Here is a 72,089-nt window from a genome sequence, read left to right as displayed (position 1 = left end):
TCTCAGTCCAGTTCAGCCTTCATCAAAGACAAAGTGCTGGACTAACAGCGCGTCAAGCAGCATCTCTAGAGGACGTGGATAGATGACATTTTGGGTCGGGATCCTTCTTCAGATTATTTGCACCACTGTTATAATTGTGTATGTTTGATTGCACTCGTGTAAAGTGTGATTTGACTGGATATCACACCAAGTTTTCGTTGTACCTTTGTACATGCGGCAAGAATAAACCAATGCCAAACCAATGTCAATTATTTGCAATTATTTAGGCACCTGCAGTACACATACCCGCAAGACCTTCACTCCACCCCCTCCTCCCTCCTACCACACTCAACCCTGCCCAGCTCTATTTTTGAGGAGTTGTACCCCCTTAGTCTAAAATAGAGAAAAAGGAATGCCATAGATTTAACTTCCAACAACAAAATGACCGTAGATGCAAGGAATTGTAGATGCTGGAATCTTGAGCAAAAATAAAAACATCACCTGTTCATTGCATCAACAGACACTGCCTGGCCCACTGTGTGTTTGCATCTTGTGTTCTGTAATGCCAGAGCACCAAACCTTGTTTGGGAAGCATCCACTTTCCCCTGCAGGTCTATACACATCCCATTTTATTACTAACCTACCAGGTATCCGCTGCTCTAGATGTCAGTCCAGTATAGATGTCAGTGGCTTCGCTGAACACCGCGCTCGGTCCGCATTGACCAAACTGATCTCCCGGTGGCCGAGCACTTCAACTCCCCCTCCCATTCCCAGTCTGACCTTTCTGTCATGGGCCTCCTCCAGTGCCATAGTGAGGCCCACCGGAAATTGGAGGAACAGCACCTCATATTTCACCTGGGCAGCTTGCAGCCCAGTGGTATGAACATCGACTTCTCCAACTTTAGATAGTTCCTCTGTCCCTCTCTTCCCCTCCTCCTTCCCAGATCTCCCTCTGTCTTTCTGTCTCCACCTATATCCTTCCTTTGTCCCGCCCCCCTGACATCAGTCTGAAGAAGGGTCTCGACCCAAAATATCACCCGTTCCTTCTCTCCCGAGATGCTGCCTGACCTGCTGAGTTACTCCAGCATTTTGTGAATAAATACCTTCGATTTGTACCAGCATCTGCAGTTATTTTCTTATACTACCAGGTAACAGAAGCATACATAGAGAAGGAGGGAATGTGAAGTCCCATGGTCAGTGCGCAGATAAAGAGGAAGTGTAACAATGAAGGGATACAATCTACCACTGACAGGCCAGAAAGAATATTCCTGACATGCGGTCATTCAAAGATTATTCAAATATATCGCACCTATCAGGACGGCACAGTGGCTCAGCAGTACAATTGCTGCCTCACAGCACCAGAGACCTGAGTTTGATCCTGACTATAGATGCTGTCCGTACAGAGTTTGTATGTTCTCCCTGTGACCATGTGGGGTTTTTTCTGGGTGCTCTGGTTTCCATCCACATTCCAAAGATGTGCAGCTTTGTAGGTTAATTGGCTTTGGTAAAAATTGTTAATTGTCCCCAGTTGGTATCTGTAAATAGCTTCTGTAAATTGACCCTGGTGCATACGATGCAAAACTGGAATAATATCGAACTAGCTTAAGGGTGATCGTCGGTCAGTGTGGACTTGATGGGCCAAAGGGCCTGTTTCCATGCTGTATCTCGAAATTAATCTAGAAAATATGAAATAACAAAAGAAAGTTGAAAACAACTACAAACATTTAATTAAACAATTCCAATTACCCAATACTTATCTTTGTCCCTTACACTCTGGTGAATGTAGCTGTTCATCAGTTTAACCTGCTGCATGCTCGACAAGAGGATTTCTCAGTGTATGTGCTGGAATATTGTCGCAACTTCACAATCTGCTCCTGGAACGCTTTCCTGAAATGCACTTTGACAGTAATCTTGGGAAGGCCATGGTTTGTACAGAAATTCCCAAGTTGCTTTCAATTATGTGAGGATCAGCTGCTGATATTACCTCAGAAAATCACTTTATTACTTTTTTTAATTTCCTGCATGCCTGGGTGAAACGAACAAAATATTTGTCAGTGAGCCTCTGCCTATGCTTTATTGTTGAACTTCCCACAATACTCAAGCATTCTTCAAACCTGCACTCGACCCGCCTGAAGATTTCCCTGTTCCATTACGCCTCCTTAATCTTGTTAATTATAAGCTTGTATAATTAATACCCGGAACCATACATGTGCGCCTCTAATTTGTTCAGACATTTCAGCTTAATAACAATTTATCCCCGAGGCCTATTATCAACCTCCCACTCCTCTCACACACTTCCACACAGATGAACACAGTTTAAGAATAAGGGAGAGGCCATTTAGAACTGAGATGAGGAAAAACGTTTTCAGTCAGAGAGTTGTGAATCTGTGGAATTCTCTGCCTCAGAAGGCAGTGGAGGCCAATTCTCTGAATGCATTCAAGAGAGAGCTAGATAGAGCCCTTAAGGATAGCGGAGTCAGGGGGTATGGGGAGAAGGCAGGAACGAGGTACTGATTGAGAATGATCAACCATGATCACATTGAATGGCGGTGCTGGCTCGAAGGGCCAAATGGCCTACTCCTGAACCTATTGTCTATTGTCTAACACATCTTGATGAAGGTGACGTTGACCTTTCCTGGCTGCCTGTCCCTCCTTGATCAGCACCTCCACTGCACCCTTTTGAAATCTGAATTCCTGTTTAGGTTTGTACCAACTCTTTGTTAAATTGACTTCCCTGTCTTTTATCTTTTAAGTGAACCTCCAGAACTTCTGGTTCCTCATAACTACGAATGGGAGAAATAGAATAAGAATGGAAGAATAGAATAAATTTTGGGGTATGAATGAACTATTTGATTCATTAATTCCCCTTCTTCAAAGATCAACCCGAGTGCTGGGTCCTTTTCACCACTACTTTTCAATATCCTCCTCTTTCCAGAAATATAACTAACATTCTCTCGTTCCTATTTCAATAACCCACTTGATGACTTACACATGTTATTAATATGAGTTTTCGGAGTTTTCCTTTCATGGTTCAGAGATAAAAATAGTCGCTCTGGACACAGAAGGGGATCGGCAGAGATCTGATCCCTAATCTTCGCTGAGTTAGTTGAAACAGAGGCTTTTTGCTGAAGCTTTTGATCATCCATCTGTGACAGGCGGGGAGTTAAAGTACAGTCTATAGTATCAAATCTATACAATCTTATTGATCTGTACAAGTCATTGAAAATTAAAAGGAACTTGCCAACCATATCACCAGCTATTCTTGATTATTAGATGGTTAGTTGAAAAATAACACTTTGTTATTGAGACTTTTAGATTTATCGATGGTGATAAATTCACAAGTACGAACGGTTAGTGTAGGAAGGAACTGTAGATGTTGGTTTAAACCGAAGACAGACACAAAAAGCTGGAGTAACTCAGCGGGTCAGGCAGCATCTCTGGAGAGAAGGAATGGGTGACGTTTCAGGTCGAGACTTTTCTTCAGACCGGTCAAATTTCCGTTTTTGTTTTATGCACAAAGATCACGAATGTATGACAGACATTAGGACTTCACATCAGGTTGAAAATATATATGTGGAGGTCGTTAATATTAAGAAAATACAGCAGGTCAACAAGGCATAGCAGCATGGGGGCCTGATGCGAGCAAGTGGATTTAGTGGATGGACAAAGGGGTGGGCATGGACATGATGGGTCAATGGACCCATTTCTATGCTGTACAACTCAATGACTCCATGACTGTGGCTCTATACCTCAGATCAGAAATATACTAAAGGATACTCAGGGATCAAAAATCTATATATATTCCTAAAACTCTCATCTTGTATATTTGTGCATATATTTGTTCTCAAAATACAGTCGAAACGGTACACGATAGCACGATAATTTTAGGCCCACCCTACTCACCATTCCCCCACGGTCTCAATAAATCCCATGACTATCTTAAATCGCAATTTGAGACTTTTTTTTAACGCAAATGACCTTCCTGAAACACCTGCGTCCCTGCTTTGGGAAACATTTAAAGCGTTTGTGAGAGGATGTATTATTGCTTTTCAAGCGTCTCAAAATAAGAAGAAGCGAGCTGAACAACATGACCTAAAAAGTCAGATAAAACAGTTAGACATAACAAATGCCATCGCTCCCTCTATTGAAATACATAATAAAATTGCAGCTCTCAAATATAAGTTAAATTATATTCTCTCAGCTCATATTTTAAGGCTTTTTCAATATACTAAACAAAAACATTTTGAATTCGGAGATAAACCACAGAAATTGCTAGCACGTCAACTCCGTAAATTAGAAGATGATTCTACAATTCATAAAATTAGATCAGAAAATGGAGATTTGCTTAAATTACCTAAGGATATTAATCAGAGATTTTTGCAATTTTATCAGTCATTATACTCATCAAAAATAACAGATACTTCTGCTCAGATGCAAAACTTTTTGCAGGAATGTAACCTTCCTGGTTTGAATGTGAGTGATAGAAATTTACTGGGCGCAGAAATAACTATGAAAGATGTTGAAGAGACCATTAAATCCATGAAAAATGGGAAGACTCCTGGCCCTGATGGCTTAAATAATGAATTTTATAAAAAATTCAGTGATTTGATCTCTCCACGTTTGCAAACTGTATATAGTCACGCCTTTAAACAACAGAGATTACCACAAACTCTGACTGAATCAACAATAATCCTCATTCCTAAAAAAGATAAGGATTCTGAAGACCCTGGTTCATATAGGGCGATAGCTCTTTTAAATACTGATCAGAAGATATTAGCGAAAATATTACCTCAGAGATTAAGTCTAGTTATAGATAAATTGATACACCCCGATCAATCAGGCTTTATAGCCAAACGATATTCATTTTTCAACTTGAGACGCTTGTTCAATATAATTTATTCAAATAGATTATTAAATGAAGATTTAGCAATCATCTCGCTAGATGCTGAAAAAGCATTTGATCAAGTAGAATGGCCCTATCTTTTTTCAGTGATGGAAAAATTTCAACTAGGTGAAAATTTTTGTTCATGGGTGAAACTTTTATATACATCCCCAACAGCTAGAATACTAACTAATCAAATGCTGTCATCTAAATTTCATTTATCTAGGGGTTGTAGACAAGGATGTCCACTATCACCGCTTCTATTTGCCCTTATTATAGAACCACTTGCTGAGAGTATTAGATCAAATTCAGATATTCATGGCTATAACACTAAACATACAACCAATAAAATTTCTTTATATGCGGATGATGTATTAATATATATTACAAAGCCAGAAATTAGCATTCCGAATTTATTAAATCTCATAACTCAATGTGGTTCATTTTCAGGATATAGAATTAACTGGTATAAAAGTGAAATTATGCCAATAATGGAGCATAATCCGGCCATACTTCAACAATTTCCTTTTAAAATTGCCTATGAAAAGTTTAAATATCTTGGAATTTACGTGACTAGGAAATATACTTCTTTATTTAAATTAAATTTTCCTCCTTTACTCACTAAATTACACAGAAATATCCAATTTTGGAAAACACTCCCTATATCATTAGTTGGTCGTAGTAATGCTATAAAGATGATCTTTCTTCCACAACTACTATAATTATTTCAAGCAATTCCGATCTATCTTCCAAAAAAGTTTTTTTTTTAAATTGATTCAATTGTTACTAATTTTATTTGGGACTACAAGACTCATAGAATAAATAAAAGACATCTATGTAAGTCTAAAATTAATGGAGGAATTGCTTTACCGAACTTTTTATTTTATTATTGGGCAGTTAATATTAAAAATATAACCTGCTGGTTGGATGACTCTGATCAACAACCGGATTGGTTAAAGATGGAGAAAGAGGATTGTTTACCATTTGATATTGGTGCGATCCTCTTAGCTCCAATAAATTTAAATAAAAAAACATATGGAGGTAATCCCATTATACACAGTGTTATCCGTACCTGGAAACAATTAAAGCTTACGTTAAAATTGAGTAAATTATCTGTTTTCCTTCCTATTGCGAATAATCCTTCTTTTAAACCGTCTGTCTTAGATAGTGGCTTTGCTCAATGGAAAAGTTATGGAATTAAAAGGGTGGGAGATCTTTATCATAAGGGAACTTTTCTTTCTTTTCAGGATTTACAGCAGAAGTACGGATTACATGTTAATAATTATTTTAGATATTTACAACTTAGAGATTATGTAAAATCACACATGCAAGAATATAAGTTTAGAGGTCCAGAAACACTTGATGTATGCCTGAATCGACATTATAATTCAAATAAATTAATATCCTTTATTTACAATACTCTCCTTGACACTGACATCCCGTCATCAGAATCTTATAGACAAGCATGGGAGGACGAATTGAATCAACTTATAATGCAAGATATATGGGATGAAAGTTTACAACATATACATCAATGTTCATTGAATACTAGACACTCCTTAATACAATTTAAAATAATACATAGATTACATTATTCGAAGACGAAATTAAATAGGATTTTTCCTAGTATCTCTCCTATTTGTGATAAATGTCAATTTCAAGAAGCTAATTTAACTCATATTTTCGTAACTTGGATAAAAATGCAAAACTTATGGTTGGAGATTTTTAAAATAGTTTCTAAAGTTATTAATAAAAAGTTAGATATGGACCCAAAATTAATCATATTAGGATTATCAGAACATACTACAAATTTTACAGTAAGTCAGGTACATTTTCTTGATTACAGTCTAATAACTGCGAAAAAATTAATACTTAAATTTTGGAAAAAACCAATAACCCCCACAATTAAAATGTGGACTACGGAAATGACAGAGACCCTGCATTTGGAAAAAATAAGGTTTGCCTTAATCGACAAACCTGAGCTATTTTTTAAAATATGGTCTCCATTTATTGAATTTTTAGAAAGGTAAATGTGTTTGGCACAGGACTAAAATAAAAAATTTAAATTAAAAGTTGAAACTTGAGTTAGGGGTTGGATGTACAACTGTGGTTATTGTCTCCCGGATCTACTCCCTTTAATTTTTATTGTTAGATCCGTTTTTTTAACCCTTTTACTCTTTCTCCCCAAGTTTATAGTTTTTTTAAATTTTATTTTTACTTTCTCTTTCCAAAAATTTAAAAATTGAAGCTATGTAAGAACTTTGTAACAAATGTGTTTTTTTATTTCTATTTGTACATATGCTTTTCAAAAATAAAAAATATAAAATAAAATAAAAAAATATTCCTAAAACTCTCATCTTGTATATTTGTGCATATATTTGTTCTCAAAATACAGTCGAAACGGTACACGATAGCACGACAATTTTAGGCCCACCCTACTCACCATTCCCCCATGGTCTCAATAAATCCCACAGGTGCGCTCGTGGAGAAACTTAGACCCAACGGGTCAACGGCCGTCTATATATATTAAAATCAAGAATATATTCGAGATTGAAGCACTGTGGAACCAGAAACATATTCTTGGATTAAGAATATGTTCCAATATACTTGAGCCATCTACAATTTTGTTTAAGATAGGCACAAAAAGACGGAATAATTCAGCGGGTCAGTCAGCATAACTGGAGAAAAGGAATAGATGACGTTTCGGGTTGAGACCCTTTTTAAAAAGTAACAAGTTTTGTTACTTTTTAAAAACAATTAACTTAATAAACTTGAATAAATGCGCTCCCCCCCCCCCCCCCCCGCCGGGAGGACTGCCGCCCGTCCCGGCGTGCCCTGCCCCTGACCTTCCTCCCGTGGTGCAGCGCGGCGGCAGAGGGTCAAACAAGACGGCTGTCGCTGCCGTTAGCCGCCATGCTGCGGCTGCAGGAGAGGTTTCCACGTTTGGGGCCGAGTTGAGTGGCTCCCTCTCCCCTTCCCTGTCCCCCCTCGCCCGTCCATGGCCCCGGGGGAACACTCCCCGGCCGCCAACGGGTCCACGGATCGTCAGTCGGGGGAGGGTTGCCAGGCCCACAGGAGAGGCTTGGCACCCAACGGGGGTTGACGCGCATGGAGAGGTTTTCACCGAGGGTTGTCGCGCCCATAGGTGCGCCCGCGGAGAGACTTGGACCCAATGGGTCAACGCCCGTCTATATATATTAAAATCGAGAATATATCCCAAGATTGGAACCAGAAACCCACTGTGGAACCAGAAACATATTCTTGGATTAAGAATATGTTCCAATATACTTGGGCCACCTACAATTTTGTTTAAGATAGACACAAAAAGCAGGAATAATTCAGCGGGTCAGTCAGCATAACTGGAGAAAAGGAATAGATGACGTTTCGGGTTGAGACCCTTTTTCAAACTAAGTGCAGTGGGAAATGAGAGATATGTAAAGGTACATGGAGCAAATTAATGAAAGAATACAAAAAGACAGATTAAAGGCAGCAACGATAATTAAGGAAAGGTGGAGCCCACAATGGTCCATTGTTGGCTGCGGGGAGGGTGACAAGGAGTAATCAGCAGGACGACAGTGAAACTATGTACCGACAAGGGTGGGTGAGGGATGGAGAGAGAAGGAAAGCAAGGGTTACTTGAAGTTAGAGAAATAAATATTCATACCGCTGGGTTGCAAGCTGCCCAAGTGAAATATGAGGTGCTGTTCCTCCAATTTACGTTTGGCTTCACTGACAGTTCCAATTCAAATTCAGCAATTCAAATGAATTACTGAGTAGCGGCTAGCCCCGGAAAGGCATTATGGCCAGGGTACTGTGCCTGAACGATGCATGTGGGGACATTTTAAATGAATCAGGGTAAACTCATTGTACTAAGTGAAGTATAAATTCTTCATATGACAAACAGTGTGCATTTATCAAAAGGTATCAATGTCTTAAAAGGCATAAATGTGCATCGACTGGAACTTCGGAATAATTTGCAGGGTGTGTGTTTCTTTTGACCTGGATCCCTGGTTCGAATGATTCTACTTTGTTTTCTGGCAGTTATTGGCTAAATGCATTGTTTCAGTTTAGCTTACTGTCACTTGAGCCGAGGTGCAGTGAAAAGCTTTTGTTGCGTGCTAACCAGCCAGATTAGACAATGAAGCCAATACATGATTACAATCGAGCCATTAAACGTGTACAGATGCATGATAAGGGAACAACGTTTAGTGCAAGGTGAATCCGAGAGTCCCCGATGAGGTAGATAGTATTTCAGGACTGCACTCTGATTGCGGTAGAATAGTCCAGTAGCCTGATAACAGCATTGAAGCCCATTGGGAAGGTCTTATCTTTGAACTGTGGTCTATATTGGATTGACTGATCTTGGCCAGTGACAAATCATCCTCTACGATAATTCACAAAACTGGCAAACTCCATTAACACTGATGACTGCAGCCAAATACCAATCCTACTTCATCTACAAATTTGCAGATGACACCAACCTTAGTGGGCTCGATATTGAATAACGACGAGATGGAATGCAGAATGGAGATTGAGAATCGTGCAACTTGGTGCCAAAACAACAACCTCTCCCTCAATGCCAGCAAGGCAAAAGGAACTTGTGATTGAAGCAGTACACATACCCCAGGCTACACTGACGGCGCCAAAGTAGAGGTGGTCGGAAGCTTCAAATTACGAGGAATAAATATCACCAGCAATTTGCCTTGGACTAGCCACATGGAAGCCACATACAGCTAGGAAAGCACACCAATGTCTCTACTTCCTTAGAAGTCTTAGGAAGTTTGGCACGTCCCCAACAACTCTCACCAACTTCCACAGATGCACCACAGAAAGCATCTTATCGGGATACATCACAGTTTGGATTGAGAACAGTTCATCCAAGACCGCAAGAAATTGCAGAGTTGTGGACGTAGCCCAGACCATCACACAAGTCAGCCTCCCTTCCATTGACTGTACACTCCACACTGCCTCAGCAAGGCAGCCAGCAGAATCAACGTCCAGTCTCACCTCAGTCACTCCCTCTTGTCCCCCTCTCCCATCAGGGAAGAGGTAGAGAAGTTTGAAAAGGCATACCTCCAGATTCAGGGACATATAACATATAACATATAACAACTACAGCACGGAAACAGGCCCGTTCGGCCCTACCAGTCCACGCCGACCACTCTCTCTGACCTAGCCTCACCTACCTGCACTCAGACCATAACCCTCTAATCCCCTCTTATCCATATACCTATCCAATTTACTCTTAAATAATAAAATCGAGCCTGCCTCCACCACTTCCACCGGAAGCCCATTCCATACAGCCACCACCCTCTGAGTAAAGAAGTTACCCCTCATGTTACCCCTAAACAGTTTCTTCCCAGCTGTTATCAGGCAACTGAATGGTCCGCTCATCAGCTAGAATCAGCCCATGTATCTCTTGGAGACCTTTGAACTATCTTTAATCAGACCAGATAACATGTTTCAATGATGTTGATTGAGGGGAAATTATTGGACTGAACGCCTTTGTTCTTCAAAATAATGCCGTAGGATCCTTTGCATTCATCTGAGAAACAGCCACTTTGCATTCATTTAGGAATTCATCAGATCTTTTTCATCAACTGAGAATGCAATTTGGATCTTGGTTTAACATTTCAAACACTGCAGATGGTTTCTGATTATACAGTATTTCTTCAGCATTGTATGGAGGACATCCACCTGGATAACGTCTTCAAAGGGGGTGGGAATGGCACTGCTTTTAAATGCAGGGGCTGGAGCATTAACACACAGCCACAGGTAGCACATCATGGCCACCTATCGAGATTACACCCTGGTCAACCTCCCTAGATGGAGAATGGTCAGTCATGTAAAGCCAGTTCGATCTAAGGGACCGCACCTTTCTGTCAGCCTATGATATCAAGAGAGGAAGTAGGAATAGTTAAGGATGAGAGAGGCAATATGTGGAGAGGAGGATATTGGTGAGGAAGAGAGGAGAAAGGCAGAAACTGCCAATGTTTTCCCCATCAGTTAAACAAGTCCTTTCGTACTTTGGTTCTGTCTTCACTAAGGAAGACACAAATAATCTCCCAGAAATACTAGGGGACCAAGGATCTAGTGGAAGGGAGGAACTGAAGGAAATCCACATTAGTCAGGAAATGGTGTTAGGTGATCAAGTCAAGTCAAGTCAATTTTATTTGTATAGCACATTTAAAAACAACCCACGTTGACCAAAGTGCTGTACATCTGATTAGGTTCCAATGGAAAAAAAAAAAGAAACATACAGTACACGCAAACAGTTCACAGCGCCTCCTCAATGAGCCTCAAACGCTAGGGAGTAGAAATAGGTTTTGAGCCTGGACTTAAAGGAGTCGATGGAGGGGGCAGTTCTGATGGGGAGAGGGATGCTGTTCCACAGTCTAGGAGCTGCAACCGCAAAAGCGCGGTCACCCCTGAGCTTAAGCCTAGACCGCGGGATAGTGAGTAGCCCCAAGTCGGCCGACCTGAGGGACCTGGAGTTAGAGAGGGGGGTTAGAAGATTTTTGATGTAGGGGGGGGACTGAAGACAGACAAATCCCCAGGGCCTGATGGTCTGCATTCCCAGTGCTCAAGGAGGTGGCCTAGAAATCGTGGATGCGTTGGTGATCATTTTCCAATGTTCTATAGACTCTGGAACAGTTCCTGTGGACAGGAGGGCAGCAAATGTAACCCCGCTTTTTAAGAAAGGAGGGAGAGAGAGAATACAAGGAATTATAGACCAGTTAGCCTTATGTTGGTAGTGGGGAAGATGCTTGAGTCGATTATTAAAGATGTTATAGCAGCGCATTTGGAAAGCAGTGACAGGTCAAAGTCAGCATGGATTTATGAAGGGGAAATCATGGCTGACTAATTTTCTGGATTTTTTAGAGGATGTAACGGAGAATGGATAAGGGAGATCCAGTGGATGTGGTGTATCTGGACTTTCAAAAAGCCTTTGACAAGGTCCCACACAAGACAGCAGAAGCAGAAGCAGCTTCATAACTTCTGCCTCCTCAAACGCAAAAAGAAGAAGACAAGAGATTAGTGGTGCAAAATTAGAACCGGAAGTGGCGGCGCCTAACGGCTGCGGCTCGCTAGCAGTCTGTTCGTCTTTTTTCCTTTTTTTTTGTTGTGTGTCGGTGTTGGGATGGTTTTTATATATATTTTTTGGTTGTGTATGTGTGGGGGGTGGTGGTGTGGTTGGGGGGGGGGTGGAGAAAACTTTTCTCTTCCTCACGGCGCGGGGTGCGGCTCGGCTGCGGGGCCTAACATCACCCGGTGCGGCTTGGCCGCTGGACTTTACATCGCCCGGTGCGGCTTGGCCGCGGGACTTAACAGTGCCCGGTGCAGCTCGGCCGCGGGACTTAACATCGCCCGGTGCAGCTCGGCTGCGGGACTTTTCATCGCTGGTGCGGCTTGGCTCCGGGACTTAACATCGCCCGGTGCGGCTCGACCACGGGACTTTACATCGCCCGGTGCGGCTCGGCCGCGGGGCTTTGCATCGCTGGTGCGGCTCGACCATGGGACTTTACATCGCCCGGTGCGGCTCGGCCACGGGACTTAGCTGCGCAAGGCTTGGTCGCGGGCCTTTCATCGCCCGGTTCGGCCGCGAGACGTTTCAGCGCCCGGTGCGGGGACTGTGCGGGTCGGTTGGGGACGAGCTGTCTGTCCGTGGGCGTGGGGAAGAGAGTGGAAGTTTTGTTGCCTCCATCACAGTGAGGGGGTGTTTGGAGTCACTGTGATGGACGTTTGTGTTGGGGTCATGTGTCTTGTGTTCTTTTTTTTTTCTATGACTGCTATGTAGTTTCGTTCGGTACTTCGGTGCCGAACGACAAATAAAGCTCTGTTATACCTGTTATATTGGGGGAAGGGTATTGACATGGATAGAGAACTGGTTAGCAGACAGGAAACAAAGAGTAGGAATTAACGGGTCCTTTTCAAAATGACAGGCAGTGACTAGTGGGGTGCCGCAAGGCTCAGTGCTGGGACCCTAGTTATTTACAACATATATTAACGATTTAGATGAAGGAATTAAATGTCACATCTCCAAGTTTACGGATGACACAAAGCTGGGTGGCAGTGTGAGCTGCGAGGAGGATGCTATGAGGCTGCAGGGTGATTTGGATAGGTTGGGTGAGTGGGCATGTGCATGGCAGATGCAGTGTCATGTGGATAAATGTGAGGTAATCCACTTTGGTGGCAAGAACAAGAAGGCAGATTACTAACTCATTGGTGTCAGATTAGGAAAAGGTGAGGTGCAACGAGACCTGAGTGTCTTTGTACATCAGTCACTGAAAGTAAGCATGCAGGTACAGCAGGCAGTGAAGAAAGCAAATGGCATGTTGGCCTTCATAGCGAGATGATTTGAGTATAGAGCAAGGAGGTCCTACTGCAGTTGTACAGAGCCCTGGTGAGACCATACCTGGAGTACTGTGTGTAGTTTTGGTATCTTAATTTGAGGAAGGACATTCTTGTTATTGAGTGAGTGCAGCGTAGGTTCACCGGGTTAATTCCCGGGATGGCGGGACTGACATATGATGAAAGAATGGATTGACTGGGCTTATATTCAATGGAATTTAAAAGGATGGGAGGTGATCTTGTAGAAACATGTAAAATTCTTAAGGGATTGGACAGGCTAGATGCAGGAAAAATGTTCCCGATGTTGGGGGAGTCCAGAACCAGGGATCACAGTTTAAAAATAAGGGGTAGGCCATTTAGGACTGAGATGAGGAAAAACTTTTTCAGCCAGAGAGTTGTGAATCTGTGGAATTCTCTGCCACAAAAGGCAGTGGAGGACAATTCATTGGATGTTTTCAAGTGAGAGTTAGATATAAATTAGCTCTTCGGGCTAACGGAATCAAGGGATATGGGGAGAAAGCAGGAATGGATGATCAGCCATGATCATCTTGAATGGCGGTGCTGGCTCGAAGGGCCGAATGGCCTACTCCTGCAGTTATTTCCTATGTATCTATCCATCAATTAGTTCTTCCTCTAAGCCTTCTTCCAAGCTCTGCGTCATGGAAATAAGTGGTTGTTTTTGCAAACTGGGGTATTACCAAAGGCATCTATTTTTAGTTTAGTTCAGTTTAGAGATACAGGTTTAGAGAAACAGGCCCTTTCGGTCCACCGGGTCCGCGCCGCCCAGCGATCCCCACACATTAACACTATCCTATACCGACTAGGGACAATTTTTACATTTATCAAGCCAATTAACCTACAAACCTGTACATCTTTGGAGTGTGGGAGGAAACTAAAGGTCTCGGAGAAAACCCACGCAGATAACGGGGAGAACGTACAAACTCCGTACAGACGGCGCCCGTAGTCGGGATCGAAGCCGGGTCTCCAGCGCTGCATTCGCTGTAAGGCAGCAACTCTACCGCTGCACCACAAATTCTTTTTTTTTTTCTTTTCTCAGATCTTGTTTCAGTTCATTTGGGTTCCCTCTCGCGTCATGATGCCGTATGTGAGCTCATGCACATCTAAACACTGACATCCTATTTTTGCATGTAGGGAAGCAACATGTTATACAGTGCCTTCCTGCATCTAGACATGTTATGCTGAGCCATCATGTCTGTAACAGCATTAAGCAAGAACACCTTTGTAAAATAATACCTGCCTTCTTCGGTGGTTGTATTATTGCAAAGAACATCTGAGATGTTCTGCTGATACTTTAGCCTATATTTGTCCTTCAGCTACCCTTAATAAAAATGTATCATCTGTTTCCTTACCTTGTGTGTTCGTAGAACTTGATGTATTTAAATTACCTGCCGTGTTTCCTATGTCACAACGCTGACAGCATGCAAATATACTTCATGTGATATCCTAAGATCACAAAACTGCCCATATAAATTTGCATCATTAAGTGGGAGAGGCTGCTGATGGGACATAATGCAGGTTACATGGTCATTCAATGCATTCCTGGCAAAGAGTTAGAAGTGCTTCTATAATCCTAATTGAGTGAAATTCGAATTAATTAGTTTAATTATATTTAATTGCACATTAGTAGTTGATGTATTAGTAACAGCAGACCCCAATTTGTAATGAGACAGTGACAAATTTGGTCATAACACACGAGTTTATCTGTGCTTCATAATGTGTGCATTTAAACATCAACACACGATTGATCATCTAATAAGGCACATAGATCAAGCAATTACTGACTTCAAAAAGTACAGTGTTTCACATTACTGTATTTAAATAATGCCAAAATTATTTTTTAGTTTTAGAGATACAGGCGCTTTGGCCCACCGAGTCCGCCCCGACCAGCGATCCCCAAACATCACCACAATCCTACACACCGCAGGTCACGGAGAGAACATACAAACTCCGTACAGACAGCACCCGTAGTCGGGATCGAACCCGGGTCTCCAGCGCTGCAAGGGCTGTAAGGCAGCAACACTACCGCTGTGCCACCGTGCCGCCCTTGCTGAATCATATCTTTAAAAGATCCATCTGCCAATTCCTGTTGCCTTGCCTTGGCAAGTCAAGTTGTTATCTAGTTACTTCCTAAATGGTGTGAGAGTACCTGCCACAACCTTTTCCTCACGCAGTGTAGCCAAGATTCCAACCACTTTCTGGGTGAAAGTCTTCCTCCTTAGACTCCCTCCCCTAAACTTCTTACCCCTAACCTATATCATGCTGAGTTAGGGATACGTAACGATTGTGACTCTGGATTCTTCAGCCAGCAGAAATGCACTGCTGATATCGAACTAGTTGAACTAACTGAGAATTTTGTCTGTTTCATTGAGTTCACTTCAATGATTTAGCAACTAAACACGTTATTTAAAAAATAGATACTGATTGCATCGGAGACCTTGAGAACTGTGGCATAGGATGCACCACTAACTCGGAGGCAAAGCTTACAGATAGGCAGGTATTGGTTCAAACAAGCATATAGGATAACCAAAAAGGAACCAGTAAATTTGCATTAGGCGAGAAATAGTATTGGGTAGACTGATGGGACTGAAGGCTGATAAATCCCCAGGGCCTGATGGTCTGCATCCCAAGGTACTCAAGGAGGTGGCTCAAGAAATCGTGGACGCATTGGTGATTATTTTCCAATGTTCGATAGATTCAAGATTCAAGATTCAAGATTCAAGATTCAAGATAGCTTTATTTGTCATCCAATATTGGACGAAATTCAGTCACCCGCAGTCCAACAATAAAAGCATTAAATAGGCATTAAAATTACACAACCCCAAAAAACCCCCAAAACACAGTCCAACAATAAAAGCATTAAATAGGCATTCAAACCACCCAACCCCAAAAACACACAAAAAAGAAACATCCATCAAAGAAACATCCATCACAGTGAGTCTCCTCCTCCAGTCCTCTCTCTCCTCACTGTGATGGAAGGCCACAATGTCTTTCCCTTCTCCTGCTGTCCTCGCCCGCAGTCAGGTTGTTGTGGTTGCAGGCCGCGCCGGACGGTCCACAGCGGGCCAAGCCCAAGGCGAGTCGCAGCCGCTCCAGCAGCCTCCGAAGACGGCCGGCTCCGCCGATGATAAGTCCGATCCAGGGCGGGCGAACACGCTGCTGCTGCCGCTGTTGCTGCACGTCGGGGCGGTCGTGGCTCCCGACATTGAAGCCCCCGCCCAGCAGAGAAATATCCCGAGGCATATCTTAGGCCGCGCCGGACGGTGAAATGTCCGCGACCCAAGCCCCGCGATCCGGGGCGGGCGAACCCGCTGCCGCTGCCGGAGCTCCCGATGTCGGCATCCACGCGGCCCAAGCCTAAGGCAAGTCGCAGCCGCTCCCGCAGCCTCCGAAGACGGCCGGCTCCGGTGATGGTAAGTCCGATCCGCGGGCTCTGCGAACCAGAGCCCTGGAGGCCGACAGCTCCAGGAGTTGGGCCGATGGTAGGCCGCAGCAGGAACGGAGACAACACCCAGAAAACAAAGGTCGGGTCTCCGTTCGGAAGGGACACATATTTACAATGTTACAGTTCCCCCCCTCCCCCCCACATACACACATAGTACACAAACACAAAAACACCACATCACAACTACAATTAAGACAAAAAAACAACAAAAACACAAAGACAAATGGACCGCAGGTGAGCCGCAGCTGCTAGGGCAGCGCCGCCATTTTGCCAATCAGGATCAGTTCCTGTGGATTGGTAGGTAGCTAATGTTATCCCACTTTTCAAGAAAAGAGTGAGAGAGAAAACAGGGAATTATGGGCCAGTTAGCCTGACATCGGTGGTGGGGAAGATGCTGGAGTCAATTATTAAAGAGGTAATAAAGGCACATTTGGATAGCAGTAAAAGGATTGGTCCAAGTCAGCATGGATTTATGAAGGGGAAATCCTTTGATAAGGTCCCACACGGGAGGTTGGTAAGCAAAATTAGAGCACATGGTATTGGGGGTAGGGTATTGACATGGATAGAGAATTGGTTGGCAGACAGGAAGCAAAGAGTAGGAGTAAATGGGTCCTTTTCAGAATGGCAGGCAGTGGCGAGTGGGGTGCCGCAAGGCTCAGTGCTGGGGCCGCAGCTATTTACAATATATATTAATGATTTTGATGATGGAATTAGAAGTAACACTAGCACGTTTGCAGATGACACAAAGCTGGGTGGCAGTGTGAACTGCGAAGAGGATGTTAGGATGTTGCAGGGTGACTTGGATAGGTTGGGTGAGTGGACAGATGCATGGCAGATGCAGTATAATGTGGATAAATGTGAGGTTATCCACTTTGGCGGCAAAAACAAGGAGGCAGATTATTATCTCAATGGTGTCAGATTAGGTAAAGGGGAAGTGCAACGAGACCTTGGTGTCCTTGTACACCAGTCACTGAAAGTAAGCGTGCAGGTACAGCAGGCAGTGAAGAAAGCTAATGGCATGTTGGCCTTCATAACGAGAGGATTTGAGTATAGGAGCAAAGAGCTCCTCCTGCAGTTGTATTGGGCCCTGGTTAGTCACTGGGAGTTGACTAGCATTGTATGATATCGATATCAATACCACCGGTCAGGTTTCAGTCCTGAGAGTGAGACGCTGGTCAGGTTTCAGTCCTGAGAGTGTGGACGCTGGTCAGGTTTCAGTCCTGAGAGCTTGGGTTACAGTCGCTGCGAAATTGGGTCCGGTTGTGTGTGTGAAAGTGTTGTGAGGTTGTTGTGTGGAAGTGTTGTGAGGTGTCGTGTGAGTCTGGGTGAAGTTGTTGTGGGAGGTGATAAGATTTGTGACGTTTGGAACGCGACTGTGTAAATTGTGCAACGCACTGTGTTGAATTATCAGTCAGCAAGATGGGTAATCGTTTGGATACTACAACTGAATCAAACAGTGCTTTGCAAATCTTATGTGAACGGTATCCTGACAAATCGGAGCAATTCAGACAATTGTCAGGGGGAGTTAAACAAGAAATTAGGGGATGACTTTTGGCCATTAGGAGGAACAAAGGCTCTGGATGATGTTAAAAATGTTCAGGAGATAATTTGGAAGAGTAATAGGAGTACTCGGGCAAAGGAACTTATTGCCCTGTGGAAACAGTATGGTCAAGAATTAAAGGAAGCTTCAGTGTTGGCAAGTTGGCAGGATAATGCCTTGAAATTGGGAATAGAATTACTGAAGGGGGAGTGGCTAAATCAGCCGGAGTGTTAAAGAAGGAATGTGCTCATGAGAAACATTCGAGACAGAAGTGTGGTAAGACCCTGATGGGGTGTGGGGGTATTGATGTAAGTGGGTTATGTAATCCGATGGCTGACCTTGCTCTGGCAGGGGGAGACGACGATGACTTGGATGAGTGGAATATTAGAACTAGCAGGGTGCCCCAGAAGCCCACCCCGCACCTCCCCCTCCCCCATATATATCTCCTGCCCCAGCGCCGATATCCCAAATACCTGGCAACCCTGATTCCCAGCCGCTAGCAGTCACAGCCCAGGTGAATAACGCCTCGGGAGGTCAGGGAACGAGCCAGCAGCTGGGTTCACAGCATACATCTCCTGTAGCTTCCCGTACCAGAAATAAGACTAAAAATAATCGGGTATCGATCTCACTACCACCACCTAGTGTGTCTAGATCTAGAAGACGACGAAGAAATCAGAGGCAGATGTTTCAGAGTCATAGTGATAATAGTAGTGAGGATTCTGAGGATTAACCATTATCCCTGAAGTCTAATTCTGATATTGAAAACCCTATTGTATATAAATCAACGTCCCGTCAATTTCCGGTCAGGCAATTTCCGGTCTGCCTTTAACCCAGCAGTTCAGGTGGGCGTTAATAATCCTCAGACCGTGGGAATTTTCTTTCCTTGGAAACCTAGCGATATAATGGCAATTTTGGCTAGAATGCCGGAAAGAAAGGAGTCACCCTCCTCATTTGTGGACTTTCTTCGGACCACTACACAAGTCTACCATGCAGAATCTAGGGATTTATGGGCCTTAGTAAAACAGATTTTAACCCCAGCCGAACATGTAAGATTCCTGGCTAATTTGAATTTTGCAAGCCATGATGCTCTGGCAGTTCAGCATGTTCAAAATGACGCCCGTGAAAATGCCGTCTATGAGGCTCTGATGGTCACCTTCCGAAAGCCAGTTGACATTTCCAAAGTCCTAGATACGAAAGCATGGAAAAATGAAGGAGCAGAGGAGTTTACGGAAAGATTCTCGGAGGTGTACCGAAGTCAGTCAGGAGACATTAATTACCAGAATGGGGTATACTCAGCACAATACTGTGCTTTCCTGATAAGCTGCCTTCCGACCTCAGTTGCCGAGGCGATAAAGACTAACAATATGGATTGGGCAGAAAGTAACACTGGCCAGATGGAAAGAGCAGTGAAATATTATTGGAAAGACAGCAAGAGTCAGGAAGCCAATCCGACCTCGGTCAAATTAAAAACGGAGTATGTGATGAGGAAAACATTTTTCAGTCAGAGAGTTGTAAATCTGTGGAATTCTCTGCCTCAGAAGGCAGTGGAGGCCAATTCTCTGAATGCATTCAAGAGAGAGCTAGATAGAGCTCTTAAGGATTGCAGAGTCAGGGGGTATGATATTTTGTTGGAGATGGTTGAGGATGGTTGAGGATGGTTTCTTTTGTTGTTGTTTTAGCTAATATAAAATGGATGCTTATTTTCACTAGAAAGCAGTAAGATGGATGCTTGTGGCAGAAATGTTATCATTGGGAATGGAATGTGTTTGTCCCTTTATGAATGATAGGGAGTAGACAGAGGAGTATAGGGGTTCTTTGTTCTTAAATTACTCCCTTGTCTGACAGTGTGAGCCCTGTGAATTAAAACAGTTAAGAAGCAAGGTCGTGCAGCTGCGAGATTGCCTGTGTATAGAGATAGAGTTTCTTTCTCAATAACAACTCCTTATATGGGTGCGTGTGAAAGTAGGAAAAGTTTTGAATCCACTCTAGGTAAATTGATGCGTTTCCCCAAAAGCATGTGACCTATATTAATGGTTTGGTTTCTGAGCATGTGACCTGTATTAATGATTTTGTTTTCTCTGTAACCATGGGAATTGTATTAGAATTGTAATTGGTCATTGATCCCTTTTCTGTCACACCCCTTTTTCCTTTCTGTATAAAAAAGTAAACAATCGTGGAAAAGCTGTTCTTCCCCTCTCCTCAGTTGAGATCTTTTCAGACACTTGTATTGTGTCTGGAGGTCCTCACAGGAAGAACCCCATGGTGGAATAAATCTGATGTGCTCATCCAGTATTACGTGTGTTATTCAGACTGAAGGTAAAGAACTTGAATTATCAGCGGCACTCCACTTGCCACTGCCTGCCATTCTGAAAAGGACCCGTTTATTCCTACTCTTTGTTTCCTGTCTGCCAACCAATTCTCTATCCATGTCAATACCCTACCCCCAATACCATGTGCTCTAATTTTGCCCACCAACCTCCCGTGTGGGACCTTATTAAAGGCTTTCTGAAACTCTAGATACACCACATCCACTGGCTCCCCTTCATCCATTTTACTTGTCACATCCTCAAAAGATTCCAGAAGATTAGTCAAGCAAGATTTCCACTTCATAAATCCATGCAGACTTGGACCAATCCTTTTACTGCTATCCAAATGCGCCATTATTACCTCTTTAATAATTGACTCCAGCATCTTTCCCACCACCGATGTCAGGCTAACTGGTCTATAATTCCCCGTTTTCTATCTCACTCCTTTCTTGAAAAGTTGGATAACATTAGCTACCCTCCAATCCACAGGAACTGATCCTGAATCAATTGAACATTGGAAAATGATCACCAATGCATCCATGATTTCTCGAGCCACCTCCTTAAGTACCCTGGGATGCAGACCATCAGGCCCTGGGGATTTATCAGCCTTCAGTCCCACTAATCTACCCAATACTATTTCTCGCCTAATGCAAATTTCTTGCAGTTCCTCTGTCTTCCTAGATCCTCTGTCCTCCAGTGCATATGGGAGATTGTTTATGTCTTCCTTAGTGAAGACAGATCCAAAGTACCTGTTCAACTCTTCTGCCATTTCCTTGTTACCCATAATAATTTCACCCGTGTCTGCCTTCAAGGGACCCACATTTGACTTTGCTACTCTTTTTCTCTTAACATACCTAAAGAAGCTTTTACAGTCCATCTTTATTTTCTTGGCCAGCTTCCTCTCGTACTTCATCTTTTCAGCCCGTATTGCCCATTTTGTTACCTTCTGTTGTCCTTTGAAAGTTGCCCAATCCTCTGGCTTTCCGCTACTCTTTGCTATGTTATACACCTTTTCTTTCAGTTTTATTCCATCCCTAACTTCTCTTGTCAGTCACGGTTGCCACCTACTCCCCTTAGAATCTTTCTTCCTCTTTGGAATTAAATGATCCTGCATCTTCTGGATTATGTTCAGAAATTCCTGCCATTGCTGTTCCACCATTTTGGCCAGCTCCTTTCTCATGCCTTAATAGTCCCCTTTGTTCAACTGCATCACTGACACTTCTGATTTAACTTTCTCCCTTTCAAACTGCAGATTAAAAAACTAATCATATTATGGTCACTACCTCCAAGCGGTTCCTTTACCTTGAGTTCCCTTATTAAATCAGAACTGGGAAATAGTTTGGGATCTTAATTGCCCATGTAAATTATTCCTAATGTGAATAGGCGGCAGGAGAATTGGCAGGTATAGTAATTGATAGGCATAACCCATTGATATTTGCAGCATTTTCTATTTTTATTTAAGATGTATAACACTTACATTATTTTGATTTAGGACATGTATCCAATCCATCATTGTTATGGAGAAAATGCCTGCCACTCGCTACCTAACAGTCACGAGAAGAATTATCTTAACTACATAGAATATGTTACCTCAGGAAGGTGGTGTCCCATCTTTCTGAGGGATCCCAACATTCCTGAGAATTGGATAGCAACTGAAGGCCTCGTATTTGTTCCCCTTCCTTTGTCTTTACAGAAAAATGCTTTCTATCCTGCCCAGCGCAACAATTTCATTGCCTTTGCAATATCCCTCAGTCTCAGGGGCCATTCTCACCTTCCCAATTAATGGATAGGTCAGGGTGTGGCTTCTGCACTAATTAAAACGTACCACAGAGCAGTTTGAAGAGCTGGGCCTAAAATTCTCTTCAAAAGCTTTTCATTGAAGCAGGAGTTTCTTTTCTTGTATTTATGAGCAGAATGAATTTAAAAGCACGGGCACCTGGAGATTTGCTTGGCGTAATCATACTTGATCCACTCAATATATATCTCATGGAAAGATTGGACTTCTCGTGCTTAAGGCAGGGAGAGAGCTTGATCAAAGATGTCGCAATCAGCATCAAACTGCCGCGCTCAGCCATTCAACTGAAACAAGGCTAAGCTGGTCGGACACCCGGAAATCAATTAGAATTACACCTCTGCAGCTGATTGAGGTTCAAAAGTGGGAGAGTGATTAGATAAGAGCCCCTGAATCTAAATCATCCTGGATGAAGCAGAGTGCCTGTGTATAATTCATCTTCTATCAGCTGACGGTTGTTTTGTGTTCTGGTCTGGGTCTCGCTGTTGTGATCGGAGATTACTGTGGAGCCAATTTATGCTTCAGTTGTACAAAAACCAACAAAAACATTCCTTATAAGCACAATTACGTTGATTTTTAATGTGCCTATTCTGCTTTGTGATGTGGGGTAATTTGACAAGTGGACCGTTTAACAAAATGTGTGCAGAATTCTGAGAGGCACGTATCGGGTGGATTGTGGTAAACTTTTCCTCATAGCAGAAGGAGTCTAAAATGTGAGGGCATAAGGGCAAGATGTTTAGAGAGGAGCTGAGCAAGAACTTTTTTTTACCCAGATGATGTTGGGAATCTGGAAGCACTGCCTGAGGGGATGCTAGAGGCAGAAACCTTCACAACATTTGAGAAATATCTAGGCAAGAACTTGAAGCAACAATGCTGAGACAGCAACAAACCAAACGCTGGCAATTGGGGTTGGTATAAATGGGCAATTGCTGGCTGGCATGGACATGGTGGTCTGAAGGCCCCGTTACCATGGTTGCATGACTCTATAACTGTGGATTAACCCATGAAGCGATAAAACACCATTGTTGGTCAGGCAGCTGAGTGTGACGCAATAAGTAATTGGGATGTGTCGTACGTCCTTCGAGCCTTGACTCAAAATCACGTCATTTTATTTTTATGCTCCCTAGTTCCCTGAAGGGAACCATTCGCTTGGGTAGTGTACAACCCAATGGAAAGAACATTGAATTCTCTAACTACCCCCTACCCCCTCTTTCCTTCATGTGCCCCGCACGCTCAGCCTGGTGAGCTATTTCTCCCACTATCTCCAAGCCCCCAATCGCCCAGCTCCTTCCCCAGCCTTTACCATGTCCTCCCCTTTTCCCAGCCCCCTTCTACCCATATCCCTCCCTCCAGCTTTACATTCCATTTCTCCTCTGCTCTCATCTGACATCCTTACGTTTCCGTTTCACCTCTAACTTTGGTCACTTACTCCACCCATTTCACCTGCCCCAGGCCTCATTTCCTCTTTTGTGCCAATTCCCTCCAGGCCGATTTAAAAATGTATTCACCATTTATTTTAATACCCTCAATGATCCAGCCTGCCCAGCCCACTGCAGTAGAGAACTCCAGAGATTCACCACCCTGTGCGAGAAGTTCCTATGCAATTGGTTTTTAAATGACTGTCCTTAATCTTGCAACTATGTCCTCTCTCGTGAAAATTAGATTTAATCAAGTGGAAACATCTCAACGACCACTCTGTCATGACCCCAGTGGATTTTCTAAGATTTCCACAAGATCACCTCCCCTAACTTCAAATATAGATGCAATTTACTTATCATAAGGAATAGGAGTAGAATTAGGCCATTCGGCCCATCAAGACTACTCCGCCATACAATCATGGCTGATCTATCTCCCACTAATGGAAACATCCTCTCCACATCCACTCTATCCAAGCCTTTCACTATTCTGCATGTTTCGATGAGGTCCCTCCTCATTCTTCTAAACGCCAGCGAGTACAGGCCCAGTGCTGACAAATGCCCATCATATGTTAACCCACTCATTCCTGGGATCATTCTTGTAAACCTCCTCTGGACCCTCTCCAGAGCCAGCACATCCTTCCTCAGATATGGGGCCCAAAATTGCTCACAATATTCCAAAAGCGGCCTTACCACTGCCTTATAGAGCCTCAACATTCCATCCCTGTTTTTGTATACAAGCCCTCTCGAAATAAATGCTAGCATTGTGTTTGCTTTCTTTACTGCCGATGTCATGACAGGACAACCCTTTTAATCCAGGAATTAGCTTAGTGAATCTAGTTTGAACTGATTCCAATGCCAACATATACTTTCTTAAATAGGAGGAGGGCCAAATGATGTCCAGAATCTGTGTTCAAATTTTCAATCCTGATTTGTTTTCAATCCAGGTTCGATCCTGACTACGGGTGCCGCATGTACGGAGTTTGTACGTTCACCCCATAACCTGCGTGGATTTTCTCCAGGGTTGGTTTCCCCTCACACTCCAAAGACGTACAGGTTTGTAAGTTAATTGGCTTCTGTAAATTGTAAATTGTCCTTAGTGCGTGTATGGGATCGTGGTAATGGGCACAGACTTAATGGGCCGAAGGGCCTGTTCCACGCTGCATAACTAAACTTAACTAAACCATGCAAGTATGACAAGGCAACAGGCTATCAAAGTCCCAAAAGGTTCAGAAAAACTCATCAACAATGGCAGTGAAAAATAACTATGGCAAGTTAGTCCACTGAAAACGAATGACTCTTTCAGTGGCCTGTTAAGTAGACCCATTCCAATACCTCTTTCTGCAGAGACACTCTGGGTTCGGAGGAGCTTGGGTTAGGAAACTGGCAAGTCTGCTCTCGATCTGTGAAACATCCTTCACACCTTGAAGTATTTGCGTTTATCAGTTCCGTCTGTTTGAACCTCCCTAATTTCAAATCTTCTGCCGTTCATGCTGTCAGCTGAGTAGGCCCTAAACTCTGAATTCACTGCATGAATCTCGCCACTATTCCATCTCCATGAGGTCCTCTTTATAACCCACCTCCATGAGCAAGCTTTCTTCCTTTTACAAAAAATACTACTTTATATGGCATGGTGTACCGAGGTTCAGTGAAAAGCTTTTGCTATAGCCCATTTATCAATAAAAGTTGCTGTTATTATAAATAAATTACTGTCAATCCTAAAAATTTTGTCGCGTTTCCTCCACTTTCCATTTGACAATAGATAATAGACAATACGGTAGCTGCAGGAGTAGGCCATTCGGCCCTTCGAGCCAGCACCGCCATTCACTGTGATCATGGCTGTTCATCCACAATCAGTACCCCGTTCCTGCCTTCTCCCCATATCCCTTGTCTCCGCTATCCTTAAGAGCTCTATCGAACTCTCTCTTGAAAGCATCCAGAGAACTGGCCTCCACTGACTTCTGAAGCTGAGAATTGCACAGATCCACAATTCTCTGGGTAATTTATAATTCTCAAAGCGTTCAGGATACTTGCTATGTAGGAAGGACATCAATCATTGAGTGAATGCTTAATGTGTGCATTTGACACTGGATTTTGTGAGCAGTGGGTTTTTAATAGGACACTGTGCCTGTATGCGTGATAACTGTGTGTCTCTGTAATGCTTCCTGCTGCTTCTTTACTGGGAACACGCTGAGTGCCCAGGACATCTTTCACCTCGCATTGGCACTAATGGCACAAGTTTGCAGATTGGCCCTTGATCACTGAAGGGAGTCGATTCAGACAATTTAATGGCATGCACTCATTCACAGCGTGAGGGCCTTGTCCAGTTAGGTTGCCATGGGAAATCCACAGGTTCCTGTTTAAGCCACTCAGTCTTAAAAGAGAAATTAGATCAAAAGACCACAGCCATGCTGCATCTTGTCAGGTCCAAGCTTTTTTGTTGCCATGCCAATTTTTCACCTTTCATCTCCTCGCAGATTCTATCTTGCTGCGATTCAGTCAGCTGATTCCCACTGTCAACCCTAGGGGTCAGGGGAAGTACAGAGGGAGTACTGAAAGAGATTCCACCTCCTGAATATCAGAGATCAGGCCCTCCTGCATAGATTTCACTCTCACCCAGTGGCTGTGTACAGGTACAGCCCTCCGAGCCACATCAAGAAGTCCAGGATCCAGTCGCATAACGACGAGCTGAGGCCTAGATGGCGGAGTTTGGTGATGAGCTTGATGGGGATGACCGTGTTGAAGGCAGAGCTATCGTCAATGAATAGCATCCTCGTTCCTCCTCCATAGATTTCACTCTCACCCAGTGGCTGTATACATGTACAGCCCTCCGAACCACATCAAGAAGTGGGCAGCAATTTGTCTTTTATCCTGAAGACAGACACAAAAAGCTGGAGTAGCTCAGCGGGACAGGCAGCATCTCTGGATAGAAGGAATGGGTTGAGCCCTTTCTTCCGACTTTATCCTGTTGCCGGGGTGAGGGATACTGAAGCTTACCTTGATTGCTAGTCAGAGCTAGGGGTATCTAGCCAGCCTGACTATCGATGGAGCTTTAAAAAACAGCATTGGAGCACAGGTTGAGAGAGGACAACAAGTCCCTTCATCAGTCAGTCTGTGATATTGGCTCAATTTTTCGTTCTCCGTTCTCACAGCCTCACCTGCTGAGCTCTCCTCTCTGCAACATTTTACCTCCTTTGCATGATCGCTCTAACTGTTGCCCGTTAAGTTGTCAACCAACTATTATCACCATGGCAATCCTGGCCCCACTCTATCACTCGTAACCCCATGTATTATGGTGCATTAACAGAGGTGCTCCTCAAATCAAATCCCCACCCGTCGACCAAATCATGGGTGGCGGTGAGTCAGCGTCCAGCAGAGAGATAGAACACCTGGTTGAGTGGATGTTGCCACACAACTCACGCTCAACAAAAGCACTCATAGAAAAGGGAATTATGGCAAGAGATTGGCAGACTGATAATGTGATTCCAGTACTGAATAAGTGAGTCTCGGGATGTGGAAACTTGGTGGTAGGAATAGGGTTTGGCAACGCCCTCACTGCCAAATACAGGACAAAGGGTGACGTCACCGTCCCGCGCCCCACGTGACCTCACCCAGCCAGCGTCCACGTGCTCCCGCTCCACCAACGGCGGACGCCGTTGGTGGAGCGGGAGCACGTGGACGCTGGCTGGGTGAGGTCACGTGGGGCGCAGGGCGGTGATGTCACCCTTTGTCCCGTATTTGGGAGCGAGGAAGTTGGCAAACCCTGCTAATCCGTTCGGTCCCGCACGGGACAAACTAATTTAGCCCAAAATACGGGATGTCCCGGCTAATACGAGACAGTTGGCAAGCCTAGGTAGGAATGGTGAAGAAATAAAATCCAAAAACAAAGTCAGCATCGATTGCAAAAGGATAGTTTTGCTTGCCCAACCTTTAGAATTATTTGAAGCAAATGAGGGCACAGACAAAGCGTATTGCAGCTGACATAACCTTTAATATTTACATTCATTATTCAGTGTCAACAAAACCAAGGAACTAATCGTAGACTTCAGACAGGGAAAGTCAGGAGAGCATACACCAACTTTCTTTGGTGGATCGGTGAAGGGGAGGGTGAGCAGCTTAAAATTCTTGGGCAGTAACATCTTGGATGACCTGTCCTAAGTCCTGCACATAAATGTAATCATGAAGAAGGCACAACAAGCACCTCCACTTTCTTAGAAGTTTAAAGAGATCTGTGCTGTTAAAACTCTGACGAATTCTATGATTTCATGATTAATAGTGCAATATTGTTCTAGAACATTGGTGGAAAAGGTGATAAAGGGGAAATATAAATTGGTTAGGACACAAGTCAAATACAATTTAGAATGCTACATGCGGGACTGAAAATATTTATATAGGAGGAAATTCTTAGAATTATTCCAGACCACAAAACAAAAATAACATCTGGATAGAGACATGGCCATTGAGAGAAGTGTGTCGCATCAAATGTTAACCAATCTCTTCCTTTAACAAGCAGATTGATAAGATAGGCATGACTTAGCCATCAAATGTGATTTTGCAGGATTGAATACTGAAATGTGAAAGATCATGAATAAACTAATCAGACACAGATGATGCTCATAATGATCTGAGAATCAGGTGATGACCATATCATATATCATATATATACAGCCGGAAACAGGCCTTTTCGGCCCACCAAGTCCGTGCCGCCCAGCGATCCCCGTACATTAACACTATCCTACACCCACTAGGGACAATTTTTACATTTACCCAGCCAATTAACCTACATACCTGTACGTCTTTGGAGTGTGGGAGGAAACCGAAGATCTCGGAGAAAACCCACGCAGGTCACGGGGAGAACGTACAAACTCCTTACAGTGCAGCACCCGTAGTCAGGATCGAACCCGAGTCTCCGGCGCTGCATTCGCTGTAAAGCAGCAACTCTACCGCTGCGCTACCGTGCCACTTTCAGAAAATTGCATGATTTGGGTGGACTGTTTTCTTAAAAGAAACCAGGGAAGAGAGAGAGCAAAGGCACTACGATATAGAAGTTAAAATTCATAGGAAAGGGAATTGTGGCAAAAGATTGGCAGACTATTAATGTGTTTCCAGAACTGAATAAATGAGTCAAGGGATGTGGAAACCAATTAGTTTACCGTTGGCAGTAGGAATAATGAAATTGTTATTCAAAGAAAGAAAATCTAAAACCTGAAAATAAAGTCAGCATCAATTTCAAAAGAATAGTTCATGCTTGCCCATCCTTTTGAATTATTTGAAATAAATTAGGGCAGAGAACGCGTAATACGATAGAACTTTATCTATCCCAGACGGAAAATTGGTCTGCCAACAAACACAGGGATGTGTAGACTAGGGAGGAGGGGGGGTGGGGAGTCAGTCTACCCCACGACAGGAGAGTTGTACAGTTTGATGGCCACAGGGAAAAGGATCTCTTGTGCTGCATCTTGGTGGAACCAGTCTGTTGCTGAAGGTGCTCCTTATGTTGACCAGTGTGTCATGGAGGGGGTGAGCTGCATGGTCCAAGATGGTCTGCAGTTTGAGGCGCATCCTCCCCTTCAAGACCACCTCTAATGTATCCAACTCCATTCCCAGGATTGTTTTGGGTCTGCACACTTGGTTTTTGTTTAGAAGTAATTACTAAATGCTACTTCATGCAGAACAGTGGAGGTAAGAGTGGGCAGTATCATCTGTTGAGCATACTCAGCTGTTCAATAAGCACATTTGATCAATGTCTCTGTTCTGCATGATCCTCACATCTCTTAATTACCTCAAAATCCATCACAGCTTCCAGCCCTCTATGGCAGGGAATTCCAAAAATAACCAGACCTCAGTGGTTCCTCTTCATCCCAAGCTAAATGATCCCTTAGACCTGGGATCAATTTCTGTGAGGAGGCTGGTAGGCAATCCGAAACACTTTTGATGAGAGGTCTGTTTGGTGCACGATTAAAACTCAGATTGCCCACAGTAAATTCAACCCTGAACCCAGTCTGAGACCATGTATTTTTCTCCCCATACTCACCTATTCCAGCCTGTATTTTGCAGATCATCATTCCTGACACTGAATCAGATGAATCCACACCCAAACACCACTCCAATCGCAGCCGAGTCATTTATCCACCCCCCTCATGGCCAAATGTCACCATCTGATCCTGGCACTGACTAATATCTGCCAATTGCAGGCAGTGTTCCCTATCCACTCGCACAATGAGGCATTGCCACCTCCTGTGCACACCCAGCCAAGACTAAAGTTGACATCCAAAATACCTCAGCCAGCCCACAAGATATTTGCTTAGCAGCTCCCAAGCTAAATTTTTATCTAACATAGAAACACATCCTAACACAAAATCAATAAGTCATACATATATTTAGTTTAGTTTAGAGATACAGAGCGGAAACAGGCCCTTCGGCCCACCAGGTCCGCGCCGACCAGCGATCCCCGCACATTACATTATCATACGTCTACGAGGGACAATTTTTTTCCATTTTACCAAGCCAATCAAGCTACAAACCTGCACGTCTTTGGAGTGTGGGAGGAAACCGAAGATCTCGGAGAAAACCCACGCAGGTCATGGGGAGAACATACAAGCTCCGTACAGACAGCACCCATAGTCGGGATGGAACCTGGGTCTCCGACGCTGCATTCGCTATAAGTCAGCAACTCTACCGCTGCGACACCGTGCTCTTAGCAAACTCATGTAGGCAGACAGGGTGTCCTGGAGCAAGTTTCTCCAGCACTCTCCAAGTACATTTTGATGAAAGGATATCCAATGACTTTTCCCAGACTGATAGCAGTTTGTGAATAACCAGGTATTGAACCTGTTTAGGTAGCAAAAACATGCACTCTGACCTCTCAACTCGTGTTCAGCATTTTATTTGTAAATATTCAACTATAAAAATGTAATACAAATTCTATTAACATTTTACTACAGATAATTAATCCTGAGAAGTAGACTGTTTTGGAAACCACAGTTGGCAGGTTGGTCAAAAAGGATAAACAACCCATATTGCTGCAAGTACACAACAGGCAATTATCTAACACATGGAGGGAAGACAGAAAATAAAATGTTTTTTTGGGCCACTTCAAAATTGAGCTTAAGAATACCGTTCTACTCAGTTTAAAGCACACATGAAATACAACAAACAAAAACAAAATCCCATTTACATGATTGTTATGACTATTGTATAAATGGGAACATTAATTCACTTTGAAGACAAGCACTGAACAGTATGCCGTCAGTACTCCCTTGATCATCAGAAGTCCTGTCGAATATTTTCTTTGTTCTCATCCCCTTGCTGTTGTTTCATCTTGTTTATTTCACCTTCGAGCTGGACAATCGCTCTCTCAATCTCGTAGTTCTTGCTAACTAACGCTACCCAGCTGGAACAGAAGAGTGAAGACAGCTGTTTATTCTTGAAAATGAGATTTATTGTTACTGTTGGGGAAAAAGACTGATCGCTCATTTGCTTACAGACGATTAATGTATCTGTGCAGAAAAGACACCATAACTCACTTTAATTCCCAGTATTTGCATCAGACATTCTCAATATATGCAAAACCAAATGAACATTTTCAAATATTTGTTTTAAAAAACCAGGTAGTTCTGCTATAATGGAATCATTGCATTCATAAGCAACCTCATGTTATTTTCACTACCATTACAAAACCAATTAGGGTGGCACAGCAGTATTTACTGTCTTACAGCGTCAGAGACCTGGGTTCGATCCTGACTACAGGTGCTGTCTGGACGGAGCTTGTACGTTCTCCCCGTGACCTGTGTGGGTTTTCCCCGGGTGCTCCGGTTTCCTCCCACACTCCAAAGGCGTACAAGTTTTGTAGGTTGATTGGCTTCGGTAAAAGATTGTAAATTGTCCCTAGAGGGTAGTGTTAATGTGCGGGGATCGCTGGTCAGCCAAAGGGACTGGCTCCGTGCTGTATCTTTAAACTAAGCTAATTACAAAACCAATTATGTCAATGGGGAAAATGAAGGTTAGGGGTTAGAGTTTCAGACTCATGACAATAAAGTTATTTCTCCCACTGGATTTTCAAAACTAAAGGTCTGCTTAATAGCTCCATTCATTTTTGTTACAGAAAACTAAAAATACTAGAACTGTAGGTCACATTGTTTAATTGAATATCTGTGCACAAGTATCAATAGAAGCGATTCTTGTCAATTTCTATGGCCATCCACGGTGAAAGAAGCAGCTGTTTTTAGAGGTAATGGTGTCTGAATACTACAGGGTTAGGTGCAAAGTCTTTTTCCCAGACTTTATTCTCTCCAAGACAGCTTTGTTTTCTGATTGTCAATTTCAAAAGTAACTTAAGTGGTTCTCTCGTTCCTGATCCAAATTGTGTGATAACCAATTCAGCTTGCATAATACAGAGATCCCCACTTCATCAATCATGTTGTATCCAACTTCCATTATGAAAGCACACGTTATAGCAAAACTACCTGTATTCAACGGTTGCCATCATTTACCAGACTGCAACATTTCCACACAAGTAACTGACCATGGTGGTGATTATCATTATAATTGGCCACAGCCAATTCAATAATTGGATTTAGTGTTTCCATTATTCCAGGTGTGTACATTGGCGAGACCAAACGTAGACTGGGTGATTGTGTCGCTGAACACCTTCGCTCAGTCCGCCTGGGCCTACCTGCTCTCCCGGTTGCCAAACACTAACTGCCCTTCCTATTCCCACCCTGACCTTTCTGTTCTGAGCCTCCTCCATTGTCAGAGTGAGATCAAATGAAAATTGGAGGAACAGCACCTAATATTTTGCTTGGGTGGCTTACAACCCAGCGGTATGAATATTGATTGCTCTAACTTCAGGAAACCTTTGCATCCTCTCCCTTTCCGTCCCTCCCCCACCCTGGTCATTGCACTAGTTTCAGTCGTCCTGGAGAATTTAATTGTCTGTAACTCGTTTTCACCTAGCCCACAGCTAACAATGGCCTGTTTCCTTTATCGTTGTTAATTTTTTGCATATCTTTCATTCATTTGTTCTATATCACCATCTATATCTCTTGTTTCCCTTTCCCCTCTCAGTCTAAAGAAGGGTCTCGACCTATTCCTTTCGCCAGAGATGCTGTCTGATCCACTGAGTTACTCCAGCTTTTTGTGTCTATCTTGGGTTTAAACCTGCTTCAGCAGATCCTTCAGTAACAAGTTCCATCTTCTAAGAAAGGTCTTTTGTTAGTTAGGTTTATAGTTCAACATGTGCAGCGTGTTTTTATTTCCCATTTTCATTGATCTTTTTCAACATTCCCCAACATCCAAATGTACTAAATTATGCAAACTGCAGTAGGAAACAATGCATACGTTAAGCAGATGAGTGGACTGATATTACTACCATGAATTATCCACAATATCCAGGTGAAGCACTGCTGGATTATATCAGACAGAACTCTGGAAAAGTACTACCTTAACTGCAGTTCCAAATGTGCCAATGAACAAGGCACAGACCCTGCTGGTCCATTGTACCAAGTTGTAGCATGCACAGTCCTGCCATGTTGAACTGTGGGGACATTGTTCTGCAGCTAAAAATGCATTTCTGCTGCGGCACAACAACAGATAGGATGCAGCAAAAATACTCAAATTATCTTTTGGTAATTGATCAGGAGTCTTGCAATTATTTTCCTGTCAAATGTGCTCCTTTGTACTATTTCCGCACCTTGCACACAAGGCCTGGGAGGTAATAATTTGATACAAGCGAGGGGGGCTTTTAAATTGGACAAAAGCCAGAGATGAAAAGACAGAAGGTGTGAGACAAAAAAAATTGAAAGGATGTTAATTGTGAAGCGTAGAATTATATAGTTACCTAACATTGGAGAATTCAATGTTCATATCGTTGGTTTGTCAGCTTCAAAGTGGTTCCTCCACTTTGCCTCATTCTGGCAATGCAGGAGGCCCAGGACTAGAAAAGTCCATATGGGAATGGGAAGAGTTAACATGGTCAGGAACCAGGAGATTCAGCAAGGCTTGGTGGACCAAGCACTATTTGTAGCTTAATATTTTGCTCAAGAACTCAGATTCCATTTATATTCAAAATATCCAGAATGATATTCAGAATGATCAGAATAATGACAACACAATCATGTACATTGTACACATGTAGAATATTCCAGAGGTAGCTTCTGCAAAGAAACGCCTTCCCAATAGCTTAAACTTTCCTCATAATTACAATATGCATGACAAATGCAAACCAAATGTTGTAAATATCCTAATGAGCAAATAATTTGCTAATTTACCCCAAAGGCTTTCCACCATATCCAAGATGAAAATCAGAAGCATGATGGCATTTTCTCCACTTGCAACATTCATTGCAGCACCCATTAGACTCGTGTAACAAAGTTTAAATAACGCCCCATCCAGCAAGCCGGATACTGAATCTCCCCCAGCACTGGTGCCCCATGATGGCAGTGTGCACATGAGCAGTGCTACATAATTGATCACCAGGCATAAAATACAGTAGAGATAAAATATCATTTTCAAGCCGCCAAGTTGAACTAGAGGTGACGACTCCAGGATAAACGCTGGGATTTCAACTATATTCAATGTATTAATGACTTACCTGAAAAGACCAGCATAATGCTTGCAGACACTGTAACAATAAGCGCAAAAATACATTGCAAGAAGGAGACAGTGCAAAAGGATTTAGGCATTTTAAATAGTGGTTAAAAGGATGGTAAATCCTTTTACATTAGTGAGAGAAATAGAATTTGATTTAAAGAATGTGAAGTTAATTAATTATGGTGTTTGGACAAACCAGGGTGTTCTCATCCGAGAAAGAAAGTTGGTATGTGATCTCAATAAGCCTCGTGGCAGATGGAATGGTAGACGAAGTTAAGAGTAGGAGACTTTCACTAAAATTATACAGGGCTTTAGTGAGACAATCGCTAGTGCACGACTGTGGTGCAGATGCTCCCTGACTTACGATACTTTGACTTGCGATATTTCGACGTTGCGATGGTGCAAACGGCAGCGACCCATAGCGAGCCTCTGGCCACGTGATCAGGTGTATTCAATGCATTTCGATTGACAATATTTTCGGTTTCCGATGGGTTTCTCGGAACATAACCCCATCGTCAGTTGAGGAACACCTGTATTTAGTCTCTTTGAATGAAGGATACACTTGAACGAAGGCAGTACACCAAAGGTTCGTGGGATGAAGGGGCTGGACGATGAGAAAGGACTGAGCACAATGGGTCATTGCCGTTTTAAAAGCTGAGATGTGATCTTGTTTAAACACAGAATTAATTGCAGCAAGCTTGAGAGAAGGGAAGTCTAGTCAGGGCATTAACTTAGCATTAAAGAGCAAGAATTTTGGACTATAGAGAAAAGAAAAAAAAAAATGGGTTCCAGTAGGCGTGGAATTGAGGTGAATGTTCAGTTCAGCAGTGGCCTCACTGACTGCAGGGCCAGACTGATGGCATTATATGACCTACTCCTGCAGTCAAACTGCATCTTTATTTACACAGTGCACGCAGCAACTCAGAGGTTTGTAAGACGGCACCATCTAAATCCCCATCACCTGGATGGACTGCTGCCCCCATGGGAACCGCTAATCATGAATCATCCCTATTTGAAAGTGGTCACTGCCACATGGGCAAAGTTCTGTAACACTCTACACATCACAAAGACGGCATCAGTTCAAGATGGTGGCCCATAACCACTGTTGCGTAGGCGAAAACCAAAACACTGGCCTTTGCAGCAATACTTATAATCAGAAGGAGTGAATTAACAAAAGCAACTAGGTACACACAGGATGACAAAGGATAATTGTGGTGGGATAGGTATCATTTTACACTTCTCCTCCTTATCATATCATATCATATCATATATATACATCCGGAAACAGGCCTTTTCGGCCCACCAAGTCCGTGCCGCCCAACGATCCCCGTATATTAACACTATCCTACACCCACTAGGGACATCATACAGCACAGAAATTGGCCCTCAGTCCACAATGTTTATACTGACCTTTTGGCCCATCTTTACTAATCTCATTTACCCACCTTTGCTTGCCTATTTAATTTTCTAAATCCTATTAAACATTATAAATGTATTCTATTCCACCATCACCTTTGACAGTGCATTCCAAATAACAACCATGTACAAAGATTTCTTCCTCAGATCCACTTTAAAACTTCTTCCTCTCACCTTAAATACCCTTGCTTCTAATACCCACACCCATGTGCTTTTCAAATATTGTTAGGAATTTATTCTTTCTCAAATTAAACAAAAAGGGTTTTGGGGGGGGGGGGTCATTTGCTAAGCTTGCTTTAGTTTGACTTCAACCCAATGGATATCATGTATACCATTTGTACAATGGACTAAATTTGGCTGCTTTGGGAAAGAACGTATGGCAGCAGCTATTGGTTCACTGTGCAGTCCAGAAAGCTTGAGCAGACTGCCTAGCTTTACAAGCCTGAAAAACAATTTGGGTATGTTACAAAAGAGTAAATGTTATCCACAGAATTGCATCACAAAAAGTTAGTAAGCATGGAAGAGACAGCGCTAAATGGGGTGGGAAAGCAGGTAAATAAGACTGGTTAGCACACAAAAGTTTTTCACTGTACCTCGGTACATGAGGCAATAAACTAAACTGAACTGGATACTAGATGAACCTTAATCTTTTGAAAATGGAATCCGATTCATGAGAAAACAGCATTTTAATGTTGTCCAAATCAATGCCTTATATAAAATTTGCCTCGTTGTGCAGGACAATAACCGTACATTGAGAGGAATTTGAAGGATTTAGACAAAAGCTCCAAAATTCATCAACACAGTTTATGTAACTTAGCCATTTGGACCCAGTTACAAAATTGCACAATAATAATTCTCACTTATTGCCACCTTTACTGTATCAAAACACTTCACGACATGTGATAGTTAGCAAACAAAATATCTGATGCTGAACCACACGCAAATACTATGTAGATAACCTAGCTTTTGGTTGTTGAGGTGGTGAGAGGTGGCATGTAAGAATTATTTTTGACATGGGCTATAATACAAGGATCATTGAGAAATAATATAAAACTGATTTGCTATTTGATATACCTTCAATGCAGAATTAAACTTTTGACGTTTGTTGCCCAACTTGGCACAACCTTTTCTTACAAGGATTGATTAGTTGGCTAGAACAATCTAATATCAACTCGTAGCCAGATGCACAAAGGCCATACATCAAAAAACAGCTCATTAAGAAATTTAGAGCAAAGGTTATCTTGGAGATGGTATTTTTTTTTCTATATTTAGCTAGTTCCTTTCAACCAAATAAATTCTGTCATGTCTCTCATATCTCCTGAAATTTAAAAAAACAACTGGAGTCACCTACTCAAATGGCTTCCATCCCCATCAACCGTTGCCAATATTCCAACCAAGCTTGCATTCCTTATTTTCCAATAACCCAACCATCAACTATCTATGATGAACTTCCTCTGTTCATCAAGACCCCACAAGTTTCCACGGTAGTCAAAACAACACCCCTTTCATTTCAATAATAAAAACTTGATCCGGCCTGGCTTCTTGTAATCCAACTATCCTTGCCTGTGATAGACACAAAAAGCTAGAGTACATATCCTTGCCTGTGCCCTTGTTCCTTTTAATGCAACCACTGTATCCTAACCTGTTCCTCTTCACTCATTCTCCACCCCATCTTATAGCTTCTGCTCTCTCCGACACCCAGGACCAACTTTCCTGAAATTTAAAAACATTTTCATCTAATCTATCTAATTATAATGAAAGATCACTGGCCTGAAATCAGCCAAACATACTGAATATTTCCACGGGTCTATAATTTCAGATTTTATACATCTTCATTATTTTGGTATTGAATTATCCACAGCCTTTCAATTGCACTATTCATATCCCCTTCAAATCTAACTGCTAGTACTCCTCTCCCAGTTTCTTACAACCCAAATATCTTTGGTCCAAAAGAAAAAGAAAGCTGCTGGAGATGGGGCTTAGACCCGAAACAATGACTACCCATTCAGGTCAATACATGGCACTATTTCTGTCTGCTGTATGAAATGGATGTGCACACAGAGTTCTACAACTATTTTTTCCCTGAATCAATTGATCATGTACAAATCTTGAGTAGGGATTAGCTTTGCCACTGGCACCTTTTGAACCAAGAAATAAGTAAACTTGCAAAAATAGATTAAGACCCATAAGCTGCCAAAACTACTCATCACCCTTTCAACGAGTACAGCAAATTCTACAATCCAACATTATTTCACTCACTTGGATTCCATTTCTCGAAGTTTACTGCCAGCAGCAAGCTGGTCGTTTTTCCTCAGCCAGTTAAGGTCTTGAATTTGTTTTCTGAATCAAACAGAATTGCACATTAGATGTACACACAATTAGAAAATTGGTAATGTAGATTAAAGAAAAATGTTCCTTAAAAAAAAAAGGAACTGAAAATCAAAGAGGATTTTCAATTTTGTATCAATGATACAAGTGCTTGTGCAGGAGGTTGGCCTGTTTTTCCCTTCTGCTAGGTACAGGTTGGTGACACTCAGCATTTATAAACAATAGACAATAGGTGGAGGAGTAGGCCATTCGGCCCTTCGAGCCAGCACCGCCATTCAATGAGTTCATAGCTGATCATCCACAATCAGTGCCCCGTTCCTGCCCTCTCCCCATACCCCCTGACTCCGCTATCATTAAGAGCTCTATCTAACTCTCTCTTGAAAGCATCCAGAGAATTGGCCTCCACTGCCTTCTGAGGCAGAGAATTCCACAGATTTACAACTCTGAGTGAAAAAGTTTTTCTTCGTCTTCGTTCTAAATGGCCTTAAACTGTGGCCCCTGGTTCTGGACTCCCCCAACATTGGGAACATGTTTCCTGCCTCTAGCGTGCCCAATCCCTTAATCAGTCTGAAGAAGGGTCTCGACCCGAAACGTCACCCATTCCTTCTCTCCCGAGATGCTGCCTGACCTGCTGAGTTACTCCAGCATTTTGTGAATAAATCCCTTAATTATCTTATATGTTTCAATAAAGATCCCCTCTCATCCTTCTAAATTCCAGTGTATACAAGCCCAGTCGCTCCAGTCTTTCAACATCTTGCAAAGCCCCGCCATTCTGGGAATTAACCTAGTGAACCTACGCTGCACTCCCTCAACAGCAAGAATTTATGCTTAAATGTGACCAGTGGACAAGCTGCCAAGACTCTGGACATGACCTACAATACTTTATGTTAAAGACAACACCTTCAGTACTGAAAATAGACACAAAAAGCTGGAGTAACTCAGCGGGACAGGCAGCATCTCTGGAGAGAAGGAATGGGTGATCTTTAGCAGGAACGTTTAGAGAAATGCCTTCACTCCAGAGATGCTCCCTGTCCTTTACTCCAGCTTTGAGTGTCTACCTTTGGTTTAAATCAGCATCTGCAATTCCTTCTTACACCTTCAGTAATGAAGTGGGGGAAAAAAGGTTTGTGCACACAATGGAAGGAAAAAAGTTTATGCACGCCTTTATGAGGTACTGCCATAAATCATTTCAGAAAAGCTTGTGTTTTTTAAAAATCTTCCCATTGATACTGGGGACATAAGGGCTTTAGGAAATGTGCCAAGAAATGCATGCAGCTTGCAGACTAGACATCAGGCCATCTCAGAGAAAAAGAATCAAAATCAACCCTTCAGGAGAAAGCACTTCCTCACTCCTAATACATCAGTTCAATCGCACCCACAAACAGGTTCAGCAGCATCTACTTAATTGCTTGAAATTCAGTTCAACGGATGAGATTCAGGATAGAGAGTCCAAGTTTCAACATTTCGTTCTGGTCAACAAATAGTTTATTTGCCATGCTGAATTAAAGGATTTACTCTGTACAGGTATAAAGGAGATTGAGCAGAAAAGCTCAAAGTCATGTATTCAGTACATTTCAGAGTTCACATTCAAAACTAAACATGCCATACAAATATAGCTTTGCAAAGATGTTTAAATGCATTGTTGTTCTGTTTGGTGCCATCCCTCACACCTTAATTACCATTTCAACTTTCCATGCAATTTTGTCAGCAATGAACAAACAAACATAGTTTGCTGCTTAGCTACAGGAAGACTCAGAACTCCAGATAAAACACAACAATGTGCTGAACACTGCTAAAGCTCGGCATTATCGCGGTCATTTTTCAAAGAACAGACGACAAAGTTTCATGCAATACATCCAAGAAGCGGAAGCAGCAGAACATTCTGAGGGACTTTAAACACTAAATGTGATAGCATTTCACAAGATCATTAAGATTAAATATGATGGTTATAAAACAATTTAATCCTATATGATTCTGTGGTCTATCCTGCAAGCATCCACAATCAAATGCCTGCAGCCAGTTCAAAAATATGCACATGCCAAAGATTGCATTATGGATAGAAGAGATCCACCCTTGAGAGGCTGTAAATCTCTTATTTCCATAACCCAAGGGCAAAGAGCTATTCACCATCCCTTCATTGTAGAAATTAAGAGGGATGATAAATCACACAGGTGCACAGAAGCAGCAACCACACACAAATCAGCACAGCTCAAAATACTCACCTTAGCCTCTGCAGTTCCTTCTGAGCACTTTCAATCATCTGAACCAGATTGCTAATAAGAATGGAAGGGAAGGGAAAGAAGAAACTTAAGACCGTGCAAAGTAATTACTTGATTACCAACTAATTAGCTATGAATTAGGTAAACAGAAACGTCCAGTTATTACCTTAATTCTCTTTCACTTTGGGTACTAACTATCTCTTTCCTTGGGAAATGTTTGAGGATACAAAGTTTATTACCACTATATATACTCTCCATCAACAAGACTATCTTGTTCCACTTTCATATTATTGCTCAATCCTGCTTCTGCTTATCTGCGGTTGAAATCTCATCCAAATCATTGGCACCAAGAGTTTCAAGTATTGTTACGTTTTTGTTGCCGTCTGACTATTCTGTATTCGCAACTGATTCACTAGATAACAATTGGTACATTGGTTCCCTTTCAACTCAGTAAGCATCAGTTCCCATGTTCATTTCCACTTACCAGGGTCTTGGTTCCATGTTGTACCCCAGGAATACTAGATTGTTGCCGTTTTACTTTGTACCTTACTCGAGCTCAAAAACTTTGCTGCATGCATTCATTTTAACTTCTCAAATGCTTTATTAAAATGTCATACTCAAGTCAAGTTAAGTTCTGTGCACTATGAAGTAATAAATTAAGTGGAATTTACAAGGAACTGGAATGATTCTATATAGAGACATTATCCCAAACAAATTTCAGTGTTCGGAACTCAATATTAAATAACTGCATTCTCTGTGACTACCTGGTCCACTCTCACCCCACCTACCTTTCCCCAACAACTAGCACTTTCCCCTGCAACTGTAGGAGGTGCAACATTTCCTCCTACGTTTCCTCTTTCATCTGCATTCAGGGATCCGAATAGCTCTTCCAGTTGAGGCAATTATTCATGTACAAATCCACCAACCTTGTCTATTGCATTTGGTACTGATGTGGCCTCCTGTCCAACAGCAAGACCATGTGTAGAACTAGGTGACCAGTTTGCAGAGCACCCATGCTCTATGCATAATAGCCAGTCAGAGCTCCAGTTCCATGCCATTTCAACTCATATTGATCTGTCCGTCCTCAGCCTTCTCCACAACCGGGGTGGGGGGGGGGGGTCAATGCAAATAGGGGAACAACACCTCACATTCCACCTGGGTAGTCTATAACCCAAATGGCATGAACATTGAATTTTCACATGTCAGCTAATCCTTACCTCCGCCAGGAATGTAGGACAGGTGCCTGGAAACTGACCACCAATTTCAACAACTTCTTCCCAGGAGCCCTTATGCTCGTGAACACTAAACAACACTAACCTCTGCAACTATGATCTTCTATTGACCATGCCTTTGCTTGCTCTATGGAGTTTGGTTTTGCACTATTATGGTTACATAATTTTATGGTTATTAATTAATTTAATATATTATATATTTATGTTTGTGTTATTGCATATACGGGCTTGTTGAGCTGTAGCAAGTAAGAATTTCATCGTTCCATTGTTGGTACATATGGCAATTAAACAAGAATCTAGATTGTATTCCGCCTCTTTCTGTCATTTCTGATCCAAATTTGGTCCTCCCATATTTGCTGCTTCCCATGTCCCACCCAATCACCCATTTTCATACATGCCCACTCCCCATCCCACCCCAAATCCATTTACCTACTACACAACACTTCTCCCACCGGATCTTCTTGCCCTTCATCTCTCTCCCTTAACTGTTCCCAGTTTCACCGTATCAAATTCCAGCACAGGTAAATTTTGCGTCCCCACTCATCAACCTTTAGCAGCTGTTTCCACCTTCACCCTCCCATCTACCCTTTTCCCCGCTCCTTGCCTGCTTCCATCTTTCACTCGAAGGTAGACACAAAGTGCTGGAGTAACTCAGCGGGACAGGCAGCATCTCTAGAGAGAAGGAATGGGTGAGAGAAGAAGGGCCTCAACCCGAAATGTCACCCATTCCTTCTCTCCAGAGAAGCTGCCTGTCCCGCTGAGTTATTCCAGCACTTTGTGTCTACCTTCGATTTAAACCAGCATCTGCAGTTCTTTCCTTCACCTTTCACTCTCCTGCCTATCTTCCGACTTCACCCCTTCCCCACTGGGCTTCATCTGCCCATTATCCTTCACTCATCTTCAATCACTTACTGAGCCATCTGACCCCTCCCCTCTTTATACTGGCAAGCTTCCCTCTCCACACCCAGTCCTGATGCAGAATCTCCAGCCAAAGAGTTGACAATTTTGTTACACTTCCTCACAGGTCGCTCAACCCTGCAGATTTTTTGCTCCAGATGTCAGTATCTGCCATCTCTCACCTTCATTTAATCATTATATATTCCTCGATATATTTCCCATTGTTTTTACTTGGAGTAAATATAAACGGGCACATCCAAGAATGTTTCAAACTTCAACTTGAAACAGAACTATTATGGCTGTAAAGAAATACTGCAGATTTGTCCATGGGCATTTTTTTTCATTCCAACAAAACAAAAACAGGAAGTGCTCAGCAGGTCTGAAAGCACTTGAAGAGAAAGAAACAAAAAGAGCACGTTTCAGGTCAAGGTTTTGGCATGAGAACTAGGTACACTTGAAGGGTAAACAGACGCCGAGATGCAGAGAAAGGGAAGGGCAAAGAAAACAAAAGATCTGTGACACAGTGGACAGCCAGACTGTTTGAACGACAGAGGGAATGTTTGTACAAAAATAATCTCAGAATAGGTTTAGGTTTATTATTGTCACATGCACCGAAGTACAGTGAAAAGCTTTGTTCTGCATGCTATCCAAACAGATCAGATGTATCATACATAGGCACAATCAGTTCAAACTCAAGTACAATAGATAAGGCAAAGGGGTAGATACAGAGTGCAGAATATAGTTCCCAATATTGTATTAGTTCCTTAGAGAATGTTCGATGTCCTCAATGGGGTAAAAGTAAATCGAACACTATCTATGCTTATGGAAGGGGCGCTCAGAAGCCTGACAATGGTGGGAAAGAAGCTGTTCCCGAGTCTGGTGGTGTCAGCTTTCAAGCTTCTGTACCTTCTGCTGGATGGAAGCGGCTAGAAGGAATGAGTCTTTGATAACGTTGGCTGCTTTTCTGATGCAGCATGACGTATAGATGGAGTCGATGGTGGGAAGTCTGGTCTGAGTAACGGACTGGGCTACATCTACAACTCTGCAATTTCTTGCGGTCTTGGCTAGAGCTGTGATGTCACCCGACAGTAGGTTTTCCTAGGTGCTTCTGTAGAAGTTTCTAAGAGGCACTGGAAACATGCCAACAAATATAAAATACTGACCAAACTTATCAAAGGAGCATAAAGGGAATCTGCAAAGAAAATAGAAGTGCTTCTTATCATGAGCTCAATTATTCAGTCTGGAACAATCGAGTCGGTTCCTCAAACCTGTATTGTGTTGTGGAAACCATGCAAGAACGACAAAGACAAATTAGAACAGGAATGAAATGGTGAATTAGTGATTGGAACCATAACATGCCGGGACTGATAGGACAGTCACATGATGTGGTTTGCTCTCCAATGTAGAACTAATTCAAAGCAGTATAAATAAATTGATGCATCATGTAAAACAACCGTTTCTGGAAGGTGGGAATAACATAAAAAGACAGGCATCTGCTTTCAGGCTGAATATAATTATGTGTTTCCTGCATGGTAGGCAGGTCCAGATGCGACACATGGGATCCAGGGCAAGTACAAAATTGCCTATGTGATAATAAACAGAGAGTGATAATGGAGGGTTGCTTTCAGATTGAAGGCCTATGAAAGTTGTGTGCTGCAGAGATTAGTGCGGAGTCCCCATCTGTTTATCATACGGGCGGCACGGTGGCGCAGCGGTAGAGTTGCTGCCTTACAGCGAATGCAGCGCCGGAGACTCAGGTTCGATCCTGACTACGGGCACCGTCTGTACGGAGTTTGTACGTTCTCCCCGTGACCTGCGTGGGTTTTCTCCGAGATCTTCGGTTTCCTCCCACACTCCAAAGACGTACAGGTATGTAGGTTAATTGACTGGGTAAATGTAAAAATTGTCCCTAGTGTGTGTAGGATAGTGTTAATGTGCGGGGATCGCTGGGCGGCGTGGACTCAGTGGGCCGAAGGGCCTGTTTCCGCGCTGTATCTCTAAATCTAAAAAAATCTAAATCATATGTGTTACCAAATTGGATGAGAATTCTGGTGGCATGATTTTCAAATGACTCCAAAATCATCTCAGATTACAGCTGGGTATTGGGTACCAGAGTTAGGATGCCTTGCTGCAATTGCGCAAAATGCAGGTTAGACTGGAGAGGACACGATTAAGCTAGAGAGAGTGCATAAAAGACACACAAGACTTTGGCCGGGACTGAGGGCTTAACTTATAAGCAGTAAATGGATAGGGTGGATCTGTTTACCTTGAAGCAGAGCATGCCGAGGGGTGGCCTTGGGGATTTATAAAATGGGGCATGGATAGGGTAGTCAGTCTTTTTCCCAGGGTAGGAGAGGCTAAAACTAGAGGGCATAGATTCAAGATAAGAGGAGAAAGATTTAAAAGGAGATCTGAGGGGCAAGTTTTTCCACACAGGGTGATGGGTACATGGAACAAGCTGCCTGGGAGATGGCAGGGGCAGGTACATTTATAATGTTGAAAATATATTTGGACAGGTACATGGATTAAAACGGTTTGGCGGGATATGGGCCAAATGCAGGCAAATGGGATTAATTTAAGATAGGAATCTTGGTCAGCATGGACAAGTTAGGCTGAAGGACATTTTCCTTGCTGTACAACTTGATTCTATGAATGTATTGTAAGTTGACTCTAATTTCCTTCTTACTGGATTAATATAGGTTTCACCAAAACTATCTCCAATAATACTTCAAACATGATATTTTATAAGCAGAGGTGTTTTCTTCACAGCTCTTTCATTCTGTTCAAAATCCTGACCGACCATTCTTATCTTTAACAAAAAAGGGATTTGCTGCTGTCACTAAATGTAACGACACATAGAAACAAGGGAACTGTAGTTGCTCGTTTACAAAACGAAAGACACCAAGGTGCTGGAGTCCAGTCTGGAGAAGGGTCCTAACGTGAAACGTCACCTATCCATGTTCTCCAGGGATGCTGCCTGACCCACTGAGTTGCTCCTGCACTTTGTGTTTTGAAATGTAATAAACACTGCTGCTATTCATAAGAGATAGACCAACTCAATAAGCACAGGGTTTCTTGTCCTTCCTGGTAAATATGATACACCTTTGCACAAAGCAGCAATTTTAACAATAAAGCAGGAAAGGAAAACCTACCTCACACTCAAATCAGCATTGTTTACAGGTACCGTAATTGTTTGCATAAACTACACAGTAACAACATTTCCCAGCCCCCAATCAGCTTCAGGTTTCCTGTACCACAAGGTGAAATGTGGGGATGCTTGCTAGTAATTGTAGAGATTTCAGTTCCCTTCACAGTTCCTCAGAATATGGAGAAGTTTGTTAATGAATGGAGACTGACCTGAATAACATTCATGCTCGGGTTTGTGTACAGCAACTAAAATTTACACCTCGCATTAGGCATTGACATCACTCCCAATGGCATTCAGTAGACCAATTGAGCCGACTCACAGTTGGGAACTTCAGGGTCCACGCCAGTATCATTTCTCATCAGCACCGGGGTTTCTAATCACAATTTTGGGCTGGGGATTTAGTTACAGGCAATGTCTTCAACGGTCAGATATCTTCCTGATGATGCAGGGTAACATGTAGTGAATAGCTAGTTCAGAATTCTTGGAGGGGCAAGAAGGGAGTTGGACATTTATAAATCAACGACCTTTCAGAAAGTTTTTTTTAAAAAATCCATTACAAGTAGACAAAATGTTAAAGAAACATTTGCATAGCTACTTAGAAAGAGTAGATGGATGGAATTAAAGCTGAGATCCTAAAATTCCACTACAGGCAAGACAGGCTGAGTGGATTTCTTCTGCGCTACAGTTTCTATGGCATGTGCTACTCTATTCCAATCAAACATACGTACTCATTATAGACTTTCCATGCATTTGACCCATGCTGTGACATCAGCTCCAGATTCTCGATTCTCACCGCCTGGTGTTCAAGTTGTGCCATGGAGTTATTCACAGATTCCTGCCAAGCAGTGATATCATTCTTCTGTCCCGAAGATGGAGCAGGCAGTTCGTACCTGAGAAACAATAAAAAAAATAAAAGGTTCTTTCCTTTCTCTGTTTTCTCCCTTGTCTACTGAAAATACTGGGCATTTTCAGTTGCTGCTAACATATCTTGCAAGTGTCAATTCCTTTTGAGCATATACATTAAAATTCTGATAAACTGCCAGACTTGGTGTCGAGCTGTCAGATCCTCTGGACTGTTGGATATTACTCATTAATACTCCAACATTGTTCATTTATATTTTTACATGTTACGCCATGGCACAATCTATTTTCCAGTGAACTTGGCAAGTTTAAAAGGGAGCACTAGAAACAGCACCCCAGTGACAGTGAAGGAAGAGGGCAGGCAACAGAACCTGGTGAGCCAGATGCTGAACCAACAGAATTTCCAGACAACCAGATATGGATTATTGGAGTTTTACTTATTAACATTTTAAATTTGGCATCAGCCAGAAATAATTTGGCTAAGCACGTCCATTAAATTTCAGTATTATAATAATCAGGCAATTTAACAAAAAATGATTCTAAAGCATTTGAAGCATTAAAGACCCCACAAAACTGCAGTAGATCCAAAACAAACAGAGTATGTGGGAAGCACCCACCAAATCAAATCCCATCTCTGGTGACAGAAATAGAGTTAACATTTCAAGTCAAAGACCCTTCATCAAAACCAGAATAGAGAGAAAACAAGTATGCTTAAGTTAGAGAGTCTTGAAAAGAACAGAAAGAATATCTGTGTTAATGTGTAAATCAAGTTGTTAATGCGATTTTCACTTTAAAAAATCAGATCAGCAGCTTTAAGTATTGTTGCTCCTATAATTTTCTTTTAATCAGCCGTTTCTTTAAACCAAGAACTGAAAACTTTACACCAAAGGTAACAGTTGACTGACTGGACAAATTTAGTATCTAGCTTTGGTCTAAAACACTGGTTGGTCATGCACCCAGATACCAAAACATTTAAAAATCACAGGCTTCAGCTGAAGCAGTGCCTCAAGTTCCAGGCACCATTTTGGTAAAGATATCAAAGCTTTGGAAAGGGTACAGTGGAGATCTATTACAATACCATTAAGGATGCAGGACATTCATTACTCAAAGTGAAGTTGAGATTTTTCTTGTAACAGAGAAGATAACAGCACAAGCTGAGGGTATCAAAAGCATGAAAAGCTTTGAAAGAATACATAAGTACTTGTTTCTCCAGACAGAAGGCTCATTACCAAGGGGGACAGATCTCAATTAATGGGAAAAAGAGCCAGAAGTGAGAAGAGAATACTTCTTCAGTGAATTAAGAGGATTTGGAATCAACTGACTGGTGTTCAAAATTATTGAAAAGTAACTTTAGAAAATGAAATTGTATAATCAAAAGGGAACACTAGGCTTGGCTTTGCCACAACAGCTGGAAAATGCAACTGATTGGCAAATATTTCAAAGAGCTGGCAGAAGCAGGAATGGCCTCATTTTGTGCAAAAAGATGTAATCCGCTTATTCATTCAATCAGGGATCAAAGGGTGAAGTACGGATTTCACAGATTGTTCTGATCAGAATTCAATTCCATGTGAACAAACTTCGTCAAATCATTCTCAGTTAAGTTCTCAATGGTACAGGTCACACTTTATGTAAAGTGCTTCTTTTAGGTTTGTTGTTCACTCACCTCTTCATACTAAGCAGTTCCATTGGCTGGCGAGCTGCAAGTCGTTCAAATTCATTCCTCATTATCTCAGTCTATAAAAGGAAGTTAAATAAAATTAATTATCTTTCATGACATGCAAAATCATTCTATTCAAAACTGTTTTCCTATGGTGTTATATAATTCAGTCACACACGATAAATTGGCAGAATTAACCAGTTTAACTGGTTTGTTACTATTCCAGTTTGTTGTTATATCACATAATTTGCAAGAGCTGAACATCTGTAATATATCAATGCAGAATTTTAATTATTTTGATTCCTACACAACCTGAACATGTTTCTCTTTTGCCCTTCTTGAAGCAGCATGATTTTAAAGGTATCAGGGACAGATATAACAGTGAGTTATCTGTGTCCTATGGATTGTTCAAAATATCAGATAAACGAGTACTCAAATTACATTTATTTGATTAAAGATTAAATTATTGCTTTTTAAACTAGAGTTACTGACTGCAACAGATACATGCACATCCTGGTCCACAGGCAGACAATAACAGAACCACACAACCTCTTCTGAACTGGGTCAATTTAATACAGACATCTAATATATTTATACATCACCACAGTTAAAAAGTTAACCATGCTGCCAATATCAAGCTAATATTAACTTTTTAAACATTCTACATTTCCTTGATCAGCCTACTTTGATCTGTCGTTTTCACACTTTACCCTTCCATATCTCTAGTTTCCCTCTCCCCTGACTCCCAGTCTGAAGAAGGGTCTTGACCTAAAATATATATATATATATATATATATATATATATATATATATATATATATATATATATATGCAGAGAGGCACTAAAGGAGGACATGAGATGGTTAATTGGTAGGCAGAGTGGAAACCACATAGAAATGATTTTAGCCAGAGACAGAAAAATGAAGACCCAGGAATGGGAACAGGTTATGGTGGGTCAGAGATGGTTTTTAATTTGTACGAGCAGAGCTGCTACCATAACATATCTTTCTCCTTTGGAAAACGCACAGAAATATATGCAGTAAACGAGGAAAATTGTAGGAGATGTGGGGTTGCTAATAACCAGGAAGGCAAAATATTTTTGTTCAAATCTTCAATAACTATAAGCAAAATGAGGCAAAATAGCTTTCAAAAGTGCAGTCAAAAACATTCCACTGAAAAACTGCCACTTGGCATCACACTTTTCTAACCTTTGGAAGTGGTTGAGACCACACGCAATATACTGAACCAAAGAGCTGTCCAAACAGCATGAAAACAGTTGGGGGTTTGTTGTACAAAAATACTCGTAAACTACCCCTGCTTTTTTACCATGCCAGTTAGGAACTTCAATCTTGCTTCAACTTGGCACAGTATATCCTTCAGTGTCCATTTATCAGCTGTACTTAAGGTTATCCCAGTCCAGTTGTTTGCAGTCAAGTAACTGAAACCTGCTGTTATTATTGCCAATTATTTTTGACAATTGAAGTAAATGCTAAAAGGTGTAAGTAGAAACAAGGAGCTGCAGATGTTGGTTTATCATAAAAAGGACATAAAGTGCTGGAGTAACGGTGGGTTAGACAGCATCAGATCAGGCAGAAAGTATAAATTAATTTGCAAAGAACTTGGTATCAATGTAACATCTGTCAAATCCTATAGTATAGTGTAAGAAGGAACTGCAGATGCTGGTTTAAACCGAAGATAGACACAAAAAGCTGGAGTAACTCAGCGGGACAGGCAGCATCTCTGGAGAGAATGTATAGTGTGGATATTTGGCAAACAAAAGCTTTTCACTGTATCTGGATACATGTGGTAATAAACCATTACTATATTAAAATTGGTACACTAGTCATATTTCTTTAAGAACTAAACATCGATTGTGCCCACCTTTTTGCAAGATTTAATGATGCCCATAAACATCATGACCTGTGGGAATAGAACCACTCTAAATGCAGATGGCAACAGATCTGTGGGGAATTTGAAATGCAAGGGACAAACAAATTATGTTTGATTGCAATGGAAACAAATTTCCATTAACGCAGATACCATTTAAAGTAGGACGAAAATCAAATGAGCACATAGTATGCACTGCTGAGGAAAAGAGATTCCATCTCAGAGACTAGAGTACCAAAATTAAGGTTGACAATCATTGTTTAACTGAGGGAGTGTGACATTGTCAGTGATGCCATCTTTTGGTGGAGTTGCAAAATATCACCCAAGTGAATGGAAAATAAATGTCCTCTAGCATGATCTCAAAGAGAAGTCAAGTTATCGGCAATGTCCTAGCTAAAATACATTCCTCAATCAACGGCACAAATCCCCACCTTCTGGTCATTGGTGTATCATCATTCATGAAACATGGCAAGGATCAAGTTTAAATTAAAGAAACTGCTGACACTGGAAAACTAAAAATCAAAAGTGCCGGAAACACTCTGCAGGTCAATGGAAAGAGAAACGGAATTACTATTTACTCTTCCTCAAAACTGGAAGAGAAAAACAAGTTTAAGTTGCAGAGAAAGTGGAGGAGGAACAGACTACAGGGAATACAGAGGCTCGCTCCCCAGCTTACGTACGGTTACATCAGATTTTAAGCTACAGCCAAGAAAGCACCCCAACATCCCTACTTCCTTCAAAGGCTTCGGAAGTTTAGCCGAACCCCAACAACCCTCACCGACTGCTAAAGATGCACCATAGAAAACATTTTATCTGGACTCATCACAGCCTGGTTTGGGAACAGCTCCAAGATCACTAGAAATTGCGGAGAATTGTGGACGTAGTCCAGACCATCACGCAAACTAACCTCCCATTGACTCCATCTACACTTCTTGCTGTCTCAGCAAGATTGCCACCATAATCAAGGAGCAGTCTTACCCCAGTCACTCCCTTTCATCTCCTCTCCCATCAGGCAAGATGTACAGTAGTTTGAATCCATAATACATCCAGATTCAGGGACAGTTGCTTCCCTACTGTTATCAGGCAACCGAACATTCTTCTCATCAGCTAGAGTGTGGTCCTGATGTCCCTTCTACTTCCTGGAGACATTTGAACTTTCTTTAATCGGACTTTATCTTGCACAAAATGCTGTACCCTTTATCCGTGCACGGTGGATGGCTTGATTTTATTCATATATAGACTGGATAGCATGCGAACAATTATTTTTTACTGAACCTTTGTGCAAGTGATAATAATAAACTAAACTTAAAAACTGAATTGGAGAGAGACGATATCCTGGGAGGGAGATTTGCTACAAACATTCAGGAGGGTTTAAACCAGATTTGTGGGGGATGGATCCCAGTGGAGAAAGGAAGCAGATAAAAAGTTGGGGGCAAATATAATACTCAAAGTTTAGTACACAAGACAGTCAGAGGAAAGACCAATGGTGTATACAGCATTTATTTCAATGCAAGAGGGTTAACAGGCAAGGCAGACAAAGTCAGGGGATGGATTGGTTCAGGGGACAAAGGCGTCATAGCCAAAACAGAAACACAGCTGAAAGGCAGGACTAGCAGCTCAACGTTCTAGGGTAAAGATGCTGTAGGCCTTGGCTGTCCAGGCAAGAAAGGAGTGAGATTGCCTTTTTGATGAGGGAGGACAGAACAGTGCTTGGAGAGAATAGTCTTGAGGGAATTATCCAAATGGTTATATTGATAGAACTTAGAAGATGATCTTTGATTGGACCATATTATTGGTCCCATTCCTAGTCAGTCCCTCAAATGTCAGCGGAGTATAGAGAAGCAAATGTGTCGGGGGGGTCACAGTTAGCTCTAATAATAATAGGGTGGTATTAGTGGGAAATTTTAACTTCCCTAATATTGACTGGGTCACCCAGTGAGGAAAGGGCTTGGATGGGGTAGAATTTGTTAAATGTATATAAGGATGTATCCTGTGACTAGTGGTGTGCCTCAAGGTTCGGTGCTGGGCCTGTTACTGTTTGTCATCTACATCAATGATTTGGATGAGAACATACAGGGCAAGATTAGCAAGTTTGCTGATGATACAAAAGGGCATGGTTTTGCAGACAGTGAAGATAGTTGTGACAGATTGCAGCAGGATCTGGATCGATTGGCCAGGTAGGCCGAGGAATGGTTGACGGAATTTAATACAGAGAAGTGTAAGGTGTTGCATTTTGGGACGTTTAACAAGGGCAGGACCTACGCAGTGAATGGTAGGCCTCTAGGGAGTGTTGTAGAGCAGAGAGACTCGGAGATTTAGGAGTGCAGGTGCATGGTTCCTGGAAGGTCGAGTTGCAGGTAGATAAGGTGGTCAAAAAGGCTTTTGGCACATTGGCCTTCATCAGTCAAGAGTATAGAGTATAGAAGTTGGGAGGTCATGTTGCAGTTGTATAAGACGTTGGTGAGACCGCATTTAGAATATTGTGTTCAGTTCTGGGTACCATGTTATAGGAAAGATATTGTCAAGCTTGAAAAGGTTCAGAGAAGATTTACGAGAATGCTGCCAGGATTAGAGGGCATGAGCTATAGGAAGAGGTTGAGTAGGCTGGGTCTCTATTCCTTGGAGCGCAGGAGGATGAGGGGAGATCCGAGAGGTGTACAAAATCATGAGTGGAAAAGATCAGGTAGATGCACAGAGTATCTTGCCCAGAGTGGGGGAAATTGTGGACCACAGGACCGCAATAGGTTCAAGGTGAAGGGAAAAAGATTTAATAAGAATCTGAGGGGCAACTTTTTTGCATAAAGGGTGGTGGGTGTATGGAACAAGCTGCCAGATGTGGTAGTTGAGGCTGGGACTAATCAAACATTTAAGAAACAGTTAGACAGGTACATGGATAGGAGAGGTTTGGAGGGATATGGACCCAGCAGGTGGGACTAGTGTAGCTGGGACATGTTGGCCAATGTGGGCAAGTTGGGCCGAAGGGCCTGTTTCCACACTCTATGACTCTCTCTATGACTCTAAGGGTGTTTCTTTAATCAATATACAGAAGAGAGGGCACAACACGGGACATCATCTTCAGAACAAGGGTGGCGAGTGACTGCATTGTCACTAGGGCTGGAGTTTCGGATCAATGATAATAATTCTATTAGTTTTTGAACAGTTATGAGAAAGTTAGCACAGGTCCACAAGCTTATAGTTCTAAATTGGGGCAATGCAAATTTTGGAGATACAAGGTGGGAACTTGCAGAGATCGATCGGATGAGACTGTTTGCAGGTTAAGGGTTGTCTAGTAAGTGGGAAGATCTTAAAAGTGCGATAGCAAGAGTTCACAGGGACAACATGTTCCTGTGAGGATTAAGGGCAAGGTTGGCAAGTTTAAGGAACCCTGGATGACAAGAGATATTGAGGCTCTGGTCAGAAAAAGGAAGCAAACATCAACTTTAGACAGCCAGGATCAAGGGAGTCTTTCGATGAGTATAAACATACAGGAGTACTCTTAAGAGGGAAATAACAGAGGACATGAGATGGATCTGGCAAACAAGATAAAAAGAAAATCCAAGAGATTCATCAAGTATATTAAGAATAAAAGGATGACTAGGGAGAGAACAGAGCCCTTTAAAAATGAGTGGAGCCACAGAAGATGGGTGAGATTTACAATGAATATTTCTCATCAGTTTTTACAATGAAAATAATGAGCACTAAGGAATAGAGGCAAATGAGGTGTAAACTTTGGGACTATATACATATTGCCAAAGAGGTGGTATTGGCGGTTGTGAAGCACATTAAGGTGGATAACTTTGCAAGCCCCAACCATGTCCATCCTCTGAACTGGTGGGAAGCTACGCAAGAAATTGCAGAGACCCTTCAGAGATATCTGGATCACCACAGGTGAGGTACTGGAAGACTGGGGGGTGGCTAATGTTCTAGTTACTTAAGAAGGGCAGCAAGAAACCAGGGAGCTACAGGCAGGTGAGCCTGACATCAGTGGTGGATAACATACTGGAGGGGATTCTGAGAGACAGGATCTACCAACATTTCGATAGACAAGGACTAATCGCAGATAGTCAGCATGGCTTTTTCGTGGGAAATCATGATTCACAAATTGATACGAGTATTTTGAAGAGCTAACCAAGAAGACTGATGAGGGCAGGGTGTTGGATGTTGTCTATCTGGAGTTTTGCAAGGCCATTGACAAGGTCCCTTATGGTAGGCTAGTCTGGAAGGTTACATTGCATGCGATTCAAGAGGTAGCTAACTCCATAATTGGCTTGGCATAAGCAAGCAGACGGTGAAGATAGAAGGCTGTTTTTCCAGGCTAGAGATCTGTGACTCGTGGTGTGCTACAGGGATTGGTACTCGGTCCATTGTTTATATACATTATTTGCATGATAATGCACATGGCATGGTTAGTAAGTTTGCAGATGAAACTAAAATATGTGGTATTGAAGATATTTCATCAGTAGGGTAAGTGGGCTGAGGAATGACAACATAACATAACAACCCTTTATTGTCACTCGGCACAACACCGAGCGAAATTTCAGCAGTCACACAAAACACAGCAAAAAAGAAAAGAACACAGGACACCCGACCCCAACACAAACATCCATCACAGTGACTCCAAACACCCCCTCACTGTGATGGAGACAACAAAACTTCCCCTCTCTTCCCCCCGCACCCACGGACAGGCAGCTCGACCCCTACCGAAGCAAACGACACGCACAGCCCCCGCAAGGGGATGGAAGGCCCCCCGGCCGAGCCGCCCCGGGCACCGAAACGTCCCGCGGCCACACCGGGCGATGTTAAGTCCAGCGGCTGAGCCGCACCGGGCACTGAAACGTCCCGCGGCCAAGCCGCGCTGGCGATGTTAAGTCCAGCGGCCAAGCCGCACCGGGCACTGAAACGTCCCGCGGCCACACAGATAAGTGAGGGGTGTTGCATTTTGGGAAGTTATACAGGGGTAGGACTTTTGCAGTAAATGGTAGGGCCCTGGTGAGTGTTGAAGAGGGAACAAGTATGTAGTTCCCTGAAAGTGGCATCACAGTTAGATATTGTGGTGAAGGTGGCATTTGACATACTTCATCAGTTCGGGCATTGATCATAGGAGTTGTGATGAAATGCTGTAGTTGCACAAGATGATGGTAAGGTGCATTTGGAGCAGTATACAGTTTTGGTTACCCTGCTATAGGAAAAACATCAGTATGGATAGAGTGCATAGAAGATTTACATAAATATTGTCAAGACTTGAGAGCTTGAGTCATAGGGCAGAGATTGGGCAGGTTAGGGTTTTATTCCTTGAAGCACATAGGCGACTGAGGGGTGACCTTATAGAGGTATGCAAGATCACAAGGGGCATAGATAAGATGAATGCAGTCTTTTTCCCCAGGGTAGGGGAAATCAAAATCTTGAGGGCATAATTTGAAGGTGAGCTTGAGGGAAGATTTAAAAGAATCAGATTGGCAACCTCTTCACACAGAGGATGTTGAGCTGTCAGAGAAAGTGGTTGAGATAGGTACAATAACAACGTTTAAAAGACATCTGGGCAGGGTACATGGATAGGAGAGTTTTAGAGGGACATGGGCCAAATGCAGGCAATTGAACTAACTTAGATGCATGAACGAGTTTGGCCAAAGGACCCTTTTCGGTGCTGTATTACTCAAAGACTCACTTCAAATGCTGAATAGTCAGGTGTAGGCAAATAACTGAGGTAATTTTTTGTGGGTCGGTAACGTCTGGTCTCTTCTTCCACTAGAGCAGCTGCCTGAAAGATATGAATAAAACAATGAGAATCTGAATATTATGGACACTCCCCAATAATTCTACCAGGAATGCAATAGTATAATGTTATAGCAGCCGGATGATTAAATTAGCACAGAGAACAAAGCCGAAATCAAATGTATGCAACCCAAAACTCTATTATTCGCTCTGTGCAATGGAGCAAATTTCTTGCCCGTGCCAAGTTTGTACATTTCAGGAAGTGGCAGATCTACCCAAGATTTTTATTTGGGTATTTGTGGGTGGGGACATTGTGATTTTTATTTCGTCTGGGAGTTAGCAAATAAATGGATTAAATGTGATGAGAAAAAAAACTATTACAAGTGATCTATACCCAAAGAGTAAACAATCTTTTCTCTTTACAAATGTCAATGGATCCCCCATGCATTTTCAACAACATACGGTTATATATCTCAGATTGTTGCAGTTGTAGCTTTTTCTTCCCGTTTGTATCTATGAAATATAGTTTTGCCATTAGAGCAGATTAAACATCGACAAGCAGTTGCTTCCCTGGTGGTTTAGGATACTGAGTGCACTAAGATTTTGCTTTCTTAATTGAAACCAATTTTAGTTTCCAGAGATAGTGATGATTTATGAATATTTACTAACTGTTCTGCTGTAAATTGCAAAGAAAATATTTTCCAATGCAATTTACAACAAAAAATCCCACACTTCACAAACAAAAGTTCCAGGTTTCGGCCTGGTACAAGGACAATTTCAAGCAGAAAGACAGTCTGCTCTTTTGGAGAGTAAAACTTCTGTTATCACTAATACTAAATTCAAAGCCTGGAAAAAATAGGTATTCTGTTTTATTTAAATAGAAGGTACAGTATGATTACATACATAATCACAAACGTCAAAACACCTGACAATTACAATTTAGTTTAGATTTATTATGTTTCCAGTTATTCCATTTTATGTTGAAATCATTACAATTAGAATTAGACTGCTATTTTTGTAGTTTCTAAAATTATAACAAGGATAAGTGCACACTGATTTCAACTGGTTTTTTTTTCTTACAATCTGGCCACAATGGAAACAAAACGATCTCATGAGCAAAAAACAACTTTGCACATTTTTTGCTTTTTATCTTCAAACAGACTGTAACTCAGCGGGACAGGCAGCATCTCTGGATAGAAGGTATAGGTGACATTTCAGGTCAAGACCCTTCTTGCACTCTGCACAGAGTGCGCCTGCAGTGGACTCAATGGTCAGAACCATGCTCTGCATTCCATCGTAACACAAGAAAGCGGGAAAATAGGAGTCAGGGGGGGGGGGGGGGGGGGGGGGGGATCACCTGGTTCCTCAAGCCTCCCTTGCAATTTAATATATGACCATGGCTGATCTATCCTAGGCCTCAACTGTTCTTTGCGCCAGATTGCCACAGCTCTTAATCCCCTGATCAAAACTTTATCTACTTTACACTTTAAATACTTCTAATGAGCAAGCCTCCAACAATTCTCTGGGACAGAAAATTCCTGAGGTTCACCTCTCTCTGAGAAATTTCTGGATACTTTAATTTTAAATCACACCCCCATTTGCCTGGCCCGCATTGGAGATAGTCCAAAAGAGAGCATTCAGCAAGCATGGAATGGAAACAAATTTTTGAGGGCAGTCAATCTGAGGACGATCCTCCAAACTGCCTCTAGATTAAGAATCAAAGTTTTGGCAAAGTTATAAAAGGCCATGTACACGTTTCTCTATTGATGTTCATTGTGGTTTCCTTGGTGTCGTTATACAACAATTTATGTCTATAGGACTTTGGTTAGGCAGCATTGAGAGTACTGTATGCAGTTATGATCACCCCTTTACAAGAAAGATGTCGAGCTTTGAAGACCAGAATGCTACCTGGTTTGAAGGATTTCAGCTACAGGGAGAGGTTGGATAGACTTGGATCATTTTCTCTGGAAGGGGTCAACGGTTGAGGGGAGACTTGGTAGATGTATATAAAATTATGAGAGGCATAGATAGGGTCGACAGTCAGAACCTTTTTTTCCCCCAGGATGGAAATGTCCATCACTAGAGGGCATAGCTATGAGGTGAGAGAGGGAAAGTTGAATGAATGAACACTATTGTACAGTGAAATTCTCTGCTTGCATACCCAAGGTGTACAATAGTCGGCACTTGAAGGGCACTTACAAAGTTACGAAGCACCCCCATGCCGGGTCTTCCATTGTTCTTCCCCCTCCCTCACGGCGGTCCCCCCACGCCGGGTCCTCCTTTGTTCCTCCCCCCGGCAGCAGTGTCCTCACTCCCACGTGGTCTGCCCTCATCCGCAGCTCCATGCCCTCATCAACCGCCACACCATCCTCTCCACTAGGTCCCCTCCTGATGCCGACCCAGGCCCCAGCCTCCGTCGACCCACACTGGTGTTTATGCTCAACTTAAGCATCCTCCGGCCTTTCCTCAACTAAACCTATCAGCACAAGCCATTTTTGTCCCTTTCTCGCTTATGTTTGTCCAGTATCCTCTTAAAACATGCCCATACGATTCTCTTCACCCAGTCATCATTGTAGCAAGTTCCACATTTCTTGGTAAATAGATTTCTTATGAATTCCCTTGTCAAGAAATTATTAAATATTTGTAGTTATGCCTCTGCCATCTATTCCTCCGACTCGTTTTTAATCCATGGAAATAATCCAATCCAGATTGGGGTTTTACACTTAGAATCAAAATATCAGAAATGACCTGTGTATTAAATTAGGTCAATGAAGATCGAGACTAATCTAAGAGCTGCAGAACAGGCTCAAGGGTTTTAAATAAAAGGCTTTATTTTCCATTTTATTCATCTCCTTATGTCTCTGATCCAATCATTGATTCATATCCCTTCATTCCAATTTACAAAATCCTGTTTCAGATTTTCTCATCCAGCTGAAACAGAACTGGATTCTATCCTGCTGGATAGACACAAAATGCTGGAGTAACTCAGGCAGCATCTCTGGAGAGAAGGAATGGGTGACATTTCAGATAGAGACCCTTCTTCAGACTGATATTAGGGGAGAGGGAGATACATTGATAAGGAAGTGTAAGGTGTGAAAATAGGACAAAGGGAATGGAAATCAAGGAAAATGGAGAATAGATCATTGTTAGCTGGGAGAAAGTAACAACAAAGCAAACTGAGATAAAATGTAGTCAGACAGTAAGACTGGTCGGAGAACTGGGAAGGAGGAGGGAGAGGGAAAGCAAGCGTTACTTGAAGTTAGAGAAGTTAATGTTCATACCGCTACCATATGCTGCCCAAGCGAAATACGAGGTGCTGTTCCTCCAATTTGTGATGGGCCTCACTCTGACAATGGATGAGGCCCAGGACAGAAAGGTCAGTGTGGGAATGGGAGGGGGAGTTAAAGTGTCTAGCAACCGGGAGACCAGGTAGGTTTAGGCAGACTGAGCGGAGTTCAGCGAAACGATCGTCGAGCCTGCACTTGGTCTCGTCGATATATAGGAGTCCACACCTGGAACAGCGGATACAGTAGATGAGGTTGGAGGATGTTCAAGTGAATCCCTGTTACAAGGAAACTGGTTCAAGGATCTGACTATTGGAACAGAAAAAGGCTCACTCATCTGTTTAGTTATAAATCAGATTTATTGACAAGAGAGAGAACAAAAACAATATTTGTCTCAGTGTGCGCGGGTCCGTTTTACAGCAGCACACCTCCCTCTCTCTCAGCCGCTGTCTGCCACTCAGCCTGTCAGTGAACCCCTCTCATACATGAACTACCTTGTGGCTTACCGGCACCTGCTTTTCTACCGGCAGATATAGGCCATTGAAATAAATGCCGATAGAGTCGCTCCCAAATTCAAATGACAACCAATGGCAGGGGCCTGGATCTGAGCATGCCTCCCCCCACCCCCCCCCCCCCCGAATCAAAGCGCTATCAGCCGCAGACCTGGAGCGTAAAGCAATACACACAGCGCCACCGGTCACAGACGGCGCGCAAAGGTAATACAAACAGCGCTGCCGGCTTGGCATGCAAAAGTTTAAACAGAGCGCTGTCGGCTTAACGTGTGGAGCTTTAAACAAAGTGCTGTTGGCTGCAGCGCTATGGGCTTTAAACATAGTGCTACCGGCCACAGCGCCATGGGCTTTAAATATAGCACTATGGCCACAGCACCATGGGCTTTAAACATAGCACGATGGCCACAGCACCATGGGCTTTAAACATAGCGCTACTTGCCACAGCACCATGGGCTTTAAACATAGCACTATGCGGAAGTGGCGGCGCCTAACGGCTGCGGCTCGCTAGCAGTCTGTTCGTCTTTTTTCCTTTTTTTTTTTGTTGTGTGTCGGTGTTGGGATGGTTTTTGTATTTTTTTTGGTTGTGTATGTGTGGGGGGTGGTGGTGTGGGTGGGGGGGTGGTGGGGGAAACTTTTCTCTTCCTCACGGCGCGGGGTGCGGCTCGGCTGCGGGGCCTAACATCGCCCGGTGCGGCTCGGCCGCTGGACTTAACAGCGCCCGGTGCGGCTCGGCCGCGGGACTTTTCATCGCCCGGTGCGGCTTGGCCGCGGGACTTTACATCGCTGGTGCGGCTCGGCCGCTGGACTTAATAGTGCCCGGTGCAGCTCGGCTGCGGGGCCTAACATCGCCCGGTGCGGCTCGGCCGCGGGACTTTACATCGCCCGGTGCAGCTCGGCCGCGGGACTTTTCATCGCTGGTGCGGCTCGGCCGCGGGACTTTTCATCGCTGGTGCGGCTCGGCCGCGGGACTTAGCTGCGCAAGGCTTGGTCGCGGGGCCTTCCATCGCCCCGTTCGGCCGCGAGACGTTTCAGCGCCCGGTGCGATTCGGCCGCGGGGACTGTGCGGGTCGGTCGGGGACGAGCTGTCTGTCCGTGGGCGTGGGGAAGAGAGTGGAAGTTTTGTTGCCTCCATCACAGTGAGGGGGTGTTTGGAGTCACTGTGATGGACGTTTGTGTTGGGGTTATGTGTCTTGTGTTCTTTTTTTTATGACTGCTATGTAGTTTCGTTCGGTACCTCGGTACCGAATGACAAATAAAGCTCTGTTATATTGTTATACTGTTATACTGTTATACCTGCCACAGCGCCATGGGCTTTAAACATAGCACGATGGCCACAGCCCTATGGGTCACGGACTGTTCGGGCAAAATTCTCATATTACAACTCCTGCCTCACCGTCAAAAAACTGTTGGGGTCCTTGAACATAGCCGAGGAGGGAGGTATAGGGACAGGTGTTGCAGTTGCAGGGGAAAGTATCTGGGGAGGCGGCAGTTTGGGGGGAGGGATGAGTTGACCAGGGAGTTGCGGAGGGAATGGTCTGCTGAAAGGGGTGGAGAGGGGAAGGTGTGGCTAGTGGTAGGGTGGAGGTAGCGAAAATGTTGGAGGATTATGTGACAGCTGATAGGGTGGAAAGCGAGGAGTAGGGGGACTCTGCCCCTGTTACGACTGGGGGGAAGGGGAGCAAGAGTGGAGCTGCGGGATATTGAGGAGACGCTGGTGGGGGCCTCATCTATGATGGAAGAGGGGAATCCCCGATGTCCTGGTATGGAACACCTCTGTTAAAGCTTGTTTCTTAAAACAGACAACAACACAAACAGTTAAAAGTAAACCGAGCAAAGCTTTAATTATCGTCAGACGGGAATGGGGGGAACAGTGCTAAGGGTGTATGACCATACTCAGCACTCCCCTTGCTTCCACTCAAAGATACAGCATTTTCGCAGCATTTCTATACAGAATTTGCAGCCAGGATGTTTAACACGTTTCCTTCAAATCAATCACAAACTGTATCGAACACAATATAGTCCTGACACCCTAGTCATAAAATATTCCACACAATAAGTAATTAGTCGAAGGTAAGGACCCTTATCATACCACAGGCCATGTTTACACACTCCCACAAGTAGTCAACAGTTAACCACATCCTAATCTTAGCGAGAGCATTGTCCATCATCTTTCCCAGACATCCTTCCCAGGGATAACAGGTTATACCGTCGAACAAGCTTTAGGAATCACATAGTTGTATCCTGCCTGGTGCAAATTTGCAAACATCAGCTATTCAGGACCCAAAGTTCAGGCTCATCCTGTTCATTCATTCTACCATTTTATTATTTCTGTGGTTTCCAGGGATTGTAAGTTTCAGCTACCAGACACATCCTTATGAGCAATTAACATTCCTTCACTTTCAACAATATAGAAGCCCCAAAGCATACAAGCAGGTTTGCAGACAATGGCCAAGCATCCCATCATGCAAAGTTAATAGCCATTAACTCTTTCATTCCCTCCTTTTATCATCTCATGATAACATTAAAGCCCTCGTCATCATGTACATTTAATCATAAAAATACAACAACAATTAATAACAGAATCGAGTCCTAATGTAAGATGGTTCCCCAGAGGTTTCCAAAGAAACTGAATGGCCATGCACCCAGGGGGCACCCTTGTCATTATAATGGCGCATATATTCCCCGACCTTCTTGATCTTATTTACTTCTTGAGAAAAGTGGGCAGCTAGGTCAGTAATGTTAGAGGATTCATCAGGGATGTAGGTACAGCACTCTTGTCCTACTACTGCACAGGTCCCTCCTTTTGCTGCTATAATGAAATCTAATGCCATACGACTCTGCAGTGCCACGGTACGGAGGGCTACTACCTCAGCCGTCAAAGAGGAGATGGCTTTCTGAGTATCCGCAAATGCATCAGCAGTGGCATTTGCCAACTTTTCCATTGCGGAGGCCATGTTAATCAGTTTGCGTGAGATGCGGGCCGTGCCATAGAAGGGAAAGGCAATCATCCAGAATCTTTCAGACTCTGAGATACCTCGTTTGGACCTGAAGGGAGTGTATATCTCAGCCAAATGCTGCACAGCTCTCATTTGAGGGACAACATACACCAGGTAGCAGCATCCTCTCCAAGAGGTAGAGCCCTTCAGCCTGCCCCATCCTTGATCGTCCCCAGGTAGCAGCCCAGGCAGCCAGGGGTATGCCCATGATCCACATACATAAGTACCGTTCAGCGGCCGGGATGGTCCCGTATGCCAATTTGAGGTGCAATTGCTGTTTCCCCAAAAACACCCCGTTACCCTCCATGTGACAATGGAAAATGGCATCGACTAGTCACTGAGGGTAAATGGCCAATTTAAATCGTGGTATGTTCCCCGCATTTACCATCCTGCAAATATACATTTGTTTCTTACCCTCGATCCAGGGACATACACCTTTGTGTTATCGGGACCTGTACGATATTGGCTTCCACTTACACAGCCACTACGCAGGATGACGTTATGAAAACAGTAAGCAGCTCAGACCTCTGTAAGATTAAAGGGAATGGGTAAGAAAGGTATCCCTTCCCCATTGGTATGGGGAACTTGGGTACACACCCAGCACTGATATTGCTGTGGAAAGCAAACTCGTAACTCAAGAACAAAAATACATTTTCCTCTCCAGTCCAGTCCCTCCGGGCCAGTCCCAGGATAGCAAGAAGAATCATCAGTCTTGACTTTAATGGCGGTTGGTATGGTGAGTAGTACTTGGTATGGCCCTTTCCAGCGTTCGCCTAACTTTTTCTGATCCCAATTTCATATCAGCACGTAGTCACCGGACTGGACCTTTTCTCCTGCATCTCCTTCAGGCAGCAGCCTCTGGGACTCTTTTACATGTAAGTGTAATGCTGACAGAATACAAGTTAGTTGCTGGGCATAGGTTATTATCTCATCATTCAGTGTGTGCAAATCTTGGGTTCCTTCATATGGTCTGCTAGCTCCCCAAGACGTTCTCAGGGGTTTACCATAGATAATCTCTGCAGGGGATAACTTTGTTACACTATGGGGAGTTACTCACATTTCAAATACCTTAATCCACGCCTGCCCCATTTCTCCCATTAACTTTGTATTCTTTTTCTTACGGGCTCCATTGGCTCTCTCAACCATACCTGAAGCTTGGGGGTGATGTACACAGTGAAACTGTTATCTAATGTTAAAATATTCACATAATTCTTTGTTAACAGTGGCAATAAAATGTGGACCATTATCAGAACTTATAACAGTAGGCAGCCCTAATCTAGGAATAATTTCTCTTAACAATAATGTCACAGTAGTTTCAGCAGTATTATTAGTGGTTGGTAGAGCTTCAATCCACCTACTGAACAAATCTAATATCACTAAGCAATATTTATAGCAATGGGCCCATGGCATTTCAATAAAATCAAACTGAATACATTCAAATGGTCGTGCTGGCATCGGTGTTGCCCCAGATGATAATTTAATAGGTTTCCTTGGGTTGGATTTCTTGCAAATCCTGCATTCGGAGGCTTACTTTAAGGCCTCCTGCCGAATTTTTGGATGCCACCACGTTTCCTTCGTCATCCTAATCATTCCCTTCTTTCCAGCATGTGTACGGGAGTGAAGGGGGGTAAGAATGCGTCAGGTACCCAAAATTGGCCAAGAGGGGTGAGCCAAAGTCCTGTGGTGGAATCAATGGCGCATCCCTCGTTTCCATATTTGTTTCCCATGTGCAGAGGCGTCCCTCTGTAATTCCTGAACCTCCCTCATGTCTGGCAAGACTGTTCTATTTACTAGTTCTGTATGTCCTGGGGGTACCAGGTTATGTGATCTACAGGCTGCATCCTTGGCTACCTGATCTGCATAGGCATTTCCCTTGGAGAAGGGTTCATCTACCCCTGTATGGGCGTTACATTTTATAATGGCCAATTGTTTCGGCCTTCTCTTCCTTCTCTTTCAACAATATAGAAGCACTAAAAGCATACAAGCAGGTTTGCAGACAATGGCCAAGCATCTCATCATGCAAAGTTAATAGCCATTAACTCTTTCACCTCATCTTGGGCGCAGATGGGAGTATATCATATATCATATCATATATATACAGCCGGAAACAGGCCTTTTCGGCCCTCCAAGTCCGTGCCGCCCAGCTATCCCCTTACATTAACACTATCCTACACCCACTAAGGACAATTTTTTATTTATTTATTTTTTACATTTACCCAGCCAATTAACCTACATACCTGTACGTCTTTGGAGTGTGGGAGGAAACCGAAGATCTCGGAGAAAACCCACGGAGTAGGGGATAGTCTTTACGGAAAGCAAGGTGGGAAGACGTGTTGTCTAGATAGCTGTGGGAGTCAGTGGGTTTATAATAGAAGGTAGACACAGACTGTCTGAATAAGGGTCTCGACCCGAAACGTCACCCATTCCTTCTCTCCTGAGATGCTGCCTCTCCCGCTGTGTTACTCCAGCATTTTGCATATATCTTCGATTTAAACCAGCATTTGCAGCTCTTTCCTACATGGTTTATAATAACTGATAGTCTGTCTCCTGTGATGGAGACGGTGAGATCAAGAAACGGTAAGGAGATGTCGGAGGTGGTCTAAGTGAATCCGAGTGCAGGATGGAAATTAGTAGTAATGGTAAAGAAGTCAGTGAGATCCTATTGGGTGCAGGAGGTAGCACCGATGCACTCTTCAATGTAGCGGAGCTCCCCCCTACCCACCCCAACTTGCCCCTCCCTGCCCCCACCCGCCCCTCACCCTGCTCCCACCCCCACTTGCCTCTCCTCTATCCCCACTCCCCAGCCCTGCCTCCACCCCCATTTCTCCCTCCCCACCCCTATTCCCCCCTCCCCCCCTACCCTCACTCTCCCTGCCCGCACCCACTCTCCCCACACTCAAATCTTCCCTCCTCCCCAACCCCTCTTCCCTTCTCCCCACCCTCATTCTCCTTGCCCGCACCCCACTCTCCCCCCAGCCCCACTCTCCTTGCCCGCACCCACTCACCCTCCACCCCCAACCCCCAATCTTCCCTTCTCCCCACCCCCTCTCCCCCCAGCCCCTCTCCTTGCCCACACTCACTCACCCTCCACCCCCAATCTTCCCTTCTCCCCACCCCCTGGTTTCCCTCCCCCCACCCACTCTATCCTCCCCCCACCCGCTCCCCCCACTCTCTCCTCCCCACCACCCTTTCCCCCCCACCCCCCTCCCCATTCACCCCTCTTCCCTACCCCCACACGCTCCCCCTTCCCCCCACTTACCCCGACACCCAACCCACTCACCCCCACTCTTCCTTGCCCCCCACACTCACTATCCCCCTTCCCCATAATCCTCCTCTCCCCGCCCCCCTTCCCCTCCCCCCCCCATCTCCTTCCCCTCACCCCCCCTCTCCTTCCCCTCACACCCCCCCTCTCCTTCCCCTCACACCCCCCCCTCTCCTTCCCCTCACACCCCCCCTCTCCTTCCCCTCACCTCCCACCCTCTCCTCTTCCCCTCACCCCCCCCTCTCCTTCCCCTCACCCCCCCCTCTCCTTCCCCTCACCCCCCCCCTCTCCTTCCCCTCACCCCCCCCTCCTTCCCCTCACCCCCCCCTCCTTCCCCTCACCCCCCCCTCTCCTTCCCCTCACCCCCCCCTCTCCTTCCCCTCACCCCCCCCCTCTCCTTCCCCTCACCCCCCCCCTCTCCTTCCCCTCACCCCCCCCCTCTCCTTCCCCTCACCCCCCCCCTCTCCTTCCCCTCACCCCCCCCCTCTCCTTCCCCTCACCCCCCCCTCTCCTTCCCCTCACCCCCCCTCTCCTTCCCCTCACCCCCCCCTCTCCTTCCCCTCACCCCCCCCTCTCCTTCCCCTCACCCCCCCCTCCTTCCCCTCACCCCCACTCCCTCTCCTACCCCACTGCCTCCTTCCCCCCCACACCCACTCCCCTACCCGCACCCTCCCCCCACTCGAACCCCCCCTCCTGCGGGCCCGGCAACGCCGCTTAAAGCTCCTCCCTGCGAGGGGGAGAGGAAGGCACTGAGCACAGCACTGCCATCAGTCGGGTGGGTGGCGGGTGTGGGAGAGGCGACTACACCTCCCGGCGGTCAGCGCTGCCCGATCTGAGGAATGTCCGGTGCAAGGCGTGCCGGGACGTACGGCAGTGCTCCCGGGCGGGCATTAGTTAAAGGTCTGGGGGGGGCATATTGATTAAAGGTTCGGGGGGAGCGCATTAGTTAAAGGTCGGGGGGGGCGCATTAGTTAAAGGTCCTGGGGGGGGGGGGAGCACATTAGTTAAAGGTCCGCCTTACTTTAGGCTTGCAATACATGGATAATATACAGCAGACATGCCAGATAGCTTAACCACTTCCACATGACCATTCTGCACAGAATACTACACATTAGGTAGCTAGACAAGTCAAGTCAAGTTTATTTGTCACATACACGATGTGCAGTGAAATGAAAGTGGCAATGCCTGTGGATTGTACAAAAAAAAAAGAATTACAGTTACAGCATATAAATTAAAGTTAATACAGCGTAGACAAAAATTAGTCCCTGGAGTTATAAAAGTTAACAGTCCTGATGGCCTGTGGGAAGAAACTCCGTTTCATCCTCTCCGTTTTCACAGCGTGACAGTGGAGGCGCTTGCCTGACTGTACCATCTGGAACAGTCCGTTGCTGGGGTGGCAGGGGTCCCTCATAATCTTGCTTGCTCTCGATCTACACCTCCTGATGTATAGGTCCTGCAGGGGGGCGAGTGTAGTTCACATGGTGCGTTCTGCCAAACGCACTACTTTCTGCAGGGCCTTCTTGTCCTGGGCAGAGCTATTCCCAAACCAGACTGTAATGTTGCCGGACAGGATGCTCTCTACAGCCCCAGAGTAGAAGCAATGAAGGATCCTCAGAAACACTCTGAATTTCCTCAGCTGTCTAAGGTGGTAAAGGCGCTGCTTTGCCTTACCCACCAGTGCGGCAATGTGCGTTGCCCATGTCAGATCCTCTTTGATGTGGACTTCCAGGTATTTGAAACTGCTCACCCTATCCACAGTAGACCCATTTATTTCCAGTGGCGTGTACGTCCTTGGATGTTGAGCCCTTCTAAAGTTCACAATCAGCTCCTTAGTCTTTTTGACATTCAAGTGGAGATTATTGTCCTGACACCAGAGTGCCAGATCAGCCACCTCCTCCCGGTAGGCCTTCTCATCGTTGTCGGAGATCCGGCCCACCACCACAGATTTGGTCTGAAAACTCCCCAATATTTACAAATTGTTGAAAGAATCGCAGATCAGGTGCACAGGACATGATGACAGAATACCAAAGCAGCTACTTCATGAAGAGCTGAATGAGGGCCAACGCTCATCTAGTGGACAAAAAAACAGATTCAAAAACTGTATGGAGAGTATCAACATTGATACATATTACTGGGGAAAACAAGCATTGGATTGTTCTCTTTGATGTACCTGCCCAAAAACTGTGCTCTTGCAATGGAGGAAGCAAAGAGTAAAAGATAGTTTTGAAAATCGAGCCACTGATGCTACTTGTGCAAGCCTACACCTGTCACCTGAGTGAAAGGAATCTTTGAGCCTAGATTGGTCAAATCAACCACCCCCATGTGACATTGCAACACTATAATCTATATTATTATATAGATTATAGCATAATTATAAATTATATAATCTATATTATTACTATAATCTGTATGTCCAACAACAGCAATTAACTCGTTGAACCTACTGAAAATATGCAATTACCTGGAAATGTAACAAAAAATTATAACCTCTTAATTTTAGAAATTGTATCAATCAGTTGACACAAACACCACAGGAAAAGGGGAAGACATCTTATAAAAATACTGTTTTATGAGGCCGGAACAACAAGAGGGGGAAATACAAAACTCAGCTCTAGATCACACCTCGTTGAATCACTGGCAGACTGACTGCAGAGATAGTCATGTGTATACCCATGGCTCCACTCCTTTCATAAGAGTACAAAGCGAAGAGCATTTTCATATCAGCTGTTATATTAAGATCACTGTAATCTCTGAATTTTAAGTAAAAGCTATTTACTCTGAAGAAAGGTCTTGACCTGAAATGTCACCTACTCCTTTTCTCCAGAGATGCTGTTTGATCCCAAGATACTCCAGCTTTTTGTGTATCTACAGAATAAAAATAGTTTGTTTCACATTTACAAATTTCTCTTTAAATTTCCACCTTATGCAATTATAATGTGCTCACCAACATATCTACTCCCATAGATTTGGTATGTCGCTGGGTGCTCTATCAAACCTCTACAGGTATAGGGTGGAGAGCATACTGACTTGGCTGCATCACAACCTGGTTTGGTAACTCAAAAGCCAAGGAACGAAGGAGACAGTAGAGATTGCTAGTCATTAACCGATCTTTCCGATCCACCCACCATCAAAGGAATCTATAGGAGGCCCTGGCTCAAAAAGGAAGCCAAAATCAAAGGCCTATAGGGGGATTGCACGGCAGGCAAGGTCTCAGCCCCTGACCCGTACTGTTGCCACGCAATGCCTACTAGAGGGCACGCCGTGTTCTGCAGGCAACCACTTACTAGGGCTTTCATTGCAGCCTTTACTTCGTATTTTTCTTCTATTTTATGTTTGAAATTACTTCTATTGTTGCGGCTGCACTATGCTGCAGCTCGGCTTTCCCCAGACCCTCCAGTTGGTCTTCTCCCATCAGCACATCTCCGGTTCCCTCCCGGTGCTCCGAGCATCCCGACACCTCTCCCCGTTCCTGCGCTCCTCCAGGCTCAGTGACCCTGCTCCGCGCCTCGCATCCTGCAGCACTTCGGTCCCTCGCCGCTCCTGTTGGCCCTCCAGCCCTTCTCCCCGCTCGCCATCTCCGTCAGCAGGGGTCCGCTTCCAGTTGGCCGGCGCTCAACACCTCATGGTAGGGGCCGCCAAGCAGAGCCATGGCCTGGTCCACACCTATTGCCTCATCTCCCAGTGCCCGGCCCAGCTCTCACTGCTGCTCGGCCTCCGCTGTCGATTGGCCTCTCCCCGGCTCCGCTTCCTCTTTGGGCTCGACAATCCGCTCCTCCTCCAAGGCCATCGAGCATGGCTCCCTGGGTCCTTCGCAATCAGGCCCCGGAGGGTCGCCGACCTCCAGCCCTCGCTGTTTCTGCCCATGCAGACCCTCCAGGCCCCTCGGCTTGGGTTCTTCCCGTTGCTCCTCTCCCAGGTCGCTCAACCCCGTCCTATCCTCCTCCTTCTCCTCTACTCTCCCCCCCCCCCCCCCCTCCCCGGTCGGTGGCTTTGCTCTCCTGCCTCCCTTCCCGGCCGTGTTTCCCCTTCTCCTGCTGGTTGGCCAGACGTCTTCCCAGCTGCTTCTTGCATCCGTGGGCTTGGCAGCCCTTCTCCTGGTTCCTCTTCCTCCGCCAGATCCTCCAGCTTCTTCCTCATTTTTTGCAGCACAAAAATTGTCCTTTTGGCGGCTTTTTATTTTATTTTTTTTGAACAAAGTTCATTTCTGAATTTTATTAATACAGCTTTGACAATTCAATGCATGAACACATTTGAACTGATAGATATCCCCCACCCACCATACAATTCAGAGGGTATATAACTTAAATTATGCACGGAAAATAAGTAAATAAATAAACATAAACATAAGCATACAAAAAAAGAAAAGATATTTTGTTAGAGGTTTAAAGCGGTACACCATATTAACTAGGGCACTAACACGCATAAAAACAAACATGAGGGAAGCAGAAAAATGGGAATGTTAAGATATATCAGGGACCATTCCAATACTTCAATTCCACCCTTACTTACATACACTCATATCAAAGACTCTACTCAACCATAAAATTATCAGAGCCTAAAGCATCAATACAGCTGAGGAAAGGTTGCCATATCAATGTAAACCTGTCAGTTGACTCCCTAACAGTGTACCTTATCTTCTCCAATTTAATAAAATACAACATATCCCTAATCCACTGTGCAAATATTGCAGCTTTTTCAATTTAAGAATGTACCTGTTGCATGTGTTACTCATGTATGCTGTAAGCTGCCATGACCTCCAGATGGCTTGAGACTCCGTGCGTCACGCACTTTGACCTTACGACCTTACGTGCAATCCCCTAATACCACAATGGGCACACTCTCATCTCACTACTACCATCAGGAAGCAGGTACGGGAGCCTGAAAACCTTAACTTCCACATTCAAGAACAGCTTCTTGCCAGCAACCACCAGGCTCTCACAACACTAACCATTACCTCAGCAACTATGATCTTCAAATAACTTTTTTTTGGTTGCACTACCAACTTGAGTTTTGCACTATTATGGTCTGGTTATCTAGAATTACATTATTAATTGATTATATTATTGAATATTGTATATTTATTTGTATGTCATTGGCATTAATGGCCCTGGTAAAATGTAGTAAGTCAGAATTGTTCCATTGCCAGTACCTCTGGCAAGTAAACTCTTGACTCTCTTGACACACACGAGTCTGTAAATGGTGGAACCTAGAGCAATAAACAAAGTGTTGGAGAATCTCAGCGGGCTAGGCAGCATCTGTGGAGAGAGATTGAGAGACGAAACTTCTCCACAAGGTGGTAATTGAATCACAGGTAGGAAATGGGGAAAAGCACCCCAATTAAAGGATGACCTCTCGTTGTTTTTTTCATGCCATTAGTGATCACCCTGTACGTACGGCCCTTTCCTATATCCTCACACACCAGGTCCGGCCAGTTCCAGCGCCTGCGTCCCGATTGACCACCTGGTCCCTCTCCCATCCTCACTCCATTACAACAGCGGTGAGTTTACATGGCCCGCACATCCCATCAATCATCCAAATCCATCTTTCCCCGCTCCGACACTCACCGCTTCCCGGACTCCCGGAGCGTCGTAACCCTGATCAAAGTAGGGCAACGCGTCCACCACAACATCGCCGGCGACCGCAAGAGGACCCGCCATCTTGATCCGCGCGTTCTCGCGGCAGTGCGCTCTTTGAACCACCGCGCCTGCGCGCACTTCCAACCGCCGCCGACGGCTCCAGAGCGCATGCGCAGGGGAGGCGCTGCAGCTGCACGACCACGGGTCACACTGCGCCTGCGCGCATTTCCAACCGCAGCTGCCCCGGTGAACTGAGTGACGCGAACCGGCCCCAGAGCGCATGCGCGAAGGCTGCGCCCGGGGGGCGGCCTCTGTGCGCATGCGTGAAGAGTGCAGGCAGACGGCTCGGAATAGCGCGCAATTGCGGCAGCGTCTTCAAACTGTGAGTCCTGTGTGTGTCAGCCCACAGACCAACGGCTCCTAAATGTCCCCACCCGCTCCACAACATGTGAACAGCGAGCGGCGTGACCATGTAGATAGATGTTGTTTTGTAATCAATCCATTACGAAGTATTCGGTGAACCATAAAACATTTATTAAACCCATGCCGAGTGAGCAGCACACCTGTGCGTTCCTCGGTTCAACTAACAGACTAACAACTCACCAAACACGCAACAACAAGGGTCTCGACCCGAAATGTCGCCCATGCCTTCTCTCCTGAGATGCTGCTTGACCTGCTGAGTTACTCCAGCATTTTGTGAAATAAATACCTTCGATTTGTACCAGCATCTGCAGTTATTTTGTTAAACTAGTTATGTCAGTGACTCCAGTCCTACCTAAATTC

General features: G+C 43.8%; 1 protein-coding gene across 2 annotated transcripts; it reads right to left on the bottom strand.

Annotated features, from left to right (window-relative positions):
• Nucleotides 1-30,525: 30,525 nt before the first annotated feature.
• Nucleotides 30,526-71,422, bottom strand: bcas2 (BCAS2 pre-mRNA processing factor). Of its 2 annotated transcripts, XM_078420303.1 has the most exons (7): nt 71,295-71,422; nt 55,630-55,722; nt 48,084-48,154; nt 46,288-46,449; nt 40,286-40,336; nt 37,995-38,075; nt 30,530-31,122 (listed from the first exon to the last, which is right to left on the bottom strand). In XM_078420303.1, the coding sequence occupies exons 1-7, from the start codon at nt 71,385-71,387 to the stop codon at nt 30,996-30,998; spliced, it is 678 nt and encodes a 225-aa protein (XP_078276429.1). In that variant the 5' UTR covers nt 71,388-71,422; the 3' UTR covers nt 30,530-30,995. The 2 variants fall into 2 exon arrangements, with proteins under 2 accessions (XP_078276430.1, XP_078276429.1); XM_078420304.1 differs by lacking the exon at nt 37,995-38,075 and having other exon boundaries at nt 30,526-31,122.
• Between the last annotated feature and the right edge of the window lie 667 nt (nt 71,423-72,089).

The sequence above is a fragment of the Rhinoraja longicauda genome, chromosome 24 (assembly GCF_053455715.1).
Source record: "Rhinoraja longicauda isolate Sanriku21f chromosome 24, sRhiLon1.1, whole genome shotgun sequence".
NCBI classification, from domain to species: Eukaryota; Metazoa; Chordata; class Chondrichthyes; order Rajiformes; family Arhynchobatidae; genus Rhinoraja; species Rhinoraja longicauda.
The sequence above is the reverse complement of the archived record's forward strand: the minus strand, read 5'-3'. Positions and strand labels throughout refer to the sequence as shown.

Excerpts from the sequence above, each read along its gene's own strand:
- bcas2 (XM_078420303.1), bottom strand. The coding sequence starts at position 71,387 with ATGGCGGGTCCTCTTGCGGTCGCCGGCGATGTTGTGGTGGACGCGTTG. Across the intron at positions 48,155-55,629 it reads CTGACTATTCAGCATTTGAA|ACTGAGATAATGAGGAATGA; the intron begins GTGAGTCTTTGA and ends TTCCTTTTATAG. Across the intron at positions 31,123-37,994 it reads CTTCGAGAAATGGAATCCAA|CTGGGTAGCGTTAGTTAGCA; the intron begins GTGAGTGAAATA and ends CTTCTGTTCCAG.